The sequence below is a fragment of the Platalea leucorodia genome (genome assembly GCF_965183815.1).
Source record: "Platalea leucorodia genome assembly, chromosome: 6".
Taxonomy (NCBI): Eukaryota; Metazoa; Chordata; class Aves; order Pelecaniformes; family Threskiornithidae; genus Platalea; species Platalea leucorodia.
The window spans coordinates 13674425-13737470 of NC_138828.1; the positions used below are offsets into that span (position 1 = coordinate 13674425).

At 46.1% G+C, this 63046-nt stretch overlaps 2 protein-coding genes across 7 annotated transcripts; one reads left to right on the forward strand and one right to left on the reverse strand.

The window, feature by feature from the left end:
- Nucleotides 1-4129: 4129 nt before the first annotated feature.
- Nucleotides 4130-12594, forward strand: NOCT (nocturnin; the record flags this gene model as incomplete). Its single annotated transcript, XM_082316013.1, has 3 exons — nt 4130-4324; nt 10423-10692; nt 11759-12594. The coding sequence occupies exons 1-3, from the start codon at nt 4177-4179 to the stop codon at nt 12592-12594; spliced, it is 1254 nt and encodes a 417-aa protein (XP_082172139.1). The 5' UTR covers nt 4130-4176.
- Nucleotides 12595-13435: 841 nt separating this feature from the next.
- Nucleotides 13436-59205, reverse strand: ELF2 (E74 like ETS transcription factor 2). Of its 6 annotated transcripts, none has more exons than XR_014228604.1 (12): nt 59057-59205; nt 50948-51143; nt 49802-49967; nt 30379-30492; nt 29191-29364; nt 27088-27174; nt 22682-22874; nt 21934-22287; nt 19537-21477; nt 16189-16393; nt 14666-14763; nt 13436-13523 (listed from the first exon to the last, which is right to left on the reverse strand). XR_014228604.1 is itself a non-coding variant. In XM_082316012.1 (9 exons), exons 2-9 carry the CDS (start codon nt 51017-51019, stop codon nt 20850-20852), a joined length of 1788 nt encoding a protein of 595 aa, XP_082172138.1. In that variant the 5' UTR covers nt 51020-51143; nt 59057-59205; the 3' UTR covers nt 18903-20849. The 6 variants fall into 6 exon arrangements, 1 of the variants encoding a protein (XP_082172138.1); XR_014228605.1 differs by having other exon boundaries at nt 14666-14850; nt 16251-16393; nt 19532-21477; XR_014228606.1 differs by having other exon boundaries at nt 19532-21477.
- Between the last annotated feature and the right edge of the window lie 3841 nt (nt 59206-63046).

Sequence of the window (63046 nt, forward strand, 5' to 3'; positions counted from 1 at the left end):
TCCTCTTGCTTGCTGTTCCTGGCTAATGGAAACATCAGCCAGATGTGCACAGGATAGCCGGGATCACTTTCCGAATAAACTTCTCTGTAAGTCACGTGTACCCAAAATTAATTGCATCTTTTGTGTATTTTCAGAAGGATTTTATTTTCCATGGCAGGCTATTAGGACTTTTGAATCACCCCGAGAGACGCCAAGCAAACACTGATTCATATTTTGGAGCTAAACCACCATTCTTCCCAAATCCCGGTGACAAAGCGGTAGGTGTGGAAAACAGCTTCGTCCATCATCAGTAACTTTTATTTCTTTCAAAAGCACCTTTGTTATTGTCAGGCTGCCTTGGTCACACACAGCTTAGGAAAGCCAACACCCAAAAGAGCAGAGAAAAGCACGTTCAGTACAGCAGGAAGCTGGAAACCTCCTCTCCTCCCTCATCCTCACGCATCACATGAGGAGGTGGTTTGGCCTAAACCCAGCTACTTGAGTCATCAGAGTAATAAACTGAATAATAAACATATCATACCTCCCAGTCATTAGCTACTTAACGACCGCTGAGCGCTCTGGGTGGTGAGCGGCTCCGTGAAACCTGCTGGAGCAGGAGGTGGGGAGCGGCTGCAGGGAGGCCGAGCAGCCGGCTCTGGGGGCAAAGAGTTTTCCCATGGGACAGGAGAAGCAGAATGAAGACCCTCAGGCTAAGATGCTCCTGAATGTCAGCGACCGCCTGACAGGAGCTGAGGACGCGGAGCTCAGAGATGGCCCGGCTGCCTCGTCTCCTGAGCAGGACCACAAAGTCAGCCAGCAGCTTCCCTGTCACCAAGCCTGCCATCTGTCAGCGGTGTTGTGGCAGATAATGCAACAAAACCTGGGTTACCTATCCCTAAAGCCACTGCTGTTAGATATTTTCTTTGCCAAATCCCGCCAGAAACGGCAGGGGCATTAGGCTAGCTCATGGATTACTTGGATCACCAACCACTCTTTCCTTCCAGAAGTGTCTGGCCTTCTAGAAAGGCAAAAAAAAAAAAAGCTGGTTACAGATCATCACACACAACAGGCATGGAAATAAACCCTTAGTCACGAGTTTGCCCTTCTGATAAGGGTGCCCAGGCTCAAGAGCAGGCAAACCCAGTCAGGCACCGAGTCTGGTTAGCAAGGAACCGGGGCTCACAGTTTTGCACGGCACTCAAGCCTCTGTCTCTACCACGCAGGCCTGAAGCAGAGAGGATATGAATCAGAGCTGAGAGATCTGAAAGGAGTGGTCACGGTGTCCGAGAGCGGAGAAAGGCGAGCTCCAGCCCTGCCCTCCACGGCTCTCCGGCCGCCTCTCCCCTGCGCTCCCAGCACTGGCAGATCTCTGTTGAGGGCCGGCAGCACGACTGCTTCATTTTACAGAAAACAAAACTGAAGAAGTTAGCAGGGTACTAATTACCTACCTGAAAATGTTGTTTAATTATCCTCCTTCTTCTTTAGTTATCTTCATTTTAAATCATTCAATCATTAGAGTATCCAATATTTTGCTTAGCGAGGGGTAGATGAGCCTACGCACGTCCAGGCATAAGTCTAAGCACCTAGCCCTAGGACCCACCTTTGAAACTGCAGCGGCTCTATACGTGTTCCAACTTACTCTCTTTTTTAATAGAAAAGCAGCGTAGAGAGAAAAACACTGTCAGTAGAGGGCTTGTGAGACTAACACCATCTATGCTTTGATAATCAAAAAGGAAATGAGGAACACAGATATTATATATGTATCTAAAATTACAGATGAGAATAATAGATTAGCACAAGCCTTCAGGGATGAAATCAGGGTGGCTCATAACAGAAATCAGTCAGAGCCAAGAGGGTTCAAAGCATCAAAATAGTGCAAGGCATCAAAAACAGCTCTAGAAATCAGAGGGGGACACAGAAAAGTCTGAAGCGGGGAAGCAAAGCAAGTAGAGGATGGGCAGAAAGAAAACTAATGGATACCTCCATCATCCCAGAAAGCTCTAGAAATTCTCCCAAGCCCTTTCTGAACCCCTAGCAAGTACCTTCCAAAATCCAGGCAAGAAGAGTGGTCCCAGGTGACGGAAGAAAAACAAATGATGCACCTGCCTTCAAAAGGGGAGGAAAGAGTTACTGGGGGGACCCTTGCGCTACAAAAATCCCAAATCCGAGCCGCCCCGGCAGCGATGCCGTAGGGAAGGACTTGGCAAATACAAAGGGCAGAGACTGGAATGGAGAGTAACGCGGCATGGCCGCAGAGGAGACAAGGGCAAATTTGTGGCGGGATGAGCACTGGGACACAGGACACAGCGGGGAAGCGCAGGACCTCGCTTCTGGGCCGGGTCAAGCAAGGAAAAGCTCGAGGAGAAAGCAATAAGAAAAAGAGATTTAGAAGACGTGATCTGAAGGAAGCAAGTTTCTTTTTTTCTGGGGCGGGGGGGGGGGAAGAAAGACCAAGAGGCCCACAACAAAGTCTTCAAGTAGATTAAAAGGCTGCTAGAACAAGGGCAGCAATCGACCGCTCTTCGCGTCGCCCAGAGGCGAGACAAGAGGCAACGCCCTTCCTGCACTGGGGAAAGCAGGGCAGGCCGTTACGCTTCGGAAAGATAAGTACCTGCGTTCTCCTGGGAAGTCGGAGCTCTCATCCCGTCAGAGCACCAACCCGCTGGAAAAAAGGAGTCCTGCCTTTCTGATGACACCTGGCATTCGCTTCCAGCCCTGGAAGGCCAGTTTAGTCCCCAGAAAGGTGAAAACCCCCTTTCCCGCGCACCCCGAGGCGTGCCGGCACGCGTCCCCAACCACAACAGCAGCCGCAGCTTTCCGGGGCTCTGAGGGGCTGTGAAATCCCCTTCGTGGGCATCACCCATAGGGGCAGCCTGCAAGTAACCCATCCTGACGGCGCAAGGAAAAGAGCAAAGTTAAGATCCTCCCCAAAACTTGACTTCTGCTCGGTGGCGGAGCCCAGCCTGTGTTTCTCTCAGGCAGAGATGACTCCTCTCTCTTGCCTCTCGCCTCCAGCGGCCGGCTGTAACCACCCTGAGCCGAGCAGGCAGCGAGCTGGGAAAAAACACCCTGACGGCGGTACCGAAACACCAGAAGGCAAGGATCGGCTGTTGTGCCCTGCTCCCGGTCCTCCTGGGACCGAGGGAAGCAGCGGGGTGGGAGCAGAGCCGGGTCCAACGCCAAGCTGCCCGCCCGGCCTAGCTCCCGTAGCAGCTCCTCTCGCAGGCCGCCTCGACCTCCCACGAGCGACCTCTGCGTTTTGTCAAACACATAAAGTGATGCAACGTTTCAGAAAACGTCACGTTTTCACAACGAGGGAGCGCGCCCGGCCTACGCCCACCGCCCGACGCCCACCGCCCGCCACCCACCGGGCGCGGCCTGACCGTGGGCCGCGGGGGGCCCTCCGCAGGGCCCCCGGCGCGGGTGGGCGCAGGGACCCCCAGCTCCCGGCTTCGGGGGCGAGACCCCCGTTACGAGGGATGACTCCTCCCCCACCCCCCCCACCGCGGGGCTCGGCAGGCTCGGCCCCGCGTGGGACCGCCGCGCCGGGGGAACGCCCTGCCCTGCCCTGCCCGTGGGTCTGGGGCCGCGGCCCCTCCGCCGGCGCGGGGAGAGGGGCGTGCGTGGGGCTTCGCGCCGCGGGGAGCCCTGATGCGACCGACGCCGGCCAGGGCAGCGTGCGGCCGCCCCACGCGTGGGGAGACACCCGCGGCCCAACCGGCCCGAGCGACCCCGGCGGGGGAGGGAAGGGGACGGGAGTGAGGTCACGGAGCCACCAACCCCCGCGCCGTGACGTCCGTGGGAACGGAACGCTCCCCTCTTTGACGTCACCAGCGGAAAACCTCCGCCGGGCGAGACCACTCCACGGCGGGGGGGGGGGGGGGGGGATGCGCGGCGGCGGGGCTCGGCCTCCCCCCGCCCCGGGGCATCGCCCCCCGGCCGCGGCAGCGGGAGGCGCGGAGCGGCCGCGGGAGACGCCGGTCGCCGCCGGCGGGGTCGGTGCGGGGGGCGGCGCCCGCGGCGTGCCCGTGTGTCCCCCCGGGGGCGGGTGGTAGGTGCCGGCTGTACCGGCCGCGCCGGGGGCCGCCGCCGCCGCCTCTATAAGCGCCGCCGCGGGGCGGGCGCGGGAGCCGCTGCTCGACTCGTCCGGTGCCGTCCCGCTGCGCCGCGCTCCGCTCCGCCCGCCCCGCCGGGAGCATGTACCAGAGCCCCGCTCGCTGCCTCTGCTCGGCGCTGCCCGCCCTCTGCTGCGCCCCCGCCGCCCTCCTGCCGCGGCCCCGCGCCCCGCCGCCGCCCCTCGGCCCCGCCGCCCCGCCGGCAGCAGCGGGCAGCGCGCCCCGCCCAGGTGGGTACCGGGCACCGGGGAGCGGGGACGCGGCCGGGGGGGCTGCGGAGCGCCGGCTCCGGTTAACCGGGCCGCCGGGGCCCGGCTGCGGCGGCCGGAGCAGAGGCGCCGGGGTTCTCACCCCCAGCTCGCCCTCTTCCCTCGCCAGCCGCCCTGCCCTGCCCTGCCCTGCCCCAACAACTGAAGCCAGCCCTTAATTTTAAGGCCGTGGCTTTTGCTCGCTAAGCCTGAGCAAGTGACATCCAGGCGCTGGCAGCCAGCCCGCCGGCGCTGCAGAAGGGTTTCGGCGAAGGCTGGGCGATGGGGCCCGCTCCGCGCCCAAACGCGGGCTGGCTGCTCGCGATAAACCCAAGTATTGGTGGGGTAACTCCTCTGGTGTCCCAGTGGGTCAGTATCTTTATCCCGCTGTCGGAAGCGTGCTGTCGGCTGGCTGAACCGGTCTCTTCCAGTGTCGCGCTTTATGTGGGACAGACTTGACTCACAGTGGGCTTTTTTTTCCACTAGAGACAGTGTGTGGGCAAAGCCCAGCTTGCCCTCCGGCAGGCAAAGGCGGTGATGCTCAGCCATCAGGTTCCTGCTTGCCTGTGCCATTAGGTACTAATGATTACGCCCTGTTCTTCACTCCCAAAATGAGTCTCAGAAAGCGTTCGGGGTCCCGCATGTCCTTGGGTGCACGCTCTGCCCGGAGTCGGTGTGAGGAGTCGGTGTGAGGACGGCACCCTGGCAGCACCACGCTCCCTGCCCGCTGCCCTGCGGCCAGGCTGGGAGCGGAGCGGTGACGCACCGCCGGGCCTCTGCTGCTCAGGTACAGCCTGAAGCCGCGTCTGTTGACCAGCAGCTTGCCTCTGAGCGTGGCTAAAGAGGCACAGCTGGAGGAGAGGCTCCCGGCAAAAGCCGGGGCAGCGGCCACCTTGGCTCCAGGCTGCTGCCGGTGGGAGAGGTGGTGTGTCCGGGGATGTGTCCGACACCCTTTGTGCCGTACCTGAGGCTGTGTTACCGACCTGGCAGGTGGGAGATCCGCTTTTCCCTGCTGTCCTCACCTGGTGTTGGGGTGAGGGGTGTTGGTTCCCCGTTGGTGCTGTTACAGGAGGGCTCTAGAGGCCAGGCTGGGGCAGGGTGCTTCCATTCTCCGGCTGAAGGCCAGGATGCCCACCGGCAGGGTTGAAGCCTCACGGAGCTACAGGGAAGAGGAGCACGTGTGCCTGCGAGCTGGCAGTCGAGCTCATGATCAGAGCACTCATGAGAAAAAGGGTTTCCAGAGCTCGTGCCAAGTACTGATTTCGTGTATTACTCAGGGCCGGATTTGAGGTTCCCTCCTCTTTCTGGTGTTGCCTGTTGACTGGGCAGCACCTCCCCTGCTGTGACAGCTCGCTGAATCCCCTTAGGAGGGTCCCGACCCCTCGGTGCCTAAGAGCAGCCTAGGTGCCAAAATCAGGGCTCAAACTCCACGCAGCAGCAACCGCCGCTTTGAATGCGGGTGGCCCAGGGCTGCGCTCCCGCGGCTGGCCCGAACAAGGCTATACATGTAGTACGATACCCTGCAGCATAGGATTTGTCACATGGGGATGGAGTCTGCCAAGTTTCTCCTAGAACCGGGGTTGCAGGGCGGGCGTCTCGGGCTGCTGCCAGCCTCCTCGGCTGCGGGGAGGCTGATGCAACTACAGAGCAGCTGCAGGTGTGGCGGAGCCGTTCACCTGGCCGTGAAACCCCCGCAGTGAGCGAGGCGGGGGCTCTCGGCCAAAAGCAGTGCTGGGAGGTAGGAGGTGAAAGGAAGGGAAACCAGAGTGCCATTCACCTTACCCAAAAGGTAAGGGCCCTGGCTCCGATACCCGCTGCAGCCCCCTGGTCTGCCTGCGCACCGCAGCCCTCATCTTTGAAGCACAGTCCTTAAAATGAAGTCCGTGACTGCTCGTTGCGTGAGATCCCAGAAGTTCATCCCTTCTGTGCTGTTGCCAGATGACACAAGAAACCTTGAACTTTGCATCCTGTTCTGAAGTTTAATGGACAGTTTAAATTCTTCCCCTGCCCTTACCGTGCTGAGGCACCACCCTTGCTGAGAGGAAGGGTTTGTTGTTGGGGTTTGTTTTTTTTTTTTATTTTAAGCACCTCGAATAGCAATTGCTGAGCTGGCGTTCCCCATTGCAACATCGCACCAAAAGAATCGCTTCCACGTTCACCACCCGCTGCTGAAGTGCAAGCTCAGGAGTCCGCTTGCTCCTCTGCGTACACCAGCACCGCGGTGTCACGGCGCTGGCGGCAGACATTAGCCCAGCCAGTTGCAGGTCATTTAACTTGGACTGTAAGGATCTCGGAACGGTGACCTCCTACTTGCCTCGCTGCCACGGACACGTTAAGCATTGCAAATTAACAAATGGATTTTGCGTTTGGAGTTTCAGTGTTCGGGTTGCTGGGCTGGCCTCTCTTCTGCAGAACAATTCAGTCCATGCTGCGGTGGTTTCAGTGCTTTGGAGACAAAGAATTTGCACGGTTCATCAGTCATCTTAAGCTGGAGCCTTCCCGCAGGAGTCCCCCTTCAGCCAAGGACTCCCAAGCCACCGGCAACAGGCCTGAAAGCGTTTGACTTGCAGCCGAGGCTCTCTTTCAGCCAGCCTTCCCTGGGGTCTCAAAAGAAGACAGAAGCTTTTTCCTTCCTGAGACATTACTGACTTTAAAAGCTGTGGGATCTGTGCTGCAGCAGGGCCATAGCTCATCCCATGCAGGTTAAGCTACGCCTGACTCCCCATAAAGAGCTGGACACCCCATGACCCCAGGGACGATGAGATTTAGACAATACTCTGGCTTTGTTTGCAGCTTGGCAGGCGCATGACTGAACCTAGGCTTCACCCTGCTGCAACAGATGTAAGCTGCTCAGAGCTTTAGGGTAGGCTTTTGGCTTCAGATGCCTCGCACCTAGTTTGTCCCTTTCAGCGTCCTCCCTCTGATTCAGGTCAAGCAAGGAGCAGCCTAGGCTCTTGCTGATGGCTTCTTGGAGCGGAGTAACTCCCTGTTAGTCCTTTGGAGAGGCCTGTGTGAGCCGTGTTCATCCACGGAAGGCACTGCCTCCGCGTGGGCTTCCCAGCGCCTGGCCGGCGCTGTGCCAGGAGGGGAGGGCAGGGGCGCGCGGGGCCGGGGGCTCGTGGCTGTCCGCAGCTGCTGACGGCAGCCCCGAGGCAGCAGAAAGCACCGTGCACTTCTCTCCAGTGGCAGCACTTAACTGTGGGTTGTACCTACCCCAAAAACAGGCGAGGAGCTCCCTGGGGAGCTTTCATTAAAAGCTCTGTTGATTTCTTCGAGTTTCTGCCTGGCAGCTCTGGCAGCGTGCAAGCCGGACCCTTCCGCAGCCAGCACAGAGCACGCTCGTGTTCCTGCTCCCCAGCCCCTCGCAGCCGTGTCAGGGCCCTGCTTGGGGATTTCGTGTTTGGGCCTGCTTCCCTCACTATGAAATGGCATTTCTCCTACTTCAGCACTGCTTGGCTTCTTGACAAGAGTTGTAAACTAAGAAAGACTGCAGAAACTGAAATGCTTTAAACACAGTTCCCCTAGAAAGACATCTCAGCTTGAGGAACTCCTGGTACTTTGAACTTTAACTAAAAGGATGGAGATGGAGGTGGGGAGAGATTTAAATTCCCAATTTACAACTTCCTTAGAACCGTTCAGAGGCACTATTCCACTGGCTTACACATACAAAACATAGGTTAAAGCAAGTATTTTTTAGTGTCTTTAAAAGTACCCATTTTGCTAAAGACAGGGAGATGAGGCTTCTGCTGCAGGGTCTTTCTTTTTGCTTTTACTCCTCCTAGGTATGTTTATTGAACTGTTAGGGCTCCCACCTTCCTGCCTTCCCCTCTAGCCAGGGCTGTCGCTATCCTGTCTCTGTCACCAGCTCTTACGGTTGGTAACACTGTAGTTCCAGCTAGCAAAGGCTGAACGCGCACGTGTGTTGGGTAACACCCCAAATCTGCCGCAAGATGTGAGCACGAGATGACGAGTCTCTTCCGTTTTTAAGTAACTCAAAGGTACAAATAAACTTACTTAAAGCTGCTGTGGGCCAACAGCAATGCAAAACTGAAGTTCTTTTGCTCAAGATTACCTTTGCAAAATGCATTCAGAGTAAGTTGAGACAACAACGAAACTCTGTCAGCGTTGCCTCTTGCAGAAGTTGCTGCGGTGCGAGCGCCGCCCTTCCTGCCCACGTGCGAGGGGAAGCCCCGCGTCCGGCCGCGCCGCTCGGGCAGAGCGCGGAGGGGCGCGCGCGCGGCCTCCCTTCGAGCGCTCCCCGCGCGCTGTGGCGAGGGCGGCACGTTGGAGCAGGACCCTTCCCCTGAGGAAGGGTTGGAAGGGATAGACTCATAGAATCGTTAAGGTTGGAAAAGACCCTTAAGATGACATCGAGTCCAACCGTTAACCCAGCGCTGCCAAGTCCACCACTAAACCATGTCCTCGAGCACCACATCTATCCGTCCTTTAAATACCTCCAGGGATGGAGACTCAGCCACTTCCCTGGGCAGCCTGTGCCAGTGCTTGACCACCCTTTCGGTGAAGAAGTTTTTCCTAATATCCAACCTAAACCTCCCCTGGCGCAGCTTGAGGCCATTTCCTCTCGTCCTATCACTTGTTATTGGGGAGAAGAGACCGACCCCCACCTCGCTACAACCTCCTTTCAGGTAGCTGTAGAGAGCAATAAGGTCTCCCCTCAGCCTCCTCTTCTCCAGGCTGAACAACCCCAGCTCCCTCAGCCGCTCCTCACAAGACTTGTGCTCCAGACCCTTCACCAGCTTCGTTGCCCTTCTCTGGACACTCCGAGATCTCGGGGCATGCACGGCCATGCCGAGGAGCTGCTGTGGGCATGTGTAGGAGTACCACAAACTCCACGCAAACTCCTCCACAGCTCCCCTGAAGCCCAGCCCATAACACTACCAGTCTCCTGTGTGTTTGCAGTAAGCAAGTCTCGGGGCATTTACGGCTGCCCGGTGGTGCTGGTTGTGCTCTTGTGAAGCGGGAGGAGGTGTTTTCTAGCACGATAGTCACGAGGGCTGCTGTCTGAACGGGGTGGCTCTGCTGCCTGACCCCTGCTAGGGGAAGAGGGCTGCAGCCACCTCCTGCACCTAAGCCAAGGGGCAAAACAGAGTGGGACACACACCCCCCCCCCCCGTGGCCCTGTGTGGGATGGGGGGACCTCCCTGCTGGAGACGCGGGGCCGGGCTGGGGGCTCGCTGCTAGCAGGCATTAACAGGGGGAGCTGGGGGACGGCGGCTTATTTGCAGGACGTGTGTTTAAGACGGCCGAAGGAGGAGGAGGTGGCTGGGGCCCGGGGAGGACTGCAGGACCGCGGGGCCTGCTGGAAGCTGCCGAGCTGGGGCACAGCGCGAAGGAGCGAGGAGACGAAGGGAGAAAGGAGGGCGAGGGGAGTGAGCGTAGGGGCGTGAGGGGGAACTGGAGAGACCCCCTTCACTCCACATCCCGAGGGCTAAGCCAGCAGAAGCATCTGGCCGCTCTGCGCTTGTGAAAACGTTGCTGCTTTTGGGGTGAATGAAGCTGTGATCAGAGATGCCTATTAAATATTAACCCGAGGGAATGATTGACCCTGCTTGCTGCTCTGCAGGCAGGAGGCCCACAGCCCGGAGGCATCCCAGATAGGCACAGGGTGCCGGGCGTGCGGAGCACCGTCTCCATTAGAGACAAATGCTGCACACGAAATAAGGAGCAGGCAGTATTCATCTACCTGCTGGGCTCTCTCCTCTCTGAGGAGGAAAAAAGTACACTCTCTCGTTTCCTACAACACGTGCAGAAGTTAATCTTAGCCCTGCTATTCTGGATGAAAGACTCCTTTCTTTCCTTAGAAGACACCTGCACGATGTCTTAAACCAGACCGTTTGCACGCTGCAGAAGGTGGCAGGCAGCCCCTGATAATAAGCAAAACACGATGAGAGTGTGGACAGCACTAACCCCATCTCTGCATCCTTGTTTTACCTCGGATTCGGGAGCAGGCTCCTGCACAACCCACAAATTGCTGGCAGCGTAACAAGGTTGTCTGTAAGGCACCTAAGCGGTGTGAAGGGCCATGGTGGCCCTCTCTAACACCTTTTTTTCCTTTCCAGTGTGTTCCATGGGAAACAGCACCAGCCGACTCTACAGCGCGCTCGCCAAGACGCTGAGCAGCAGCGCCGTGTCCCAGCACCAGGACTGCCTGGAGCAGCCGGACTCGGCACGGCTGGATCCTATAGACCCCAAGGATTTGCTGGAGGAATGTCAGATCGTTCTGCAGAAACGGCCACCCCGGTTTCAGAGGGACTTCGTGGACCTGAAGAAAAACGCTGCCAGTAACCACCGCCCCATTCGGGTCATGCAGTGGAACATCCTTGCCCAAGGTAGGAGCTGCCTCTAAGCTCACGGTGTGACCTTGAGATCAAACGCAGCAAGGAAAACCTTTAAATGCAGTTGTGCCCACGTAGTTAGGCATGCCTGGGGCTGGCGGAGCAAAGGGGGAGAGGTGAATTACGTGAGGCACAACTGACGGAGGGCCGGGGGGGCAGATCTTCAGCACTTGAAATAGTGGCTTGCCTTCTGTTCTATGGGAAAGGAAAAAAAGTCTGTCCTTGCAACCGCGAGGCCAGAGGCGGCTCTGAATGCCTGTCTTAACTGAACACAGTATATTCAAAAAGCTGTGACCCATCACTTTTGGATAGTTAACCGCCAGAAGAGACTCATCCTTCCCTAAGTTTTGTTCTTTGTAAAGCTTCTCTACAGTTTTCTAATTAGTTTGTCAGTGAACTATTCAGGGATTCAGATCTGGTACGGGAACGCTTAATTCCTCAAAATAATTTTAACTTTTTTTTTTTCCCCCCTCAGACCCCTAAAATCAAGGCTGTAAATTAACTTTTGCAACAGCCTCATCTTAAAATCCTTTGGGGTGGGAAATCCCCCACGTAGGGACTGCCTTAACATCCTCCAGTTAAGTCGCTCCTATCCCACTGCATTTTTCCTTAGGCTCAAGCTGTGGCAGCCATGTGTGGAAGCACTCGCCACAGCGTAGTGACTTTGGGGAAGAGGGGGAAGAAGTCTTTAACTCATATCTGTAAAGGGAACTTAAGTTTTTTGGAGAGACTTCAGCGTTTTGAGAAGGGGTTCCCACGCCCATTGGCAAGCCCGGCACCCTTAAAGTCAGCAGCTACTCCTGCAAAACCCATCGCCTGCGTGTAAACCGATGTACACGCGTTTTACAGAGAAAGCAAAGCGTTGCGAAAGCCTGGTGCCGCTTCCCGCCGTAACCCCTTGCGCTGCGACAGACCGCCTGCTCTCGTGCAGGGCTGCAGGCAGCCACGGGCTGCTGCAAGCTGGCCACTGGCCTCTGCCAACTTGGAGGAAGACGGCCTGTTTTAGCTATTGGTAACAACTTTTTTTTCTTTTTTTTCTTCCCCTCCCTGCTAATTTCAGCTCTCGGAGAAGGCAAAGATAACTTTGTTCAGTGCCCCATGGAAGCTCTGAAGTGGGAAGAGAGGAAGTGCCTCATCCTGGAGGAAATCCTCGCGTACAAGCCTGACATCTTGTGCCTGCAAGAAGTCGACCACTACTTTGACACCTTTGAGCCACTCCTCAGCCGACTCGGCTACCAGTGTACTTTCTTCCCGAAGCCGTGGTCCCCGTGCCTCGATGTGGAGCAGAACAACGGGCCGGACGGCTGCGCCTTGTTTTTCCTCAAAGACCGCTTTGAGCTCATCAACAGCGCTAACATCCGGCTGACCGCCATGAAGCTGAAGACCAACCAAGTGGCCATAGCTCAGACGCTGAAGTGCAACGAAACCGGGAGACTGTTCTGCATTGCCGTCACTCACCTGAAAGCCCGTACTGGCTGGGAGAGGTTTCGGTCCGCGCAAGGCTGCGATCTCCTCCAGAACCTGAAGAGCATTACCCAAGGTGCGAAGATCCCTCTGATCATCTGCGGAGACTTCAACGCGGAGCCAACGGAGGAGGTCTACAGAGAATTTTCCAACTCCAGCCTCAACTTAAACAGTGCATACAAGCTGCTGAGCCCCGACGGGCAGTCAGAGCCCCCGTACACCACCTGGAAGATCCGACCCTCGGGAGAGTGCCGGCACACGCTGGATTATATCTGGTATTCCCAGCATGCCTTGAATGTGAACTCAGCCCTGGACTTGCTGACTGAAGAGCAAATTGGGCCCAACAGGCTGCCATCATTCAATTACCCTTCCGATCACCTGTCTCTGGTGTGTGACTTTAGTTTTAATCAAGACCCCGACAGACTGCTGTAACGCACTGGAATGCCACCTGGTATTGCAGTGTCTTAACTCACCACTATTTTATTGTAGAGAAAACTTTTGAAGCTGGAAGCTATTGAAGGATGAGGAAATACTGTTGACTAAACATTATTTTGGGCACTTGTTTGGAGTTACACTTGCCGTTCAGCGCTTGTTAATCTGGAGCCTCCAAGGGAGGAAGAAATGAGTCAGTGTCCTCGTCACGGTGTTCTTGCCACGCCGGGGTTTGAAAGCCGAAGGCAAATGAGCTTTATCCTTTCACTAACCCCCGTCTTTAAGGATTTAATCCTCTGATGAATGTGGAGGCCTTAGTATTTAAATCAGAACACTTGTGTTTGTAAAACAACTTGCCCTGACAGCATGCTAATTTTATTTATTTCCTCTTAAGCTTGTGCAAGTACCAAAGGGAACGAGGCCCGACTACTCAGTGAGATTCTCTTGTATCTTTTTCTGTTGCAATACAAAGGAAGTTTAATGCAGCTTAGACATGAACAAATCTAAGCTCATACTAGTGTTGTCTTCTCATTTTCACATGACTTGAGAAGACGATTTCATTAAAAATGAATGGATAATAGCGCAGCGTGAGGAAGGCCCCCTCCAGCAAGAGCAGGTGAGGAAATAGAGGCGAACTCCTCTACGTCGTATAGTAATGTCCTCGCTTTTCCAGATGAATGCGCAGGTGCCCGTTACACGTGTGCAGCCCGTAGGTTATGTATACACAGTCACTCTTCTCTTTGTCTCTTCTGTGCTTCCCTCCAGAGGACACACCTAACCAGGGAGTATTTCCTCCTCTGCTTCAAGTATTACTTTTCTAAATGGTTTAAATTTGTAGTCTTGTCAATCTTGCTGTTTCAGTAAAGGGCCAATCTTCACGTTGAAAGACTTTCTTTTATTTATCTTCAGAATTAAAGCTACACTGGAACCTGTTAGAAGATAAATTTTATTTATTGAGAGAAGTCGGTGATCCTGCATCTGACTTGAAATCATACAGCAGCAGCGCTCAGGAGCCTCTTTCTGTGGCCCAGGGGAACTCTGGCTAAGCACCCAGGCTACAACAGAGCTGTGTTAGTGTAGTAACTCTTGTGTGTGGAATGGTGCTCATTGGTATCACATAGGTATTGCACATCTGGATTGTAAACATGCCACTATGCTGGAAAATGAGGGAGGGAGAGAGGAGGGAAGAGAGACGACAGCTGGAGTTGGCCTGGCATTTACATAGTTGGGAAAGATGAGGCAGAGCAAATAAAGCAGTACTTCCATGTAAAGTAAGGCCCGTAGTAACTCTTAAATGTTCCAGGTGTTTATTAATAAAAGTCTTTGGAAAAAAAAGTAATGTCTCTGCTGCCATCTTTGTCCTTTCCCTGTCCTAAGTAGGTGATCTGTCTCAACTAGCAACTGTTCGAGCCTCAACTCGGTGGTGATGCTACCCATTCCACATCTCTTTCCCCCGACCCCGCAGTCCCAATCTTACAAGCTGGCACGGCTGCTTTGCTTAGCAATGTTAAGCTGCTCTCTCCTCTAGCTAAAGATGAAGCCTAGGCTCTCTATTACTGTAAATATTACTCTTTCCGACAGTTGTGTGGAGCTACAAACCTGGCCAGTACTGCAAAGCAGGGTGCAAGTATTCCTCCCCGAGGGCTGCTAGCATGCCTAGCAGAGCTGGCTCCTCACGACAGGCAGCTCTATTTGTCACTTTGCTTTTAAAACGTCATTTGAAGAGCAAGAAACGCCACAGGTATGTGCTTCACACAGCCCATAAATTATTGTACTTGTGTTGCTGGTAAGTGAAATACAGAATCTGGCAACTGAGGTCCCGAATTCCCACACAAGCACACTCCCTTTCAGGCAAACGAATAAAGTGCGGTGTTGCACAGCCGTAACACACTCTGCAAGTGTCCCTGACCCTTGCAGGATGCGGGCGATGATCTGTTTCCAGGCAGAGGAGCGGAAGCCCCTCTAACCGGCCTGGGATGCAGGACTCCTCTAGCAAGTGTGGATTTGAAATTCCCCGGACAGAAAGGATTTTGCAACCAAGGAGCCTGATTTCCTTGGTGAATACTCTTACCAGGCAGATGGGACATATCAACTACTGCTCTCCGAGGGGGTGAGATGCAGTGCTGCTCCTTCAGGGTTATCTTCTCTCAGGATCTTCCCTCAAATGGTCTTCACAAGGAGAAGAAATAATACAATTGCCCATTAATGGAAGTATCTGTAGCTGAACACTTCTAAAAGCAACACCACACTGTAGACCTAGAAGATGGTACCTTTAGTAAGTCAAATCCTTGCTCATCTACCACAAAAAGTCACACCAGAAGCTGGAGGTTTCCATTCAGACCCTTATAGCAGTTTCTGGAAGAAACTACACTTGTGGACTTGAGAGCAAGGGTAATACTGTACTCAGATCTGTATTAAAAAAAAAAAAAAAAAAAAAAAAAAAAGCCCACCCAAACCGAACAAAAAACCCACCACCACTACCAAAAAGCCCTTGATTTCCATTTTACTTTTGCATAAGCAGCTCCACTTTCCGAAGGACAGCCACGGGTGTCCATCAGCATGGTACTGTTTCACCACCGCCAGGGCACAGAGCCATAGCACCCGCTGCGGCAGGCTTTGTTTGCCAGCAGGAGCTGAACTATCGCAGCTACGAAACCCCCACCATCACTCTCACAGGGTGATGATACTTGGTATCTGGACGATTCTTACGCCATTTTACTCAGACCCTTGCTTTCAATGCTAACTCTCCTACAAAAGAGGCCAAACGTGGAGAAACAGCATGATTTGTATGATATTGCCATCATTGCAGAGCTCTTCTGCAGTGGAAAGGGCTGGGATTCTTAGTTCACCCTGGGCACGTGACAGTAGATGTTCACTGCTTCATGTCCTTAAAGGGCAATTTTGAAGGCGAGGGGAGGGTGGAATAACCGTGAAAAGGCTGGGGCTCTCCCCATCACAAGGCAATTCTTAATATTCTCATACTCAGAAAGTCACACAGCCCTGCTACAGCGCAACGGTGAACCCTTTCTGCTGTATGTTAATAAAAGGCAGACAAGACACAGAAATTAACTGGTAACTTCCCAGTCAGCTTCACCCTTTTCTTCCAGTACATGCTATAAAATATATTTTGCAAACAGGCTCTTTTGGAAGACTTAAGTGAAATATTGCTCTTGCTTTGTTTTATTCAGCAAGAGGCAGGCCTGCAGCACTGACATGTTTTTGCCTGCTATAAATATCAGTACAGTAAATATTTTTCATAGGAAGAAGCAGGAAGGTTTTAAATTTTTTTCCTATGTAGCACTATGACTCTCACAGTAAAAATGTCTTCAAAGCTCTTCTTGTGGTTGTCTGCCTTATAAGCACACCAAGGCTAAAAAAAGTCTCAACAGATCCTTTGCTCTAATCTTGAATAAAAGCTGCATTAGCTTTAGTTTTCCCTCACCCTCAAGCTGGCTGAAAGAAGAAATGACCCACTTATTTAATTTGCTGAAAGGCAGAAGCTGTTGCAAGCTTATTAGAACACTCTCCCTCTTGGAGAGCAATTAGATCAGAAGTAGTGTCACTTGCATCTTCTTCACTTAATAAGCTTAATACCTGCTAGTTGAACTGTCTCTACAAGGCAGAAATTGAATTTAGCTTGTTCTGGCTGTGACAACCTTCAGGCGTAACGGAGATCCCTGCTGCACGTGCCACGGTGAGCAAGAACTGAGGCTTCAGGCACCTCTCCACTTTCCCATCAACTCTCGACTGCCTCGGGGTCCGTGATCCTTGATCAGCTCAGATGTAATTCTCCAAAGTCCTAAAGTTGATGAAATCAATTAGCAGAGGATCCCAAGAGCTCAGCCTTCCCTGCAGCACGCTTCGCCCAGATCACTTGAGTTGTGTGAAGGCACAGAACCCTTCGCTAAGCACGATGGACTTTGTCCAAGAGAGAGTAACAAAAGCAGTGGTCTCCAGGACGGGATTCCCCTTTCAGCTTTTCTTCCCACAATCCAGAAATTGTGATATTCAGATCTTTATTCCGAGTTGCAACTCACAGTTAGATTATTTCCTGTGGATTACACAGCATTACCCTGTCCATCCTATAACAGTAGTTATTTGAAAAATAAAGATGTTCTTATTTATATCTGTAAAATCAGTGATACCGTGGCTGTATACATCTCGATGCCTTCCGTATAAACCATGCTCACTTCACACTAGTTTCATTCCACTCACCCATCTAGAAAAGTTCCTACTTGCCAAGGGTGAGTTAAGCCTGGACTCTTCTACATGAGCCACCAGCTTCAGATGTAAAATCTAGTCCCGCTTTCACACACGGACAAAACAACAGGTTTTTCTATGGGATTGCAAAAGTCTAGTTTAGCTAGATACTAACTTCTTCAATGTTTTAGTCTCCCTTTGTCCATTTCAGATGTTACAAACCTGACGTCACGTCCTCCACCACCACCAGCAAAAACATTCCTTGCCCACATGCTAATTGTTAATTATGTCAGCATAAAGCAGCACGTTGACGAGCAAGCTTGCACAGACCTAGGGAATGATGTGAGACTTTCAGTTCCAGGTGGGAATCTTGCCCCTCCGACACTTAGCTGTAGAAATCCCCAGGGAGAGGCTGCCTCTTGTAAGCAGCATGGCTTGTTACCTAGATTACAAACCACCTCTGAAGGACAACCGCATCTCGGAACAACTGATGGGAACCACGCGCACACAAAGCAATGCTGAAGAGCTGTGCTTAAGCAGATAACGCTGAAATCAGTACCCGACTGTGACAAAATGCCTGTCTGTACTTCTGGCTAGCAGCTAAATTAGAAAAAAAGTGAGGAGTACGAAGGCATAGGTGCAAAGGTTAACAAAAAGGATCTTCACTGTTTGAAGCTGGGTGAAGTACCCTTTCCATTTCAGCTACAGCACATCCGCATGCAGACTGAGATTCTCGCAGCACTTAACGAACTTCTGATAAATGTCCTCCGGCAGCCAGTAGCGTGCATGCCGCTCACCGGGTGGCCAGGGGAGAGAGCCAAAGGACCATCACCAGCTCTGTGGCAAGATGCAGCACCGACGGGAACGGCAGCGTCCCCAAGCAGGGCTGCGAGCTGCCTATCTCACCAGCGGCAGAGATGGGCACCTTCATTCCTTTCATTCTTGCCATTACATGATGAAGTGTTGGCTCTAACTTAAGAGAAGGAGGTCATCAGCTGGAGATCCTTATCTATTTCCAGGACGCTAGTTTGTCCCCATTTGACTTCCAGTGTATCTAAATTAGGTGTCGGAAAGGTCTTAACTACAAATACTCCAGAGACAGACATTTCACGCTCTGAGAGATACCATCTCTCTTTCATATACGATCAAATAACAGCCATTTAGAAAAGGATTTCTTACAGAAAAGGATTTCTTACAGAAAAGGATTTCTTACAGAAAAGACTTACAAATGTGAGTTCAAAAATGCTATTACTTTTCTCTCTTCTTGTCCTCTAGCTCCAATTTGTTCTGCCTGCCTCTCTTCACACTGCTCCATTTCCTTTTACCCAGTACATTAGTGCCTCTCAGACTACCAAATCAGTCAACCCATTGCCCAGCTTCCCCCTACTTCCCTTTCTGTCCTACCTCTTTCTTGGCAACATAAATCCTCTTCCCTCTCCTACATTTGCTCCTGTGAAGGAGTCTTTGTCCTCTACCCCAGGCCAGAAACACAGCTCACCTGTAAGAACCTTTGCTTCTTTGGGTTAACTGCTGGTGGAAGGGATTGCTGCCTTCAACACCACACTTTTTTACCTGCTTCATCTCGTTCATTCATTTGCTCTTAAACTCTGCTTCCGGGCTTAGACTGGGAAAAAGAATCCCTTTTTCAAAAGGCTTTCAAAGTTCCCCACATGCTGGCCTGGCTGTATGGAGCTATTCCCACATTTCTTACCAGTCAAAGGGAAGAACGGGGCTTACTGCTAGGACTTGAGAGGTAACTCGTTTTTCAGTATTAAAAGTTAAAGTTTTTATTTAAGTTTTTACTTCTGGTCTCCTTTATCGTTACTGAAGACCTCAGTTCCAGATTTCTGTTAAAATTGCTCCTCCAGGAATGAAGTACTTAGACGGGCATTTAGACTTAAATTATTTCAAGATTACCCGAGTTCCTGCTCTGAAGACTTTCCAGGGCATCTCACTAGGAACTGGGGGTGCCACTGGGCACCTGGCTACCCACAAGCTGATATGCTGCTTCTCTGGTAACTGTTGTAGTGCCAGTGTGGTCCCCACGAAAACAGGGTAAGCTACCCTGCATCTATTTTAAGCCAAACTCTTGCACGTGGACTGCGACTATGGAGCAATTTGTGTACTCTGTGTTCTCACCAGAACTTTACCCTGGAGTAAGGTATCATGATACTCATAACTTCAGTGCACTTACAAATGGAAAACCTAGATACTTACTTCATTCAGGAAAAAAAACCCCAACATCTACCTAAAGTCATGTATTTGTGCTGAAGCCAAAATATTAACAGTTGGAAATGTCAATGGCAACATCAAAAGGGCCAGCAGTGTAACTTCATATTTCTCTTTTTTCACAGTTTCTACCTACTGGTACTTTCTACTTGCCTCTATAAGGTTTTCAGAGAGATTAGTACACTAGAGTAGCCAAGTATGCTCATTTCTACCTTTCCTTTGCAGTACAGCCTTAAGGAATTAAAGTGTAGCTGGAGGAACAGTTAGGTATTTCACAGAGCGCTAGAAGTTGCTGATTCTCAAAGCCATTTAAGCAAACCCTGTCTTCTTTGCATTAAAACAACTGGGAGCGCACAAAAAGTTATCACCTGTCAGCTGGAGGGCAATAACTTCTTAAGCTACTCAACTTATTCCATAAGCACCGATGTGATTAGCCACAATGCAAAAACACTGCGTATGTCACCGTCCTGAAAAAGTGTAAGAGAACTAGACCCCTGTCAGAAGTTACCTCACCAACTACCGCAAGCTTCTCCGATACTTCAATGAAAAATATTTCAATATACTGTGTGGGAGAGGTGGTCAGCTGTTCGGAGCACCAGAGTAGTGAGGAGTTCCAAACTTCCACACTGTATCAGCTATCTTAGGCTGAATGCCTGGAAGATTTCAAATAAGCAGAAAAGAAGGTTAGCAGGTTGAAAGGAAAAAAATAAAAAATAAAAAGCAGACCAAACACCATTAAATTTTGTTTCTATATTTCAGTAAAACCTACTTGAATACACTTTGAAACAAGAGTACAACAAAATAGAATATACTTCAAATGTTGAATATACAAACTATTATAGTTCATTCTGAACACTGGTACTTCCCTCTTAACTTCAACTAAAAAAAAATTTACAGGTTTAGAACTACCTGACAAAAGCTCATGCTGGGCGTGACCTTTCAAGTGACAGAGTAGAGCTGAAACTGAAATGTATGCATGGATGTCAAGGCTAAGTGAGAGACACAGGCATGTTACAGCAGAAGGCGGAAAGCCTGCTGCTATTTTGTCCACAATTAAGAAATTTAGACAGACTTTTTAACTACCATACAAAATATGTTACATGTAATTCTATAACAATACTGTGCTAGGTACAAGATTTTTAAAAAATTTGTTTTAATAAAAAAGCTTTACACAAACAAGCCATTAGCTTATTTCAAGAAAGATAACTGAAAATCAGTCTAAGGCTTTCATTTTGAATCTGCTTAAGCTGTATGATACAAAAATCCCTCTAGGTCTCTGTCTTCTTTTAGAAGCTCTTTAATCTTCTCCTTTATTTCACATTCTACAACACCTAGTAGCAGAGTTTTTCACATAGCACCAGTTGAGTACTGTGGGCACACAGTAGTAATTGCTGGTATGCATATAAAATGCATCGTATTTGCCATTTGTAACAACGAGACTTTCCTCTCCCCCTGACAACTAAAAACCAAGGCAAACCTCTCACACAACTCTCTTTTAGTGTTCCAGGTCTTAGTGTAACTTGGTAACAGGTAACGTAGTGAACTGTTTGGTCCCTTTTCAGTCCCTCTATCCTTCCTTCTCCACAGGTTCAGCTGTTTCCCAACTGGAAGAGGCAGTTTTTGTCAGCATATCAATGTGGTTCAATTCCCACTGAAACACGGGAGAATAAATTTTTTTCCAGTAAGTCTTCAACATATGCATGTTTATTAACATTTCAAAACTCTCCTTTTCGACTTGGTGATCGCATCCACTTCCCTCCCCCACTTATGTCAGTATATTCAAAACCGTAACAGTCTAGAAGTCCATGCTGGAAGCAACCTATTCTTCATTTCTCGCACGTTATGATTCCTTCTGTTTTCATTGTTACAGGAAGGGCAATAGCTGAGGGCGTGCTAACTACTACTACGTGGGTGACAGTCTTGCTTCCATCTGCCGGCTTCTCTTCTTTTACCAGCTGCAGTGTTTTCACTTCACGTTCCTGTTTTAAAGCCGCTGTGTCTGATTTAACTTCTGGACTTTTTATAACTGCACTAATCACCCTGGGAGGAGTCTGGCCAGACGCCTGCTGAGCAGGCACCGATAGTCTCATTACTGGTGTCCCATGAGCTATAGACACTGGGGTTAGTGCTCTAACAGCCAAGGGGGTTCCCACGATGTTAATACTTCCTGACCCAGACAGGCCCGTTTTCGTTTGTAACTGACACTGCGTAAGTTGCGTGGCAGGGATCGTAATGATTTTGGCAGGCTGCATTGTGATTTTGTCTCCGTTTTCCGCCGAGGTTGGCATCACAGTAGGGATTGTCTGGATTACTACCTTTGGAGTTGTTGCTGTTGTTGGACTTGTGTTGGTTATTAACGGCGACCCTGCGTTTACCGACTGCACGGCCACGGTTGAGATTTTCTGTCCCAGAGAGGTCATTACAACAGGCACTTGCATTGCCACACGTACAGTCCTGCAAAATAAAGAAAGATGTCCGTGTTTAAGCCAAAACACAGGGCACCATTAGAGATGACAACAGGGACAGACAAATCTAGGATTTACAAATCTATTAATTGGTTCTTTAAAAAAAAAAAAAAAAAAATCAAACAAACAAAAAAAAACCCCAAACCCCAAACCTTTTGCACATCTAGCAATAGGACTTTGGAAATTTAGCGGCATTCATCTCTCTTTTTTCCCCTCCCTCTCTCTACATAATTTTAAAATACACGCAAGGCAGCATATTGACAGTTGGCTCTGATCTCATAAACTAGACGTTCACAGTATTCTACCACGTTACACTGCTGCTTGCAAATCAGAAATGATTTCCAACATTTAAAACATAAACCAAAAAACTAAAAGACAGCTTCCTAACCAAAAAATTGCTTGTCATCATTAGCAAATGACAAGCCCAAGCCACATTAACACAAACCTGGGAGCTGTCGTTGCTGGGACAGTAGTAGTGGTAGTTGAGGGACGAGATGACGATGTATCGTGCGCTGGTGAGGCAATATTCACAACTCTGGTGACTGCTTTTTCTGTTCTGGTACAGCTTAACTGAGAGGAATTTTTTCCTCCGCGTGCAGAGGTTGCTGCTTTCAAAAGGTTTTCTGCAGACAAAGACACTCTTTCCAATGACTTTTCATCCGTAGGCATTGACAAATCTTCATTGCAGGACTCGCTTTTGTCATCATCGATGACAACTATATTTTTTGGCATCTCCTTAAACTGATATACAAGCCTCTGTCCCTCAACTTTTGCAAGGATTCCTCTTTGATAGTAATATCTGCAAGAGAAGTACAATTAAGTAGTAACCAACATAGTGACAGATTTTAAAGAAAACCTCAGATTTTCTTGTTAGCATAGAATGAAGTAACCACAGTAAAACCTACAATGTGAAAAGGTACGGAAAGAAGCTGGCAGAGCATACTGGCAAAGTATCTGAAGGATCCAGCTGAAAAAAAATCTGACCTTTTAAATACGTACTTCAGTGATTAAATTGCAAAGCAACTGGTAACATAAAAAGCAATAGAAATTACAAGACTCTGATGCTTTTTAAACAGCTAAGTCAGCAAGACGGCAAAGCTTTTAGAATTTCAGAACTGTTATATTTCTGTAGGCAAAAATAAGAATCAAATTTAAAATTATAGTAGATAACTTAAAGATATAAGAGTTTTTACCTCAGAGCTCTTCCCATAGTCTCATAGTTCATGTCAGGTTTGTTTTTGTGTTTTCCCCATAGTTTGGAGACAGCTTTCGAGTCCACAAGTTTAAAGATTCCCTTCTCTCGCTGAGTCCATTTAATATATCGAGGACAAGTATTCTTGTCCTGGAGAAGGTCCAGGAGAAACTCCCATAAGTATGTTGTATTTCCTATAATCAAAAGCATTTAAACATTAGAAACCCACTTTTCAAGATAACAGAAAGTTCTCCATATATAGGTAACTCTGAATGACCTGCATTAGAAGCAAATGTTACACAAAGGATGGTATGTAATGTAACCTGCACATATTCATTCATTTGGTTAAGTTTAGTAAAGCTTCCATAAATATTTACATTCTGAAAGGAGCTAATCCAAGTGATCTGCTATATAGCACAGGAGCCTGTTCAATCCAGCGCCCATTCTCAGTTCTTGAAAAGAAGTGTGGGAGGGCATTCCCAGTCACTACAACCCACATCTGCTCAGCAGAGGCAGGACAGGAGCTCAGAATTTTCTTCTCATGTTTATTTAAACAGGGAATGGAAATGCCAGTGCGTTTCATGACACTGAAGAACAGGAGGATATAAATAAGTGATTTTAAAAAGGCATACAACCTTCAATAACAAACCATCTCAACTGTGCTAAGTTTGTAACATACCCTCCTGTCCAGGATCTGGGGCTCTCACACCGACTGGTGACAGCCCCATGTTCTGACCCTTCCCAAATACACGTTGCAGAGTGACCAATGTCCTTCTAGGTACAAAGCCAGTCCAACTTCTTGCTACAAGTATTCATATGGCAGAAATCCCATGTACTTTTCTGTAATTAAGGTATACAGAATGAAGTCAGCCTACAGAAGAAGAATTTAAGGTACGTCTCAGGTATTCAAGAGGTGTACCATTTCCACTGGAGGAGCCTCAAGATGGGGTTTAGGACGGTGACTGTCAAGATGGCATAAAACGTAACAAGGGGGTTGTCTGCAATCTGACTATACCACTTGCATCTAGGAAAAGGGGAAGAGAAGCAGAAGAACAAAATCAGATCACGTTCCAATTTGTACAGCTGGGGAAGACTCAAGTCATCTGAGAAGGGAGAACTAAGAGCTACAAGAACTATAACCTCAGAATGTTAATCCCAATTCTTCACTTGATCACACTTCCACGGGGTGACGTTGGTCAAATAAATTTGGGGGGGGGGGGGGGGGGTGTGAAAAAAGGTCATTAATTCCTGAGATTTAGTGGTCCAGCATAGAGCTTGTTATGCCATGCTGAAGACAATTAAAATACGTTAAGGCAGGTTAAAGACCACTGCTGCAGACTCCAAGAAGTTAGCTATCTTTGAAAAACCTCAAAGGATAAAAAAACTACAGTTTCCATCTTCTGGAAGACGACCTCATAGACAAAGAGCAAATGTATTTTACCACATGCTCCAATAAACAGCAAGTACTGACTCAAGAGCTACCAAAATGCAGCTTCTGCTAGATTTCAGAGACCTTTGAATAGGACCTATATGAGGAAGAGTCAACAAGAGAACTCAGGCATCCTGAAATCATCCTAGATTTTAGGATATTAATCCCTTTTTTTTTTTTTTTTCCCCTTAGCTCCTCAGAAATAGAATTTCTGGGTCCACTGCTAAATATTGTATGTCTCCAACAGATTCTTTCCAAAAATATAAGTGGGCTTCAGTATTATGAGGTAAACAGGAACTTCAAGATAAATCGTTCCTGAAAGTGCCCAATTTTTCTGCAGGAACAGTGCTGCTGACTCAGCAGTTTTCTTTTTTTCCCTTATACTCTGTATTGGCCTAAATAACAACTTTTTTTCCACAGGAGGACTATGCAATACCTATACTACTCAGAAGCCACCTACTATTGCCAGTAAGACCCAGTGATACTTCAGGTGGGCTGCTGTGTCAGCTATAGCTGCTATGCATTTAACACAAAAAGCTTATTTTAGAAATGTTTAATACAACTTTGAACCATTTTTAAACCCTTTCTCCTTAGAACCAGACTATCCTAATACTATGAATCCAAGCTTACAGATTACTGAGGAAGAGAAAGACACGGCTGTAAAACATATTATCTGAACAAGTTTACATTTGTGCCACTCTTAAGCACCCATAAGTCCAGCCTGGTAGACAAACATGTACTGCACCTTGCTAGGAAGACAGAAGCCTTATTTAATAGCATACAGCTCTCATCTCCACTCCTTACAGGTCTCCCACTAACCAGTATTGTAAGCGGCCACTGAGCTAGACATTATTATTATCTATCTAAACTTCAATACAGAACAGATTTTGTACGATGAAAGAAATTTTTGTGTCTAGCCAATTATTACAGCTGCCAGCTACTTAAGAACATTAGCTCTTGTCTCAAAATAGAAGGATTAATGGCCAGAAAGTGTGTGAATGATACAAGGCATTGTGTGTATCAATGAGCTGTCGCATTGGTACCAGCATCTATGTGGACAGGCTCAAAGCCACTTCTGCTCCCTCCAACTGCCTACACTTTAAAAAGAGTATTTATGCAAATGAAAAACAAAATATGGAAAGAGAAGCCGTGCCTAAACTGCCAATCCACTATGTGAGGACAAAAAAACCCCACTATCTCACTTTAAGAAAAATATTAAGAAGTCTCCAGTTCCTCCCGTATAATAAACTGAAGGGCACAATTCAATCAGATTTACAGCTGCTTTGCTTTGCACCCAAAAGTATCAGGAATGCACAAAGGAAGGAGTACCTACATGGATAACAAGTGATCCCCTTTCCAAATGTGCACAACCAGCTGTCCTCCTCCTCCGTGACTGAACTCTGCTGACAGTACTGAGCTCTAGGAATAATTCCTGGTTTTCCAAAAATACGCTGCATGTAAAATAGCCTATATTTGCAAGTAATTTTTTAAAATAAATTAAAAAAATAAATCCAGTAACAAAATATTTTGCAGGACATCAAGTTAGCCTACATTAAGAAAAAAAATGTATTTTATGCCAGTTGTAGTGTAAAATATGGAATGAGATACCTTCTGAGAATGAGACACATAAGTAGATCATTATGAGGGTCCACAACATTATGAGGGTCCACAGAAGTTAAAAAAAAAAAAAAAACAAAAAAAAAAACCACCAAAATCCAAAGCAGTACCATCTCCCACTTCATAAAACAAACAGCTATAGAGTGAAATCACCAGTACAGACACAAACTAGAAGAGACAGAAATACAAGCCTCCTTTCTCAAAGTTATTTGTGCAGCAAACTAGGAACTCTGACATTGTACAAGTACTATTCAGATAATGGAAAGCTGCAATAGTGAAATCAGAATTGGAAAGAAGCTAATAAGGCTTTAAGAATACTCAAAAAATTAAACAAGATGTACTTTTAAGTACAGCAGATGCAAAATCTGTGTTCTTCACTGAGGCCCACTGCTACACGCAAATCCGAAGACAGCGACGGTGGCCACTGCAGGGAAGTTTAATTACTGTTTGCGCTGGTTTTCATGAGCTAACATCTGCACATCGTCAGTCCCATCCTTCCTTGCCCTACTGACAAATGCGACGACGACTCAGGAGCTGCACCCAGGTAAGGAATTATGTAAACAGCAGGTATCTTGCTTTCAAACAAATCCCAAAGTAATAGTGGAGCTGACCATTGCACACTCTTTCAGCTAGTATGCTGCCACTGAAAGTCACTAAACTTTGTTCCTCCTAGCCATAGCAACATCTCCGAGCAACTTGCAGCGCAGTAAGTGGGGAAGAGATCCACTTTCTTCACCTATAACCAGGGTAAGAGCTGATATACTGTAGGCCAACTCAAAGGTAACCTGGAGACCAAGAAAGGACGCACCATTTATCAGGAGAATCATTAGGAAAGTATGACTCTCCTGCACAAAATCCCTCACTCAACCAGTAAAAAAAGATGCCATCATTTGGTTGTCCCTTTAAGCCAAACTGAATCTATTCATCAAGCAACATATTCGCGCTGCAGTTTGTGAATCAACCAAGAAAATATATTTTCAACCATCACCACTACAAACACCCATAAGCTGCTTCTACGTGAGAACGAGCCTTTCAGCAGTAGCTTAGCAAATGATGTGTCTAGCATTAAGTTAACACACAACACAAAAGACAGCACGAGTCAATAAACACAAAGCAAAGCAAATGAAAAATCAGAAAGCCTGTTAACTGCAGTGTATTACAGGGCACTTCTAGAGCAGTTTCACATATCCTTGTGCTACCTCTTGTTCAAACAAATTTAAAGACATCGAATAAAATTAAAACTCTAATGAAGTCAGTACAAACTCATCGACCAAACTTTTAAAGATCTGTGTATTTCCTGTAACAGATAAAATACATATACACTGCATGACTTTAAAGACTCGATAAATGGAAAAATATACCTTTGCCTTCTCTAGGTTTCTTCTTTATACCTAGTTCTGGAGACCCATCAGATAGAGCCGATTGTTGGGTCTTCGGTTTACGGCCAGCTGCGCATAAAACATGGGGGGAAAAAAAGTATTAATCATATGCAGAATAAAAGTATTTTATAGTTTGTTTTTGCTGAAAGACACAATTCATGCATTTTTTTTTTCCCTGCCATTTCCTTGCTACAGGTATGGATAAACTTAAATTCTTAGATTACTACTACTGCACATCCAATTTAATTCATCATTTGGTTGCTTATTTCATAGGCAGATTTCTCTCAATTTCAGACAAGTTAATGTCAGGTGAGGTAAGCACCAAATGTATAAAGTAAAACTTCAATTTCTTTGCATTCTTTTAGTCCAGTGTCTGTTTTACTCTGAAATGTATTATTTCTTCTTCTGTTTTGTTTTTTGTATTCTAGTATGGGTGTTATTCAAAGCATCAGTTTTCCTAAGAAATGTTACTACTGAAATTGTAAACATTCATTTCCACCTTGCACCTGTCTGTTAAAAGCTATCGATAAAAGCTTCCACTCAGCACGCGAGCGGTGCCGCAGGTGATTCACATACGGCAGAGCATCGAGACGGCTACAAACGGCACCCGCGGCCTCAGCGATGCAGGGGAGCTCTGGGCGATGCTGGAAGCCTACCTGCACCGCAGCCCCCGGCTGCCTGCCGCCCTGCCCCGGCTCGCTGCGGGCTGGCAGGGCTCCCACGCGCCTCGTCCCACCCCTGCGAGGAGGCTTAGGAGGGGACTCCTCAGCAGGCGGCAGGCTTAGAGCTGCCTACGTTCCTGTGCCAGGGAAATCCTCTCCCAGCGCGACCTGCGGCTTCTTCATCCTTTCGCACTTCCGTGACCTTTTTACTCGAGGTAAACAGGCGCAAGCAGGGAAGAGGATCATGGCCCACGGCAGCAGGCTGTCAACACTCCGTGCTTCTGCCTTCAGTTAAAGGCAAGCAGCAACGATTAACTCTCCTACCTCAGGCACAACAGCATTAATTTTTGCTTCTTCATTAAGCGCTGAACTTCAAAAGGCATTAATTATGAAGACCAAAGTTATGGCTCTGTAACTATGGCTGAATAACCTTACACATTTAAGAGCAGGCATTTGGACTTTGTAATAGGAAAAAATATTTACAAAACAACCTTCATAAAATTTCAGAACTTCCTGAGCACGGCCCTGTAACGCAACCTGCCCAGTAATGACCATTCAAACAGACAGTGGAATATAAAGAGAGAGTTTAAATCCAGTGTACCGCTACAGCTACCGAAAAGCTTTAATCATAATTTTCTTGCTTACAGTAAAGTTACGGTTATTTGTTGTGTGTGCATGTGTTTTTATTAAATCTAAAACTCATAGATCTTGGATTTATATCAGTTTATCACTACATTGCATTTTTTCCTCCTCTAAATTACAAGTAAATATTCCATCTTAGCATGTCTGAAAGCTCTAATAAAACAATATTCCTATAGTTATGAGAATTGTATTGATGCCTGTAAGAAAACTGCTAGACCAGAGAGAAACCTCACCAGGTGCCAACCTCTCATTTGGTAGCTGAACGCTTGGAACTCAAACACTGTTCTGCACAGTTTCTCCTCCAAGACACGCCAATCAGACAAATAAGATACTTCTCTCGCAAGGAAGATCTTGCACTGATTTATAAACTGATTCATGGGTTTGTAAGTTAGTATTTACCCTGCTGTTTCATTGGAAGAACCCCGAGTCTACCCACCCTCCAAATATATCCATATTTCAGGCACCAATGGTTACCCACACAAGTCCTCTTTGAATCCTTCTCAACCCTTCCTCCACTTTGTAAACTGTGCTTAAAAAACACAACAAAGACATTAATTTTCCTTTATGGCCTGGTGAAGCCCACTCTCTTGCTACTTTCTTTCTTTTTTCTTGTTGCAGGCTCATTTTCTAAGAACTCACATTTTTTTAAGACTTCAATCAGATTATACAAGCAGAGAAATCAGATCATCTAACCTATCTCCACCAGTATCAACTGCACCATCTGCGGCAGTGCACATCACGAATAAATTCTGAGATTGCTCCTACAAAGAGCCACACGTACCTTTTTTCTTTTTCATTGGTTCGTGGATATCAGGGGAAGTTGGAACGGGAGACGCATCCATTGGTTCAGATTCCTCCGTTGATACCTCCACCACAGTTTCTGTGATCACATCAGGTCTCATGGCCGCATGGATAAATTCTGGGGTTGACACACAAGGAGGGACAAAAACTTCCACTATGAGGCAAAGGAGGAAAAAAAAAAAAAAAAAGAGTATCTGATGAAGTTTCTACCCAATTACTTTAATGCATCTTACATGAAATTATTTTAAACAAAGCATATGCAAGTAGTATAGTATAGCAAGATTCTGCTCCAACAACCTGTCACCTAGAAAATCAATCCAATTCCCCAAAACATGCACGCTTGTCAGTATTGTTAGGCATAAGACAAGTAGCACACTGATATTCTTTAGAAAGAAACTCAACTTTAAATGAAACAAATTAGAGCTTAATCTTTGATCCGTATTCCAATCTCCATTTCCTATTTTGGAGCTTCTGGGTTTCAGTTTGACCACTATTTCACCCAACATATATTAAGTAACTTCAGAAGGAACATGCAGTTAAAGTAATCATCAACACTGAGTTTTGTTTTTTTAACCTGATAACACTTTGCAACACAGTATATTCAGACATTCTTTCTAAAACAGAAAAACAGATAAAAATATTTTTCCCTTAAAACAACTCTTTATTTTAGCGATTTAAAATGTCAAATTCACAGGACCACAGAATGGTTTAGGTTAGACATGACCTTTGGAGGGCACCTGGTCCAACCCCCTGGCTCAAGCAGGGCCACCTAGAACCGGCTGCCCAGGACCACGTCCAGACGGCTTTTGAGCATCTCCAAGATGGAGACTCCACAGCCCCTCTGGGCAACCTGTGCCCGGGCTTGGTTACCCGCACAGTGAAAAAGTGTTTCCTGATGTTCAGATGGAAAAGTTCATTTTATATGTGGGGCTGCTCAAGGATCTCTACCCAACCACCTCTCTCAGATAAATGATTTAATCTCTAAGTATGTTTGTTACAGGGTGGAGAAATCACATAAAAACTCAAACAAATCAGTAGTTTTGAAATAAGCAAGCAAACATTTTAAACAGCATACAGTTCTCCACAGAAACAGGTTTCCCGGTTTGCTTGTTTTACTAATTAGCGGAAGAAGAAATGGCTCACGGAGCAGAAACTGTGGCTTACATACCAGGACTCCGGGCATCTCTCAGGCAGGTAGGAGACTCCATATGAAGCAAGGCCTCTGCGGCTTCAATTGTCTTATCCGTGCAGTGCACATTACTTCCATGAACGGATGCTTCCACTGTAGAAGGATAAAAAAAAATTAATGAGAACAGATTACTTATAAAAGTCCACATGTATCACTGTACAACTGCACGACTCAATCTTGAAACACGAAAAACACAAAATTGTCACGTGTCTTCACACCTTTTATACCTTCCTGTCAATAGAAATGTTTAGGGAAGACACGAGACAAGCAGAACCAACACTGTCACTTCTTAGATTAGGTTTCTGGTTCACAACCAAGCTCCTCATTCCTACGAGGTGTTCAAGAGCTTACAGAAGCAGACTTCTGGGATTTGTCTTCCGCCTTTAAGTTAAGCAGAACAAACCAGATTGCGATGAGGATGGTTACAAACAAACGCAGCAGAGCAGGGAAGCAGTACCCTCTCCAACTATTATCCCATTAAAGTCTAAAGGTCACCTCTCTTCAGATTTTCAGTCTAATTGGATAAATGTATTTGTATATATACATACAAGATTAGTTTGCAAAACAGATATATCCAGTTTCGCTTTCTGACATTAAAAATACCTGTGAGCTGGGTTTAGCAGGCTTGGTTGTTAAAAAACAAACCACAAAGCATAACAAACAGTATGCAAGGGTTTTTTTTTAAGCAATAGCTAAGGGAAGAAGGTAAAAATACCTCTTTTTTTTTCAAGTTCTGAAAGTTTACGAAAACTAAGTAATTAATCAAAAATAATTTGAAGTAACTTCAAGAGAGCACATTTAAGTTTGACACCGCCCAGATCACAGCAACTTGAACACGGTAGCAACACTAAAAAAAAAAAAAAAAAAAAAAAAAGAAAAAAAAAAACTTATCCCTTAAAACGACAATCCTCCTCACAGCCAGCTCTGTTTTCCTCACCCTTGCAATGATTTTTTTAAAAGCGGCGAGCGCAGAAGCACCTGTTGCACATCATCCACGCTCTGGCTAAGGTACGCCGGCTCGCTCCCGTCGCTCTGTCCATGTATGGCCATCTGCTCAAAGCTGAACCGCTCCGGCGAGGCCGCCGGCAGCCCAGGAAATCTATCTTTAGCCTAAAGCGGGGTCACCTATCTCCAGCGTCAGAGAACTAAAGAGGATTCGGTAATAATTCTCTACGAGAACTTCAAGGCGCCTGTCCTGTCACCAAAAACGTCTAAGAAACAACTGGAGGTTCGTTGAGTGAAAAGCAGGGAAAATACTGCTAGCATTGCTTCTGACTTAAGGAAACAAACAGATTCATGCGGGTACATGTGGGGAAAAAAACCTGCCAGCATATTGCAGTTTATTTAAACGCAAGGATTAAAAACTTGAAAAACCTACTAGCCAGCAGACTAAACATATAAACCAGAAGCTGAAAGCGAACGAAATCTGGAAGACGCACAAACGCAAAATTCTGGGCAACTGAAAGGTCTCGCTGAGCCAGCCCGGCTGCCCACCCCCGGGCTGGCTGCTGGGCTTCCCACCACAGCCCTCTCCTGAGATGCTATTTAGGGGGCCTTATCTTTTGGAACAGTAGATGCCTGATAAAGCTGGCATTCCACCGCCGATTCGCCCCAGGCTGGGAACGATAAAAGCCTACCTAAGAGCACAGGAAAACCACCCGAAAGGAAAGGGTCTCTATTGCACGCCCTGCCCCTTGGGCAATCGGTGGCCATCAGCAGGAGTTACGCACCCTGAGCCCCTTCCCCAGCTGCAGGTCCTGGGTGCTCCCCGTGCAGGGCAAGCTGCTGTTTCTTTCCCAAGCAGCAGTTTGGGGGTATCCTGAGTCGGAGGCTGAGCACCTGCGCTGGAACTGGGTTAGCTCTGCAAGAAACCCTCTACCTAAACGTTTTTCTTTCTAAAGAGAAGCTTTGGTTGCACAGAAATTGATGACTAAGTTTCCCCTCATCTACCGGATAAAACTGATCATCAGAGTACAGGAACAATATTCAGCCGGTCATTGCAAATGTATCGATTCCACACCAATACTGAAATTAGAAAGTCCAAATCAGCATTTAATATATTATTATTCTAAAGCATGGAAAAAGATTTAAAGCAAGTCAGCAAAGCTTTTCCACCAACCCCTCTGCCTCCCCTGCAGCAAAGAGCTGTACAATTTTCATTTCTGTTTGCTGGTTACCATTTTTGGGACAACTCGTTAGCTTGCTTCTGTGCAGATATCAGGTTCAGTATATACAGGACTTCTATAAAGAAACTCAACAGTTGCCAAATGTCAATTGTAAGAGAGTAGTGAACTAGTTTATTGAAGTCAGCTACTCCTAAATGCTTAAAAGCGTATAAAATTTTCCTGCTTTTGTATCCAAAGTATTTCCTATAGGGAACAGTTTAGATGCTGCACCACAAGCAAGAGGTGCTTATCAGAGAGCAGGAATAAGGCAAAAAGAGACAGCTGAAAGCCATCTTTGTACTTTCCCAGTACGATGGCATTCTGCTGAGGGGCCCGAGTGGAGGGAAAGGAGACGCGTTAGGGACTAAGGCTGCAATACCACAGCAGCAGAGCGAAGGAGCAAAGGAGCCACCCCACCTCTGCCCAAAGTAACCCTTCCATTTCCAATAAAAATAGAGCTATCTACTCCTCAAAAGCCTCTGACATTTGAAAATACAGGCTTCACGCATGTTTTTCCAACGTGAGTTACTTTGGACTCCACTAAAATTGCCACCTAAAAAACATCAAGCCAAAAATAGTAACACTTCTGGCTTTGGCTGCAACAACACACATGCTGTCTATCACGACAGTTAACAAACTAACCTAACGTTGCCAAAAAGACAGCTATTAAAATACTTACTAAAATGAGTGCTATTACCAAATTTGAAGTCTTCTCAGCTAGCTACATTCTCCTTTAGCCAGTCCATGGTTTCAGCCTCAGAAGCGTTTGTCTACCCAGTGAGCATTAGGAGTTTTCAGTCGTGCTCAGGCAACGTTATTGCGCCAACACATTTGGAAGAGAAAAGTGCGAATTTGTATCTCAACACAAATTTTACATAAAATGTCTTTTTTGCCACCCTAGAAAATGTCTAATAGAAGATGGCAAGTCAGAGCGTTCAGTCAGGAGACACGATACTGATGAAAAATACAGCTAGAAAAGATATCCCAGAAGACGAAGTGGGGGAAGAGGTTCTCGCAGAGAGGGGATGGGACAAGGAAAAACCAGGCGGCTGTTCTTGCAGATGCCTAGATCAAGTGTCATCAACTAAACTACAACACTGTATCACGACGCTTGGTAGCACTTCTCACAATAAAGACACGGCGGGGAAAAAAGCAAACCAAAAGAGTAGGATTCTGCAATAAAAAAAAGCCAGCTTCAGTCAAAAGCCATCACCACAGAAAATCACTGGCAGTTATTTACTATGCAGTACCTTTCAGGGTTGTATAGCTTGTGCCATACAAACATACATCGTCACAGCAACCTTAATCTTCCCTCAGTACATCCAAGGATGTGATGCACGAGCACAGTATCACAGCGGGCAGACAAATTTCTAACCAAAGGATGATGCGTATGGCCTGTTTCTTGAAAAATGCCCGATTCACAAATTTTCTATTATATTTATACTATCAACTATGGTACCACTGTGCACACACACAAGACTCCCAAAGCTAAAACAGACTGTATTGCTTGAGTGAACAACTTAAGATGTAGCTCTGTTACCTTACATACTCATTTCAGGAAGAATATCACTTGCCCAAATGAAGCAAGGTAGTTTACACAGATGGAAGTAAATTTTCCAGACTGTGGTAACTGAGTAACACAAGAACTGCCATTTACCGATCTAGAACACATCAGAGGTAACGCCACCACTTATCTTTCATTCTTTCAAACCAAATCACATCTCACTGCGTTTATGAAGAAATCTGATTCCTTGGCACTTTATTTTAAAATACTTCATTAAAAAAGTTTCTGGTCTCTTTTCAGCAAAAAAAAAAAAAAAAAAATCCTCTTAGAAAAGAAAATAATTTCAATTTTTAAAATGCAAACAGTTAACTAGGCTAGTTGATGTCTCTCTTGGCTGTTGACCTAATGCCTTCTAGCTCCACTTTCTAAACAAATAGCGTGTACAGTAGATTATTCAAGGCTCTCAACAGCTGTTACAAAATACCAAACTCGGTAATTAAGTCTGACAGGGCTGTACTTTAGCTTTACAGAAGAGAATACTGGCAACACATCCATTTTGTAACAATGCCCCCAGTTTTAACACAAAACAAGATCAACAAAATGAACTAAAGCAAGAGACGAGGGGAAAAAATGGACGGAGATTTTCAAAACGGTACTTTTTGAAACTGCGATACAGCTCCCTCCTCTTTATCTGAAGAGCTATCAATGTCTGCATTTACAAGGTCAACACTTAACTGCAGCACGTGATTTACAATAGCTTATCCTTTAATACTATCGGGCAACCAGAGCGATACTTTAATGAAGAATTCACAATTCCAAGCATGGAACTCAGTCAAGAGTGACCACACATAGGCTAACAGACCCCACTGAAGTTTAGTGGCATTCACATGCTTGTTTTATCTCAGCATTTAAAAGACCACAGTAAAAACAACAGTGGAAGGCAGCAACAATGCTTAAGCCACATTTTAATTAAAAGCAGTTGAATTGCCCGTATAGGTAATACCCAGAAATCTTTCTGCGTGCAACACTTGACTGGAAAAGAGGGCATTTTCAGTTTACTGCTTGTTTTGTGGCAGACATTTGTTCAGAAACTGAAGAACAATTCCTTGGTTTTTTTTTAGTATTTCCCTAAGCCTGGCTCTGTTCATTCAAAAGACTTTCAGCTGCCTACAATTTAAGGATGATACATAACACTGCATACTGCCAATTAATAATGAAAAGGAGAGCAATCATCTCAAAACACTTGTTTCCCTGTGAGCCCTATGTTATCAGCCCAATATTGAGAGAAATATTAGCTGCAAAGCCAAAACATATCTTTGTAAAGTCATTTAGGAGGTGCTCTTACAACCAGCAATTAAGACAGCCTTATGCAGTAACAATTTTGGTCCGGCATTCTTCCCACAGTTATCAAACACTGAAGTTTTGTCAACACTGAGCCCAGCAGCCACAGGAAAAGGCAAGCTATAATTAATATAATCCCTTAGGATAAAGGATTCCTCTCTTAAATCCACGTGATACCATCTACATACATAAATAAGTAAACAGATAAGGTATCCTGACAGTATGAGGATGGGAATACCAGACGCGTGTAGGTATCTGTATCCCTCACTGCAATGCGAATATTAAAAAAAAAAATTTTAAGTTGGCTGGGCTAAGGACATCCAAAAGCACAATACAAAGGTCACTTGTTATTTATCTAAGGGTTGGCTCACAAGCAAGGTAGTTACAGTGACTTAAGAACCTGTTGACACGATAATCAACTACTTAAACGTTCCCTATTCATCGACAATCAAAAGTAAAAAACAAGTAACTCCCTGCCGTAGGGAGCCCTGCAGAAATCGGAGCTGTGTTCTCCCAGCAAAGTGAAGCTGCCTTCGCCATCGTACACGGGAGAGCGTCTAAATGCTGCTGACGGGCTCCGCTTTTTCTGTTCTGCAGCAGAACAGTTCTTTGCTGGGCGTTTTTCTGCATTCAATAAAATAAACCATTATGAAGATAAGGTGATTTGCCCCCTGTTTTTAAAAGGGTACCTTCATACACTGGTAAACGACAGAGCATTTACCTTCAGCACACGTTCATGCTCGTACAAACCCGCTGCCGTGTGGGGGCTAAGCCAGCCTGAGGGCATACTCTCAGCTAGCCTGCGTCCAGGCACTAGCCGCACAACTCGCCGCCTGCAACGCTGCGCGCTGCACTGCTCGCTACCTGCAGCGCTGCGCGCTGCACTGCTGCGTGCAATTTCCAAGGACTACTTTAAAAAGTTGAGCTCCGCGTTGCAAAGACAAAACCAAAACCGCGGCTGGCGCGACTTCTGCGGAGCCCTGAAGGTCTGACATCGTATTTGTGTTTTTCAGCAGCGCAGCCTCGCTCGTGTTTTCTCCAGGGCGGTACCACGCTTAAAGACAAATCCCGGGGTCACCGGAGGGCCCTGTCGTTACAAGCGGCCGATGCGACAAGACCAGAAGAGGCCGAGCAGCGCCCGGTGCCGCACAGGTCCCCGACAAGGCGCCGGCGCGGCGGTACGCGGCCCCTGTCCCGGCGGAGGCTGGGGGCTGCGGACCCGGTCGCGCAGAGGAGCGGCCGGGAGGAGCGCGGCGCGGGCCGGGGCCGGCGGCGGCGAACGGCATTCCCGCGCCTCGCCTCCTCCCGCCTCCACCGGCAGCACAGCAGGGCCCCGGCCCCGGCCCCTCCTCGCCCGCCGGGAGGCGCGGCCACGTGCGGCCCGGCGGCGGCCCCGCTTCCGTGTTTACACTCCGCTTCCCTCCAACTCCGCGCGCGCCCCGCCAGCGCCGCGGGGAGCCGCCGCTCCGCCGCCCGCCGCGCGCCCATTGGCGGCCGCCGCGCCCCGCCCCGCCCCGCCGCCCCCTCCGGCCGCCGACGGCGGCCGCTCCCATTGGCGCGCGGCGGCGGCCACGCCCCTCGCGCTCGCGGGGGGCCCGGGGGAGCGCGCCGCTTCCGCTACGCAGCGCGCGTGGGGGAGGGGGCGCCGCCCCCCGCCCCGCTCCGCTCCCCCCCGTCCCCCCGCCGCCGCACACGTGGGCCGCGGCCCCGCCGCCGAGTTTAAAAGGGCACCGGGGGGGGGGAGGGGGGACACGGAACGGACACAGACGGCGCGGGGGGGGGGGGGGACGCGCGGGCGCGCAGCGCCCGGGGAGGCCTGCCCGCGGCCCTGCCCGCGGCGCTCGGCCTGCCCGCTCAGGCGGCGTGGCGGCGGCGGGAGCGGGGGAGGGCCGGGGCGGGGAGGCGGGAGGACGACAACAACCACCTCGCACACTTCCTGGTTCTCCCCCCGGCCGCCCGAACCCCGCAAAACTCCTCCGCCCGCCCCGCCGCAACTTCCGCCGCGCTGGTGCCGGCGGCGGCAGCGGGGCCGGGGCCGCGGGGGCAGGTGCCGCGGGCGGGCGCACGCCGGGCCGGCCGCTGCCAAGGTGATCACTTCCTGATCGCCCTCCATGGCTTCCCCGCCCGCCGCCGGAGCGCGGCGTGCGCCGCCGCTTCGCCTCCCCGTCCCCGCCGCCCGCCCCGTCCTTCCCCGCTCCGCCGCTCCCGCCGGAGCGCCGCGGGGCAGCTTACCGGCCCGGATGAGGAGGTCGAGCTGGTTGGTGGGCCCCTCATGCAGGGACGTCGCCATGTTTCCGCTGCCGGAGCGGCTTCACATTGACCGGCGGGCGGGTGCGCGCCGCGGGCGCGCGGGTCGGGCGGGGGGGGGGCGGCGCGGGGGGCGCCCGGCGGCGGGGCGCGCTCCCGCGGGGCGGCGGGCAGGGCGGGCGGCGCGGGCGCGGGCACCGCCACGGCGCGGCGGCGGCGGCGGCGCTTCCTGCGGGGCGGCGCGGCGCACGCGATCCTTCCGCCGCCGGCCTCAGACAGGAAGTGCCGCGCCGGCACTCGCCGCCGCCGCAGCGCGGGGCCGCCCGCGGGCGGGGGGGAGCCGGGGGGGAGCCGCCGGCCGCCCGGGGCCGCGGGGAGGTGGGGGCGCAGCGGGGCCCCCCCGCCCCGGCTCCTCGCACGGCCCCCGGGAGGCGGCCGCAGCCCCGCAGGCGCGCAGAGCCGAGCGCGGCGCGGCGCGGCCATCCGCAGCCCCGGGCGGGCACCGCCGCCCGCTCCGTGCCCCGGTGAGGCTCCCCGACGGCTGCGCCCGGGCACCCCGCGTACCAGCGCTCCACCGAGGCAACCATTAACAAGTTCTTTTCCTGGGCTACCCACTCCGGTAGCATGTTGCCAGAGACGGGGGGCTGCCTGGATCGCAAGCCACCTCGCCTCCCCCACAGCAGCAGGGCTGACGCCAAGGGAATTTTAGGTGCCTCTTCCCGTTAGCCAGAGGCCCCGTCCTTCATCAAAGCTGGCCTCGGAGCAGATTTGTGGGGAAAAAGAGTTGCACTGCTTTCTTAATTTAAAAAAAAAAAAAAAACCACCACTTTTTAGGGTTGTGTCCTCTCCCCTCTGAGAACGCCCTGCTTCAGCAACACGATAGCCTTCCCGGCCGGGCCCCTGCGCGCTGCAGCTGGGCAGAAGCGACAGCCACAAGACGACGTCCTCCAAGCGTCCCGGCTGAGTCCCTCCGCTGCCGAGTCTCAGGGCAAAACTTCAGAGCTGCACGCAAAGAGCAGCCGTGCCAAGGAAAGCAAAGTATATCCTACCCGGAGCTATGCGTGGAGGTGAGGCGTAGGAGCGCCTTCGTTCACGCCCCACGCACCTGGCTAGGCCTGTCTTGTTCAGCCAGCCTTAGAAGGATCAAGCAACCGCTTCTTGCCAAAGAGTCTTCCCAGTGCACAACAGCCTCTCAGCTCCATTGGAAAAAGGTGAAGGGCACCAGCTGCATCAACCCGACAATAAGGGATCTCTCTTCCCCTCGCAGGTTTTAATAGCCCTAGGATCTAGATCACAAGCAAGAATTTAGGAGCGTATTTCCCCAGCACAGAAATCACTAAACAGCATCCAGCAGAAATCACCTCCAACTGGTAACTTCAGTACCTCAAACTTTTGACAGCTCACACTCCTACTACAGCCCTCAAGGCTTTTTAGGAATACAGTTCAACGACCGTATTTATATACGCAAATAAAAACTCAGGCATTTTGTAGACTTCACTCATCTATTCCCGGCTGTAAGGAATTCAATTTGTTCATCATCTCACCAGATAACGAACAAGACCTGCAAGCGAGACCGTTCATTCTCATGATAAGAGCACGGTAGCTCTGTGCTCAAGTGTTGCCAGCCGAGCTCTTTCCAGCCAGACGCATGCACAAAAAAGGCACTAGCTCTAGCCGGCTGTGACGGCAAAAAGCTCTCATGCAGATACAGCTTTGCCAACAGCAGAGTGCTCCTGTCAGCTTACGTTATTCAGAGAGGTGGAATAGCAGTGTTAACAAGAATTCCTTCTGTCAGCATATTTCCACTAGGGGACTCTCCTGTGTTCTCCAGCAGAAGTTTTTCTAGTGGAGACAAGCCCAAGGACAAGGAAAGGCATTTTAAATAGGCGCACACTTAAATGTGCAAAAAAAAAAAACCAACTCCCTAGCCCTTCATTAAAACATCCTCAAATTGAACTGGAAACCACATGCAGTGTAGTTTAGCAACACCGTAGATTCAGCTCACGTACCAAGTACTGAAATAACTGTGCACTCACGTCACTGTGTCCTGTGTACCTACTGTTGTTAAAAACCATAATTTACTCACACTTCTCTTCAAGCAGTTAGGTCCGCAGCAATTAAATAGTTAAAAACAGTTTGTCAGTTTAGATCCAGATCAAAAGGTGCACCAAGACACTAAATACCTTTGAAGATCCAGACCCGTGTCAATACAAGTTCACACTTACATACTTTGGAAAAGATGCACTCATAGTTTGTTGCCTTACTGTTTGCTACGTAATCAGTGAGCATTGTTTACTAATTGCAACTTCCAGTCACAGACTAAAGTGTTTGACTCGTATCCAAGTTGTTCTCTAGCCCCTACGGGCAGAATGAAGTTTTGCCTAAGATATGCGGACTCCATGAATAAGTGCATTCAAGTAATCTGCATGTGTAATTTTTGACAAACACCATGTGTCTGAAATGAATTAAAAAAGAAGAGAATAAACGTAAAGCTCTTGGTTTAATACCAGTTTTCTAAGCGGCATTTATTTACTACTGCAAGCACAGGCTTAGCACAGTGTTTGCCAGTTCGCACGAAATGGACTCGAACAGCTGCAGGCATTATTCTGATTCTGCGCTCCCTCTGATCGCACATGGAGAGGGTATCGCTGGATGCCCAAGGGATTCCACTCAGTGGAAAAAAGGCCAAGCCTATGCACTTTCGAGACTATAATGTAAGCAACTACAATAAATCTATGAAGTGATCATTTTGACCTGTCCCCAACTTACTTATACAAGTATAGTATTAAAGCATAACACTGTCCTTAAGGAGGAATGCCATTTTCCCAAAAAGTTCTGCAGTCCCGTCTGTTTGAACTATATGATTTCCAGTATTTTATGCTGCAGACTAATTGATCTGTCATGCTAATAAAATCTTACCAGTTCAGGGAAAAAAGACAGTCAGTAGGGAAAAAAGTAAACATGTACTTAACTTTTTAATCTCTTTTAAAGCCTCCTTTCTAAGCAGAAGGCTAACAAAGATGGATGCAAAAATCTACTCAAAAGAGCGGTGGGTGGCCCAATGAGGCAAGAAATATTTGCTGTAATGTAACAGGACCACATGAAATTGCAGATTAATTTATGTTTCTCTGGCATGATGAAAAAAGTAGAAAAAATATAGAAACAGATCCCCAAACAGCATCATTCTTTGTCAGACAGAAATATATTAATTAGCCTACTATCTTCTTTTTTTTTTCTTTTTTTTAACTGTTAGAGTGTACAGAGACAAAGCTTTATTGTCACTTTTTAAACCACAAGCTCAGCTGTCAAGATAGTCAGGTCAACCTACATGCTCATCACATGCTACATCTACCAACTGCCAGGGGGGGAAAAAAAAAAAGTCAACACGTTCTAATATGCAGGAAAGCTACCATTCTAAACTAGGCTTATGACACACAGGAATGTAGTAAATATGTCTTAAGTAATTTCAAGACAACAAGTAATCACATTTTTAGCTGACAGCACCTCCCTCCCTGTGCACTTCAGAGTCTTTGGCTGATAAGGAACTTGGACAACAGGAACACCCAAGTGAATTGTATCCCCCGACTTGTATAAACACAGGAGTGAAATATCTATCAACTCATGCTTTCTTCTTAAGGGAAACGGACAACTTTGTTCACATTAAAGGAAATAAGCTTCACCACTTCTTTGCAACATACACCAGTTCAACTTCATCCTGATGATTTTGAAAAAGTGAAAGACAACTCAAAGAGAAGAAGCTGGATGCGATTAATTGCATGCAAGACAGCAGATGTAGAAATTCAAAATACGAAAAACTGGAAGATTCAGCAGATTTGCAGAAGTGGATGGGAGTGGGATCAATTATCTTAAGCATTTCCTTGAACAGTCCTCAAAATTAATCATTCAGTGGCCGTAAAGGAATTGTCAGTCTCCTCTCCCATAGTCTCCTATGCAAAGTTGCCTTTCCCATAATTCTGACAAATACATTGAAAACATTCTCCGGTAACAGGCTGTAGTTTCTCTTGGAAAACTATTTCACAAGCTTTGTAACTTGAAACGCTAAAAGTACAACCTTCCAATGGCACCTTGTTCCTTCGCTGACAGCAAATGATGAACCACAAAAAAAAAAAAAAAAAAACACCTACGTATTTAATTACTTTTAGCCACGGAATATTCCAGTTGTATTCCAGTATGACAAAGCTACCCTGGGAAAAGACAATTATCATAAAGCAGTTACTTATTCTTACAGGGGTGATTTGTTTGACTTAATTTCAGTAAGTAGTCAAGGGTAAATGGCAATCTGTCTGAGGATAGTATTTGCAGTCTACATGAGAAATTGCAAATGATAGCAGAACAACACTGAAATGCCAACCAAGCTAAAAAGCTTCAAGTAACTTCAGAAGTCTAGGCGTGCCCTGTCCCGAGTGCCGAAACCGCCTACGAATTTTAAATAGTTACAGAAAGGCCAGTTTTGTCCAGGATCCTGAAGAAATTCACACGTAATAATTACAGAAGCAGTTGCTGTCCGCAACAGCAGGCTATCAATCTGTTGATAGCTATTACTGCATTGCAAGGGTAACGATACAAAGAAACATTTTTAAGAGTTAGATTCCAGAAACATGCAAGAAGGTGCAGCAGCCTCCTTTATCAGCACAATCATTACCATGCACTGTGCATTCCACCGTAGAAAATTGCAAAAGTAATAGCAAAATAACCACAAAGTGTCCCTGGGGGAGCCAGGGAAATACTGAGGAAAGGGGTGAGTGACCATGCCGAGCTCATCTTCTTGACTACACCGCATGAAGGCTCATCATACCAAAGCCCCGAGCCTGTCACAATCTGCACCTTTAAGTGGGCGCAGGATCCTGGTGTCACTAGGCATACGGCAATTAGGGATTCCACACAGAAAAGCAAAGGTATTCCCAGGATTTGATACTACCTTTGACAAACAGAAAAGGAGTTACTTAAAACAACAAGTGTCTACATCCCAGCATTATTACTTGTGAATGCAGAATAAGAAAAACTTGGTCATCTCAAAGAAAGAAAAAAATTGATATATGCACTTCCCTGCCTTACAATGAACTTCTTTAATTTCAGGCCAGTCTAGCAGACAATATAAATCAAGTATTTGCATAGCACATGACACGGTTTTACAAAATTGACGCTATTTGAGATTGGTAATAGGCTGGCATATGAACTATGCCACCATTGAGCAATTTCTCTGTCCAAGACCTAGCATTTACAATTCCTTAAGACCTCTCTGATAACAACAAATGTCTATTCTGTAAGCCCACTGAATCTTTATAAGGACTAAATTTCCTGCTCAAGCAGGTATGGATTTACTGTAATCCTAGAATTTGTTGTCAACTACAATCTCCCTTTTAATATGCAGATCACCTTTAAAAATTATTACTATCGAGTTTGTCACTATATTTTTGATCAATAAAGACCACTAACTCTTGCGCGCTCATACCACGACGGTTTTGGCATGCCGTATTGCATTCTAATTTCAAGATACAAACCACAACATTTTTCAGCTTACATTAGTAAAATGCTGCGGCTGAGTCTTCATAGCAACATTCTACAATTTCTCACTCCCAGTTGCAACTGGGGTTGGGAGTTTAGAGGAGAGTGCATCTGTACATCTGAAGCCCAACCCATAATGCCCCACACGAGCAAGCCTTTCAAGCAGCCTCACATCAGCCTCAGAAAGCAAAAAATATGCCAGAAATGTGTAATTAAATTAGGCTTTATCACAAAATATTTAAGTCCTGCAGTGTTCTTCCAGTATGAATGGAGCACTGAATGCAGCAAGGCAGAAACCCGAAATCTAGAAAGAACTGGACACTGCAACCAGGCTGTTACTGTTACGTAAAAATATTATCATCCGTAGAGCAGCTGCACAGGTCTTGTCATTAATTTCTCAGAAAAGGAAACACCAGCAAAGACGACGTAAAATTTAAGCTGCAGTTGAATTTTGCTTCTGAATTTAAGACTGTTACTGAGAACAGGTGCATATGCCCTTGGCATAACGGCTCCAAGTGCTATACAACAGCACATGCGATGGGAGGGGGATCATTTTGTTTCACTGTCATCAATATTTAACTAGCAAAAACGCACTGGATTTCTTGGCAGAGTGAGAATTCACACTGACGTAGCAGCAGCGTGGTGTCAAAAATAAAAGTAGCTCACATGCAAAGGATAAATTCTTAACCCAGGAATGTGTTAGAGACATCTAATTCTTGCAGCAGAGCAAGTACTGCATGCAAGGTTTTATCTTGCTTTTATCTAGCTAATGGGCTTCATCTTAGCTCTTTGATGAAGGCGGTACCAACTTAAGCTGAGAGTTTAATCAAGTTGTTAGAATCTCCAAACTCGTTCGCAGTCAGCGTGGTCTTCTCAAGCAAACTGCTCTCCACTTTTAAAATTCTCATCAAGCTGTCAGTGTAAGGAAATGTTGTGTTTATCCCTTACATACACATGCCATAATCAAAGGTAAGATTCTAACCAGGTCCAATACTGAGTTCTTAGTACATGATATTTAACAGCTGATGAAAACTTATCTGAGATAAACAAAAGAGTTCACAGGCTCAAATTCACATAAAAGAAGTCAGAAGGAAGGAGTTTTAATCACAATAAGAGAAGACATATAGAGGCAGAAAGAAGAACAGGTAATAACTAAAGACTTTACATAGATATACAAAGCTGGTTCCCACAGTGGTAATAGCGTAAGTAGTAACCTGAAATTTCCTCTGTAAAAGAAGATTTGCCTTAAAGTATAGATTTTATTCACACATTTGTTTAAATTAGGGGAGGAGTTAAGCCTAAACTCACTGTTTATTCAACCTCCCTCCTTAAGGATGGCTATCAATTCACATGATAGTCTCAACTGAACTTCCTGGTGGAAAAAAAAAATAAGATATTATAGACAAACATACCATCATTGTTGTCTTTGTAGCTCAATATTTTTCCATCAGATCGTAATCCTGGAGGGGCTCATTTTCAGATCCCCATTTTTTCATGCAGATCTTCTACCCCCCTGTGGCAATAACATTTTTAGAATTAAAAAAGACTTTCAACTTGCACCACAGGGAGGATTTCTGATGGAACATCGAATTAAAAAATGTGGTGACAGTTCACAAGTCAAATGATATCTCAACTTCTCAAAAGCAGTAGTTTTGTTTCCTTTTCGATCTTAAAGTTGTGAGAAAAAAATCCCAAATCTGTACTTCCCGCTTATGACGATTAATAAAAAAAATAAGGGGAAAAATACTACTGATATGAGAAGTTAGATTCGCTGAATCAGTTAAATCAGGGTCTATATTGGCAATATGATTTTGGTATACCTCTCATAGGGATCAAACTTTACTGTACTTACAGCAACATTTGCTTAATAGCTGCCTACTGTTCAACAAGATTCGTAAACAACAAACAACACTGGTTTTGCAAATTCATCATAACTCAGGAAACACAGAAGAAAAGTAGTACCGATATGAAGGGAGTTCAGAAAGTACTAACCAATTTTAATGACAATGTTGCAGATAATGCTTTTTTAAAAATGACAAGTTATCCTGCTTAAATACTCATCTAATGCCATATTTGACTAAGAGACTAGGCATCATTCACGTGTAAGCTCTGCAGATCATGACTGCGGTACCTTCAGCACTGCACGTATCCAAAGATCAGGTTACCCCAAAGATCAGATTACCCCATTAACACACCTGCATAGCCACGTTATGGAGTCCATGTAGTGACAGACAAACAGAACTGTAGCAACTGTTAATTTCAGACTGACAGCTTCTGCTGTTATGCAAACTACAAAGGCTTTGCTGAATAAATCCTAAAATTGAAGGGCTAATTAGTTTAAGGACAGGTAACTACTCAGGAAATGGAAGCCAACAAAATTTGGGTATTATAAAAAAAACTGTTAAGAAGGATGTATTGTTTATGATATCAACACTTCCACTGTTGTAGTAAACGAAATTTTAAGACTGTAATTCAGTCCCCAATAGTCTAAAGGTACCGCTCCCAAGAACAATATCATACACATAGGAAAAGAAATGTAAACACTATCTCAGTCTAAAGTTTATACTTTCCCTTTCAAACATTACAAAAGGCACTCACTACTTCCACTGAGAAGGTCATAAGGTCACCTGAAAAGATCAAAGTTCCTACATTTTGTTTTTCCTAGAAAACTCCTTTGTCAAGATTTTTTTCTGTTCCAAGCAAACAGGCAGTTTTTTCTGGAATAGGACAAAAAAAAGTAACTTGAACCATTAAGTCATTCTTGTTTGTTAAAAGACTCTTGGGTTTTACTTTTACAGTTAATGGATTAATTTTATAGTTAAAGGATTAATTATAATTAACGATCCTTGATTAATGAATCAAGATGGATTAGTAGGAAACAAGCTGGAATGAGTCTGACAGGCAAAAAACCACCCATATTCCACTAGAATTAACTAAGAATTCATCAGTATTTATAGATATGGCTATTTATAATGACTATATAGCATATTTTATTTGAATCGTGGTTTCATAAATGCAAGAAGTTTTTTAATACAAAATGACATGATGGGCCCTGATTCTGCCCTTGGATCAGCACTGCCACGTCCTTACAGTCCGCACGGTCTCAAATCCAATCAGGGAATAGCAAAACCACAAATAGAACCGTTCAATGCACAGCACAACCAGCTCTTTAGTCTCCTAAGTAAATTTTACCACATCAGCTACCCCACTACATTTATCACAAAGGGTGGTACTGATCCTTATCTCCCAAGGCTAGAACAATGCTACATTTTACTCAATGACAGCTTTAGATTAACTGCAAAGTAGCTCGAGGGTCTTGGAATATACACCTTACAACGTTGTAAAGCACCTAAATCAGTAGCCATTGGAATTGCCAATGGACTGCCAATGGGGGGGGAAATCAGGTCCATGGCCAACAGGAAAGATACTGACGACGGCGTGTATTATGTTATGTGGATATGTATCATTTCAAATACTGCCAAGACTTCTTTAAGATGGGTTTTTAGTATTTACCAGGTTGTCTGTAGAGTCTAGAACCACAAAAGGTATTAAGTCTACTCATTCTTGGTGCAAGAACTATACCTTTATCAAATAATGTGAATTTTTTTTTGGTAGCAATAAATTCTGACATTTATGAAGTAGAATCAATTGAGACTAATTTAGCAACAACGGATTCTTCTTCAAAGATGCACAGATGTCAAACTGTTGCACCTATCTAAATTAGGATCATTAGCATAATAAAGGTACATACTTCAGAAAATTGGCATCCTAAAATGCTCTTTAAATAAACATTATTATACCTTGTTTACTTGTTTCTGCCTTAGCCTGCTATCTCATTAACATTTCCTGTGGCACCTTTTGCCACCTCTCTGACATGAAGTTTCTTCCTACCCACAGCCCAGTATCTCTTCCCTTCCCCTACAAAAATAAGAAACAAAAAACACACTCAGATTCACTCTCCTGCAGCTCATTGCTAATAATGGCGCATTACCAAAATGAATGTTTCCCGGGGCCTTTATACTTTCTCTCCACCCATTTTACCTCTCTGTGTAAGCAATGAATTCAGAAAGACTCTTGGCTGTAGCAAAACGTGTTGGCCAAAACATATGCCCCACAAGACTGCCTCCCTCAGAACAGTCTAAACCAAGCGCTTCTTTTCGTCAACACTAGACACAAGTTCTGGGCAAGAACCTTTACTCGCCATCGTGTACGATTACACCATGAGAACTGCACTGGATTAATCATGAATATACTATACAAATAATAATGAAAGGTTGGAGTATGGGTGTGCAAGGGGAGATTACCTCTCTCCCCAAAGACCTTTGGGAAACACAAATGATAATATTCATTGATAGTTTTTAAAATCTTCATTAATTTCTCCTCTACACCACTGTAAATTCGCTTTTTAGTGCACATTATCTTTGATTTTTATATCAAAACTATTAAAACAAAGTTTTAAATATTTGAACTGATTTTAATATTTTATTATAATACTAAATTTTAAGGACATATTAATGTCAAAGTTATTGTGAAATCAAAAAAAAGGAAAAAAAAAACCCAATCCACAAAAACCCACCACCAAACTATCTGCAGTCAAGACACATCCCTTAACATGTCCAGCCACAAACTCACCAAATTATCATATCAACTGCCCTATAAATTTTAAGACTGTATTTTCAAATATCAATACTTGGAAGCAGCCACGTGTCTCTTTCTTTGAACAGCAGCTTAAAAGAAAGAAAAAAAAAAAAAAAAAAAAAGATTGCTACAGAAGAGCTACAAGTTTTTAACTGTCATTTCTACCAATTTATTGCGGCCAGAAAAATGATACTTAAAAACACACAGAGTTCATTTGCAGTAGCTCTTCATCCTAAAAGAATTCTTCTGTTAGCCATTAATCTACCAAAATCCTACAAGAAACAGCATATTTAATGTTTAAAAAAAACCACTTCTGAATGCAAAAGCCTTCAAAGTATAAGCTCTTAAACATTTTCAAATACAAGTTTAAGTTATAAAACTCAGCTTCTTGGGAAGAACACCCTCACTTCTCACTTACCTTAACCTTAAAAGTTTTATTACCGTAGTCAAAAATAAAAAAAAATACGTATTTCATATCCTTTCTTTACATGAATTTGTTGAACTTGTAATTAGCATATTTAACTCAAAACACATTTCAGTAAACTGGAATTGCAAGTATTCTCCCAAAACCTGAACCATTAGTTCATGCAGATCTTACAAAGTTGATGCATGTGATTTTTGATGCAGTGCTACAGAAGATTAACATCTGGATTTAGAAAGATGCATGAGCAAATGCATCCACTGTTTAGGAACAAATTTGAACTGAAACCTACCTAATCGAATGGGAATGCACATATATTTCCTGGGCTTCAAAGTTAAGCAACTGAGAGCAGAGTCTCTCAGCTTTGTTTTGCTTGCCTGACATCATGCGAATTCAAACTCCAACCCTAAATTAGGCAGCCCAAGGACAGGAACGTACGCTATCCATGTTCTAGTCAAGTGGTGTCACCAGTCCAGTACGGAGCGCCCAAGAGGACCCGTCCTCCCTTTGGTTGCAGTTCTATGTATTCCCTACCCCAGCACTCAGCAGGCCTTTGGCTGAGCCATGTCAGCATGCTAATCCAGCAGAAAGTTAACTCAACAAAAATACAGAACAGTTGAGGGTTTCCCTGCTATTTTTTTCTTGCAAAATTAGCATACGGAAATGGCTAAAAAAGGTTCAACAAGTATGAGAAGTAGCATGAGAAAGCAAGCGGGAGGGACAACAGGAACTGCAGCACAGCAGCAGCCTGGCAGTCAGATGTAATTAGGCTCCCACAGGAGCACAACTTTTGTTTCTTCGGACAGTTGAAATAGACTTTGGTCCCCCTCAGAAAGTTCAAAGCTCCTGATCGTGTTCTTTGGAGAGAGGTGTACAGAAAGATACACGCTTATCGCTAAACAGGTCAGCTGCTTTAACACCAAAGCTCTACTCCTTTCTTCATTCCTAACTTGTTACTTTACCATATAGCTGAGTTAATTTCAATCTATTAGGCTTTTTGCCCATTAAAGGACAGTCCAACTCCATTCCCCCCAGCCACGCGCTCCTGCCACTAAACCAACAATAAAACTGCTCTTGGACCAAAAAGGCAGGATAGCAAGGGAGAGAGGGTAGAGCTCATGGGAAGGGGGAAGAGTTGGAAGACAGGGTAAACAGAGCCACGCAGTCCATACTGCCAGCTGCCCCGCAGTGGTTTGGCTCAGACATGTCGCGAAACTAAATTCTAACTAGCTTCCTGGCTCAGCTGATTTTTAAAAACTCCAAGTTTACTTGTTCAATTAACCCCCTACTCAAATAGGTAACAAAGACATAAACGAAGATCCGCCTACTGACAAGGGTACACGGTGGTACAATGCAGCGCCCTGAACCTAAGGTGACATTTTTACCTGCCAAGACCCAATCCTGTCACCACTGAAGCTCAGTAAAACTAAGTTTAGAGCAAAGAGATGCGAACCCAGGTCAGGATCACCATCCTGTGGGTAAATACAAAGTCACATTCCTCAGGGACTTCTAGAAGTAAGAAAATCTCATGGAAAAAAAAAAATATTACAAAAAGTCTACCTGTTTCCACAGTTTCAGTCTCAATTTCTTGTTCCTCTGCTACATCTTGCATCAGGTAAGTCTCGTCATCATAAACCAGGACCTGAGCAGCGTAACCCTGTTCTAGTCTGGCACTAGGAACTGGCTCCACAATGACTGCTGGGAATTCAGAGACTGGCTCATTTTCCTATAGAAAGAAAAAAAAAAAAAAAAAAAGCTCTAAATACTGCACTGTTGAACTCTACATCAGCATTTTCCTCTTATGCTCTTACATATTTTACGGAATAATGATAATAATTTTGAAGATTTTTAAAGGAAGTCTTCTCCTAAAGCAAGAGATTAAAAAAAAAAAAATTAAAGATAGCTTATCATCCACCAAAGGGACCTTCCTGAATCTCAAAGATACTTTCCTGGCTCTAAGCACTTAAAATTTAAAGCACCAGACAGCTTTAAGACATTGAAAGAGAGCAAAGCTTTCTAATTAAGACATTCAGCTGTGGAAAGTGTTTCTTCTCCCTCTGCTCCACGAAATGTAATCAAGACTTTGCGTGTGTGCTGCAACATGCCCACATCTGACCTGTATCTTACGAACGCTCATGTTTCGGATTAAGTACGTAAGCTATCACAAAAGAACTGGCTACTTCAAAGCCCATATGCCTATCTCTACTTATTTCAGGATCAAAATGTCTGTAACAGCACATTTAATCTGTTAAAGTGTTGCAGAAGTGGAACCCTGCCAGATTCAATTTACTACGAGCTACAGGATAGTAGAATATATTTATTATATGTTGATAAGAATGCAAAATATGAGCAAATAAGTCACGCTGGCTATCTTTGAGAAAGGTCCTTGTATTGTTCTGCTCATCTCGTTCTACACCTCAAGACACATCTGAGATATTTAAAGAGATGCTTAGTATAGAATTTAATTTTGCAAACCCAGTCTACAGTTGTACTGCAAATTTCAAAACTTACTGCTTCCACTTCTCTGTGATAATAAAATCTTCTAATAAAAGACATTTGAAAAATGGGCTGCTCTCTTCCTCCTCACACAACAATCTCTAATCCATTTCACTTGCTTTCACAGCAAGTTTACAGTGAATTTTTCTTTCAAATTAAGATAAAAGGTGTAAAGTTTGTTAGTAAATAAATGATATTTATTTTTCTAACCTCTTGATTTTTTATTCCATTGCTGTCGAACTCCAGGCCAGGGCCTCCAGTGTCAATCACTGCTGATGTCATGGTGCATCCCTTGAAGTCGCTTTGAGAGCTGTTATCTATCCTGAAGACAGCAATGCTGATAGCCTGAGGTTATCGAAGGCTTAAATTCACAATCCACTTCTGTTAAACAGCTAGGCAGAGGTGGCTGAAACACAAAATAATTTTAAGTAAGTTATTTGCACAGTTTATATTCAAAAGTCTTCCAATGTTTATGAAAGCTATTGCATGCTACATCTCTACCTCAAAAGAGGGCATCAGTGAACACAACAGATGTGACAGAATGTGCCGACCTTGGCAAAGTTAACACTGAATACTGCCATACAACACAAGTTTCATGCTAACTTTTAATACTAAGGTAATGCAATTTCAGTTTGGTTCTTTGCAGTTTGCTAAATTTCACACAATTCTCAAAACAAATAATAACCTTAGATATTTTCCATTGGCCAAAATCATGAATTTCTCATAGAGGTAAAACATCAACTAGTTTTTTTGAGACATGCATATGTTAGCGCAGCTTTTCTAAAGTTACTGTTTTCCTAATAAACTAGGAGATTTTTTAAAATTACATTTTCTTCTTTGTCCTACTAGTTTCATAGTAATTTCATAAAGCTATAGTTTCATAACTAGTTTCATAAAGCTTTCAAACATACTGCCTTTTTAAAGCAATGCATATATAATACACATCTCACAAATACATACCTCATTTCTAACCTACAGTTTTCTTTGAAATAAAAAGTATTGTAGCAGTTCCTCTTTTTTTCCTATAGAAGAAATTCTTATGAGTCCAAAAAAAAAGCAGTTCCACATCATAATGCTTTAATTTGGGTATTGAACTTACAAAGATATATAACCTTCATCTTCATGAATTTCTTTAAAACTAGATTAACAGCAGTGCTTTGTTTCTAAACAACTGCTATTTATTTATTCCAAGTACACATTATTACTCATATCCTGTCTTTGGAAGAGACAAATAATCTGTGTTCATAAACCTTGGGCTGTGAGGAGCAGTTTACTACTTCAAGATGCAAACTAAGAAGTTTGGCTTCTTAGTTGTACAACAGAAAGCACATATTCCACGTGAGACGTAAGAATCCAATCTGATATCAATTACCCTTGGGAGTAACTCCACTGAGATCAATGCTTTATAACAGAAGCCAGAATTTAGCCCAACATTTTTAATAAAATCCATCCATTTAGAAAGCTAGCACAATCACCGAGGTCTGCAAAAAAACAGGACCTTCCAACATGTACCGAAGAAAAAAAATTTATAATTAATACTCCAGTGGGTAAACTCAATAAGCCTTTTCAATAGCAGGAAGCCAGCTTAAACTAAATTAATCTTGCACCTATAGGGAAAAGCTAGCTCAGATTCATGCAGAGTAACTGGGTCTCCTATGGGCAAGGAAATTTCTTATAGGCATGATAGCTCAGGTATACTAGTAAAAATCACAATTACTGATTGGATGGCTGTCAACTAAGCAAGAAAGTCAACAAAAATACTATGCAAAAACTGTTTAAAAACTTTCATTTATCAAGGTATTAAGGATCCTTCAGCACGCCATAAAAATATGCTTAGAAAGGCATCATTTATGTTGCCATACCAGCTTAGCACAAAAAGTCAGTAGCCACACAGTGGATGGCAGGTTACTACAAAAACACACCAAACAAACAAAACAACAACAACAAAACCCAACACACCGAACAAAATAAAAAACCCTGACACAACAGAAGAAGATACTCATATTTTTCACCCTTACATACAAAAAGGAGAATAAATTCTGATAGCGGCTTTCTAGGCAATTAATCCTTATGAAATAAAACCGAAGAACAGGAGATCATCTTAAATCACTGTCATAGTAGCAGCAGAATAAGCACAAGATATATTCTGAAAGCAAGGAAAAAGATATATGCAATTTAGAGAAAAAAAAAAAAACGGCATTTTTTGCTTACATAGGCAGTCAACTTGACATGAGAAAGCATGATTCATACCTAAAAATATTTAATTTGTAATAGCACAAAAAAACCACAGTAATACTTTATTTTCCATTGTTTCATTTGTAAAGCTAGAACTGCTTTTTTATTATCAATATTTTCCTTGACGAAAAAGAAAGTGAAGACCCCCTCTGCTCCCCAGAAAAGATTCAAGCTGGGAAGTCTTTAACAAGCATCCTTGGAGCCATATACACCTGTCACCCTCCAGGCTTTTAGCACAAAAAACTTACTCCTTACCTGCCTATCAATTGCCACATTATTTCAAAAGCCTTTACATTCAGAAATATGTAATGTAGAAAAACAGCTGTTTATGAATACACTAAAATAATCAATCAGGAGGAAAAATTTAAAAATCACTTTTACTGTAAAAAGACTCTTCTATAATTTTCCAGCTACGTCCACGCTAGTAACACTGCCAAGCAATTACAACCCAAAAGAGAATTCCAAAGAATGGAAATTATATTTTAATTTGAAAGCACAGCCTTCAACCAATTTCTAACATCAGCATTATTCCTGCAACTCAGACTTGTATCTATGAAAGAACATATAGTGCTTCATGTAGTACCTTTGCATAGCTTAAGCATGTCTCAAAGCTAATTTGGTTCTCATGCAGCATATTAATGCAAATAAACAATCATATACTAGACCACGTGTACTGTATACTCATATTTTATGTACTATAATCCCACACAGGTGGCCAAACAGCTGCCAAATTGTAGCAACTGAAAACACTTAATACTGTGTGCTAGATCATGTTATGTCAAAAAACTGCTATTTCTGTCTCCTAGGTTACAAGAAGTTCAGATGACATTTGCACTGATTTATCTCTACATGAATTACCAATTACCTAGAGAAGTGAAGATAGGGCAATGCAGGAACATAAATGATAATCCTTATTTTCCAGTTCCAGCAGAAATTCATAGGAAGAACCTCACAGGGGAAAATATACAGAAGAGCGAGTGAGATGCTAAATCTTAGCATCCATTAAAAGGACAGTATCTTTAGACTGATGGCACGGAAGAGTCCAGGCAAGGAACAAACGAAAAATCCATATAAATGGATTTGAACTTCATACTAAGAGTCTTGCTATTCAGCAACCTTTTCAAAAACCTGGCAGGGTGGGGAAAAAGGCAAGCCCACCGGCCACCAAGTGGGAGGTTAAAAGAGTTTCAGTTCAGCCTGGTTTAGAAGTTCTAAGTTAAAGCAAACGCACAAACCCACCCCACAAACCTAAGGGTATGCTAGATTCCTGCAGGCGCACCCCTCTTTGAATGAACCAGCTAAGCATTTGCCCTCTTCCCTCTCCCTAAGCAGTACGTCCTGGGGGAAGCCTTTTCGCTTCTCCCTCTAATTTCAGTAGCATACTGCATCTACTTCTCATTCTCTCCCTAGCAAGTCACAACTAATTTGACTTCTGTAAAAGGAAAAAAACTGTCTAGCCACCTTCAGAAATCAGTTCCAAAATTCACATTTCCCAAGGCTAACTTAGACAAAAAGGCCAAAAGACAATTAGCCACCTTCAGAAATCAGTTCCAAAATTCACATTTCCCAAGGATAACTTAGATGAAAAGGCCAAAAGACAATTAGACTCAGACTCTTAAAGTAAGAGATGATTCAGGTTTGTAAGAAACCAGGTTATCCCTGGTGATACAATTAGCCAGCGTAGAAGCTGGTTCAAAGTATGACTATTTCTGAATTACAAAGCAACACGCAGAAAGATTAAAAAAAAAAAACAAAAACAAAAAAAACCACCAACAACACAAAAAACACACCACCACACACACTACAAATTTAATTCCTCTCTGGACAGGTGCTTACAACAAAGCAAAATATGGAATGACATGGGGGGCGGGGGGGGGGGGGAATCTAACATTTCCAGAAGAGATGACCAAATCCTTTTGTTACAGATCTGACATCCACTCCTGTTCTTCCTGGTCATGGAAAATGCAGAGAGAAACTAGTTCTGAAACATTTGGAATATCCCTTACAACAGGGAAAACAGCTTTACTGCATCACCTGTTATTTTTATACGTATCTCATGGGAAAACAAAAAATAAGTCTAGGTGCTCCCACCCTCAAAAAAAACCAAAACAAACCAAAACAAAAAAAACCAAAAACAAAAAAAACAAAAAAAAAACAACAAAAAAAAACAAACAAAAAAAACCAAACAAAAAAAAAACCCAAAAATTCAAATCTTGAAGCCACATTCTTTGCCTCAACAGCAAGACATTTCAAACTGTTTACCGCTACAAAAGACACAACAAAGACTCAAGTTTTTGATAGTTTTCACTGGTCAAGAAGATCAATTACAGCATGTACGTCTCCAGAGGCTACAGGGCACTTCTCATAAAGGCGGCAAAATACCAAACAGTTTATTCACATATTTAATAGTACATTTATATGGCCTACATTATGCATCTGAGTGTCTGCCTACAAAAAATCCAAACGGTCCTCTTATGTTTTCAGCAGCAAGCAGAGAAGCTTAAAAACACTTCAAATCACAACTGTGATGAACGCGTAGTAGTCCCACAAAAAAAGAGAATCTTAAGTCGTTCCCCCGTGCATAACCACCTATCAAGTTACTAGAGAAACAAACATACAGCTCAACAGAATTAAAAATAATAATTGAAAAAACAGTGTGGAAAGGATGGCAGCGTGTCACCTCTACTACGCCAGAATCAAAGTGAAGTTATTTAGGACGGGCTTCAAAACAGAACTCTAAGTATAAATCTGCAAATAGTTTGAGGACACTTTTATTTAAATTATAAAACAAACAAGCAAAATAATCAATGCTTGAAAAAAAGATGCACACACTCATACCAGATGAAAACAAGACAAACATGCAGAAGACTGGGCAGCAGCGACCAGAGGCAGCTGCTCACGCAGCACTCAGAAGAAACGTAAGAGTACTTGGAACAACGTCCCCCTTTTAACCAGCTGGCATCCCAAATCCTGAGGAGAGATTTATGCGGATACCTACACAGATGCAACCGCAGGAGCAGGCCCACAGCCAGCAGTAGCATCGCGCACAACTTTTTTCAAAAAGGCCCTCCTTTGGTATAATCAAAAAAACCTTAAGGAAGTCAGCTTGAAAATGAAATTAATTATACGTACAGAAATACACCAGCCAAGATCACTGCAGAATCCCATTAACTGTAACAAGGCTTCGAAGGGTACAAAGGTGGTCTTTCATAGGCAGCACCTCAAATACACCAGTAAATGTCACTATCACTCTCATACATATAAACCATAGTGCACACCGTAAAAAAAGTTTTACGATGTTGACTGAAAGTTCTTTTTTAAGACATTTTCCCCAGATAATTTCTACGGCTCTGGTTAACTGATTCACGCTGACATTTTTAGAAGAAATGGTGAATTAACTTTTTTTTTTGAAACCCAGAACAAGTCTAAAAACTGAAAAATTACGTTACTGCAAAAGCTGACAGTGGAGAAAAAAAATAAAACTTGTAAATAGCTAAAGAATCAGCGGGTATGCTCAACAAGAGAATACAAAGTAAATCTTTGCATCCACAACGCCAGGGGAACAAAACAGACAATCCATGCCAGTTATAGTACCTTATAAATTACACCAATCACTAAAAGTTATAGAAAAGGAAATCAAAATGAGGAATCAAAGCAAGTGGTCCCAGTCACACCGTACTTCAAAGTTTCCATACAACAAGGCAATAATTTTATTGCTAAATGCACAGAAATTATTACATTGTATCAAATCAATGACCTACCAAATCCAGGAAGAAACTAGAGGAACTCTTTCCATGCATATTTCCTTTGATAATCTAACCATCCAAAGTTTGCTCTGGAGCCTCAATAGCTAAAGCTGATGAGCCCCAAAACATATAAGCTTATAATCACTTAAAAACTATTAACGTTCTGCAAAAAGCTTTGTGGCTTCAGCAGGCTGCTTCTGGACCTTCCCGTATTTCATCCTATTAGCAGGCTCTCTTCCCACTGCTCTCTATTTAAAGATCCCCTAAAACCTTCCCTTCCCTCTGACAGAAGCCTCATACACGTACCCCTACTTTGTACCAGCACTTCTCTTCCCAGCGTGTCAGTTGTTGGTCCTTAACATCCATTTCCACTCCCCCACAAGCCAGAGCAGGGAGCAATTATTCATCGTTTTACATAATAAAAGAGCAGAGATGGATGAAATTAAATGGTGAGGATGTGGGTTTACGGAGGGAAAAAAAAAAAAAAAACCACCATACACAAAAGCAAGCAGTGCACACAAACTATGCAGTTCATTTTCATAGGATATTCTAGAGGTCAAAAGAGTACGTTATAAGATTTAAGTTAGACAGCTTTATGGAGGCAAAGCCCCTGAATGGCTCACGCGACTGTTAAACACAACGATGCACATACAGCCTGAAGTTTAGGGACCTTCTGAACCAGATTACGACTGAAACCTGAGAGATAGAAAGAGTGTGTCGCTGAAGGCAGCGTACAAAACAACCATCCTCTTCCCAGAACCTTTCCTAAAGCCACTGATCCCATCCACTATCAGAGGTGGAGCGAGGGGAAAAGAAGGAAGAGGATCTTGGATCAGACCCATTACATACAGCTTTGTAGGCTTATATTTCATTTCTTTAAGATCCTTGAAATAAAGTTAAGTTTTGTGGTAACAGTCACTGACCCAGACCTCTCCTGCAGTACTCGATACAATAGATGGCTTCATGACATCGCCTCTCAAACAATGACACGGGGTTTTCAACATACCCTAACAACAGACCTTTCTATAAAGTGATCCAAAACTCTTACATTCTCCGGGCTTTCCCCAAATCACCAATGTTCGCGCTTTTGCCTCCTTTCAAAGTTATAGCACGAGACATGCAAACATGCTATTTCTACATTCTTTAGGCCACAGAAATATCTGAATTGCTTTGAAATTTTATGGTTAGAGCGTTGTTTTTATGCGTCTCGAGAATTCTGTAACGCTTATACTCCTACATCCCTGGGCTCAACTTCATTTCGTGATGCTGTTTGTCTGGACGAACTAGGAAGCTCCCAAAGTTTGACGCATACACACGCTAATCAGAAAGTGCCAAAAAGCTTTACGATTAAATTGCAAGCAAGGTGAGTAATTATCAGCGCACAAAGACAGACAACTTCAAAGCGCGGCCGGAGATGAACTGAGCGGACGGAGACCCCTCCTCACAAAGTGGTTGTTTTTAAACGGACAGCTGGCAAGGTTTAGCCGTCTTGGCCGAAGAAGTCAAATGGTTAAAAGAAAGCCACCAGGAGCATGACAGTGCCTAGCCATGAGGGAGGGAAGGTGCAGAACGAGGAACCGCATTATTTACGTGGGGAAAGAGAGGCGTGGGAGAGCACACCCAAAAAGGCAGCAGGCAACCGCGAGCCCCGGCGCAGGCCCAGCACGGGGCTCCCGGGGCAGGGCGAGGGGCGCCCCGCAGCACGCCCGACCCCAGCCGCCCCGGCGGCGGGGGGGCGGCGGGCGGGCGGCTGCAGGCCCGGCGGGGCCACCCCACCGCCAGCACGCATGACAGCCAGCGACCAGCGCGCCCGGGCTGCCATGTTCTCCCGGCGCCCTGGGTAAACAAGGCGCTGCCCCCGCCGCGCTGCCCCCGCCACCGCCCCGGCCCCGGGGGCCGCGGGGCCCGGCCCGCCAGGCCGCGGCCGCCCCGGGGCCGCGTTTACGCTGACAGCCGCCGGGAACCGCCCGCCGCCCCCAACGCCCCCTCCGCCGGCGGGGCGGCAGCCCGGCTGCGGAGCCCCGCGGGGCCGGGGGGAGGCGGAGGGAGCGGCGGCCCCCGCCCGGGGGCGGCTGGGCGGCGGCCGGCCCCGCGCCCCACGCGAAACCGAAAGTGCGGCTGGGGAAAGGGGGGCGGGCGGCCGCCGCCGGAGCAACCCCCGGCCCCGCCGCCCCGGGGCCGCCCGGCGCACCCCGGCGGCCGCCCCCGGGACGGGCCGGTCCCGCGGCCCCCTCGCAGGGCGGCCGCCCGCTCGCCCCCTCCCTCCCTCCCTCCCAGGGCCGCCTGTCAGCGCCCGTCCCGCTCGCCGCGGCTGCAGGAGCCGGCGCCGCGCCCTTACCGTGCCCGCACCGCCCGGAGGCCGCGTCCGTCGCTCCGCCTGGGCCGGGAGCAGCAGGCGGTGGGCGCCGCCCGGGCAGAGCCAGGGCCAGAGCCAGGGCCAGGGCCGCCCCGCGGCGGGAGGGGCGGGCGCAGCGGCGCAACCTGCCCGGCCCCGGCCCCCCCCCCGCCGCGCCGCGCCGCCGCCTCTGCACATGCTCGGGCGCGGCGGGCATGCGCAGCCGCTCCGCGCCTGCGCAGGGGCCGGCCGGAGCCGTTGCCCCGCGCCGGGCGCGAGGCTCCCCTCAGGGAGCGGCTGGCGGCGCGGCGGCGGGCGGGAAGCCGGGAGCCTGTCTGTCTGTCTGCCTGCCTGCCTGCCTCCCCGCCGGGAGCCTTCCCGCCCTCCCCCGAGGAGCGGCTGCTGTGCAGAGCCGAAGGGGGACAACGCAGAGGAGGCAGGGAGCGAGTCTGAGGGGAAAGCCCCTGGCAGGCGGGGTGTGGGTGGCCCCCAGCCGCAGCCCTGCCTCGGAGCGGGGTGAACAGCTGCCTGCGTTCAAAAAACCCCTCCCAGCGTTTGCGTGCAGCCCCAGAGGCGTCATTATTTTCTGCGGTTGATTTTGGTACGTAAGAGAACGGGCCGTCCGTGTGCCTGAGCGGCTGCGGAGCCTCGGGCGTGCAGGACTGATGTCAGCAGGGACTTGCAGGGGCAGTGCTGCAACGTCAGCTTCAAGTTTTCTTCCGTCACAGCCTTCTCTCTCACAGCGCAGAGGTTTTGAAATTAGCCAAGGTCGTAATGCAGCATTTGTTATTCCCTTGTCAGTATGAGACACGTCGTTGTCAGAGTCTCCTCACAAACCAAGTACGTGTCGAGACTGTCTTGATTAGCCTGGTCGGAGAGGTTGGGGACAGAATTGGTCGTCTCCTTTACAAATATTGGGCTTTAACCATTATACCCGTCTTTGCGATTCACAGTAGTAAACAGAAGAGCTTTAACTGAACCGGAGCTGTTACATTTTCATTACAGACAAAAAAAAAAAACACATTGCCAAGGAGACTTTCAGCACTGCAAAGCCACTTGCTCAAAAGGGACTCCAGACTGAAGATTTTCTGTTCAAACTGATTTGGGCCCCCTTGTGCCTGTACATTGTAAAAGTCTAACATACACCTTTTTAACAGGAACCCTTGGAGCACTGAGCAAGCGGTACACAGGCTGAACACAACCACACAGTTCTCGCCTTCATCAGTGTGCAAAAGCCCTTCTCTGCCGCCTCTCAGCTTCCAGCTGGCCATGTCTACTGCTCCCGCGGCACTCCTGTTCATCTCCTTCTCCGCCAAGTCTCAATTTGCAGTCCTCAGTTTCTGCCTTAGGCACATTACCACCCACTGCTCTACAGGTCTGGCTCCTGTTCCTTGTGCATTTAAGCTGGATATTTCTTTCCTCTGCATCTGCGGGGCACCAGCTTCCTTTCCCAAGGAAATAACATCTTTCAGGGATCTTTAGGCCCTCGGATCTGACTGGCTTTTATAGAATCATAGCATCGTTTAGGTTGGAAAAGACCTTTAAGATCATGAAGTCCAACCGTTAACCTAGCACTGCGAAGTCCACCACTAAACCATGTCCCTAAGCACCACATCTACATGGTTTTTAAATACCTCCAGGGATGAGGACTCAACCACTTCCCTGGGCAGCCTGTGCCAGTGGCTGACAACCCTTTCAGTGAAGAAATTTTTCCTAATATCCAATCTAAACCTCCCCTGGCGCAGCTTAAGGCCATTTTCTCTCATCCTGTTGCTTGTTACTTAAGAGACTGACCCCACCTCACTACAACCTCCTTTCACGGAGTTACGTTACGTACAAATTGCAGTTTTCCAGAATATGTAACATGGGCAGTTATTTTCCCTGGGGATGGCACAAACATCTCCCTGACAATAAAGGCAGCCCTAAAAATATCTGGCCTGTGCCCCAAAGCATGGAAACACTGGAGATTCTTTCCTTCCAAAGACATGTCAGGCAATATTAATAATAGATGGTGGTACCAGCAGCCTCCTATGTAAGCGGCCACTACTGAGGTGTAAACTTAAACTTAGCCATCGCTTCGTAATAAAGCACACATCATAGCAAAATTAAGGTCTTGCTTACGTGCTAAGTTTGCCAGACATTTAAGGCATACACTTGGATGTCATTAATTACAGAATTTGCTACTAGTTTACATTAAGCAATAAGAAATTTCAGTTGTCTGTCTGCTCTTTAAAAGATGGGAGATATCACTTTTAGATCTTTTGTTTATCTTTAAAAGGAAGTATCAAACTACATGGGGAAAAGAGTTGTTACTTATTAACAATATAGCTGACATCCATGTGGCTGCTAGAATTATACAATAGTGTTCAGTGTTTGCATATTAGAAAATGTAATTATTTTAATGTTCTAACACACAAAAACATGCAAATTGTATCAACAAGGGTGTAAAGTTAAAATCTCACAGTGGATGATGGAAGTTCATGTTTTATAGGCCTTGGGCTTAGATCAGAGACAGCAGATGACAATATAAAATAAATGAAGAGTACTTACAACAAAGAAAAGAGCAAGTCAAGAAAAGGGTAGGTGTCCTGGTTTCGGCTGGGATAGAGTTAATTTTCTTCCTAGTAGCTGGTGTAGTGATTTGGATTTAGGATGAGAGCGATGTTGGTAACACACTGATGGTTTAGTTGTTGCTCAGCAGTGCTTACACCGGTCAAGGACTTTTCAGCTTCCCCTGCCCTGCCAGCAAGAAGCTGGGAGGGGGCACAGCCAGGACAGCTGACCCCGACTGGCCCAAGGGCTCTGCCATCCCGTACGGCGTCATGCCCAGTATATAACTGGGGGAGTTGGCTGGGGGGCAGTGATCGCTGCTCAGGGACAGGCTGGGGATCGGTCAGCGGGTGGTGAGCAATTGCATCGTGCATCACTTGCTTTGTATATTCTTTTATCATTATTATTATTGTTGTGTTTTCCTCTGCTGTCCTATTAAACTGTCTTTATCTCAACGCGTGAGTTTTATTTTTTTTCTTCTCCCCAATTCTCTCCCCCATCCCACCGGGGGGAGGGTGAGCAAGCAGCTGTGTGGTGCTTAGTTGCCGACTGGGGTTAAACCACAACAGTAGGATATTGGGAGGAAAAGATTAAAGGGTTCCTGGCAAAAATTGCCTTGTTATAGACTGGAAATAAGTCTAGCTGGGTGGGAGCTTTAGCCCTCCGTTCCAGTTCTTTTGCAGCCTGGTAGACCTAAGTGCTGTCAGCTTTATCTTTAGTGCTTAATTAGTCCTGACTTGAAGTGCTTGCTCTTTTAGTTATTTTTTTGATTCTTTCTATGGGTCCAAGTTAAAATTCAGAAAAAGAAGAAAACCTCTTGCCATGATCCTTTTCACAAAGAAGAAAGACAGCTTCTTTCAAACATAGGCCACACAGACAGCTTCTTTCAAACATAGGCCCACAGCACTGGTTTGAGATAATCACAATGGAATCTTCATTTCTTTCTCTGCTCCTGCTTCTTTTTGTTTGTTTTCATTTTTTAATGAAACTAGATTAACTCCTCATATGGAAAACTGTATTTCTCTTAGGAACAGATATGTTTGGTTTACCTTAAGCTGGTTGGAAAGCTGTGCTGAAAAATGTTAAACTTCAAAATGAAAAAAGCAGGGCCACCAAGTTGGATCAGTTCAGCTGAATGATTTTTGAAATGAAGTGATGTGATGCAGCTATCAAAAAAAAGAAAAAAGGGATAGTGGCCCTTTTCACCTACTCATGAGGTAGACCTGTGGTCGATTCAAAACTGCTATTGCTGGGCCACTGCTATGCAATAACATGGGGTCAGCAGTTCAACAGATGCTTCCCTGCCCCTTTTGCATATAGAAAGCTGCGGTCCACATTGCTTTTTAAACGTTGGTCCTCAAAAGACTGGAGCCTATCTAATTCCATATGCTGAGCTTACTGCTTTTGGTTGTTCAGATGAAAGGAGAAAGTTACACTGATTCA

Bases quoted from the DNA above. Each gene is read 5' to 3' on its own strand.
- ELF2 (XM_082316012.1), bottom strand. From the start codon at position 51,019: ATGACATCAGCAGTGATTGACACTGGAGGCCCTGGCCTGGAGTTCGAC. The intron at 29,365-30,378 runs GTATGTAAGCCA...TTTGCCTCATAG, and splicing joins GAGAGATGCCCGGAGTCCTG to TGGAAGTTTTTGTCCCTCCT. The intron at 27,175-29,190 runs GTACGTGTGGCT...TTTTATGCGCAG, and splicing joins ACCAATGAAAAAGAAAAAAG to CTGGCCGTAAACCGAAGACC.